We start from the raw sequence: 72,089 nt of genomic DNA, 5'->3' as shown, positions 1-72,089 counted from the left end.
ATAAGGACAGTGACCCTTTCTGACACCTCATTCCAAAGGAAAAAGCCCAACTGTGCTCTCTTTGTCTCTCCGCCAAGTATGACACAGTTGGGATTCAAATCATCAATCCCAAATATAAAAGAGCCAAAGAACTTTTTCAGACCGCTAAATAATTCAGTTGTGTATGACAAAGAGAGCAATTTCAGATGGAAATATCAAAAAATAGGTAACTGATCACTGAACGACATATTAGGTTAACAGGAAAACAGGAATTCAGCGTGGCTTTTGAGGACAGACTAAATGAATTTTCTAGGGAACTACTCTATCAGTACAAAACACATACTAACATGAAAGAGCCTCTGCATTAATATCTGGAAAGTTAACTAGGGCTCAGAAAATGACTAAATAAAAATCACATTTAAAATGCACAAGATTTCCCTTGTTCACCAGCAGAGGAAAATGTCAAAGAAAGCAGTCATAAAAGGATACAGTCATGATTCTGTGGGATTTGAGTCGTGGTACAACATCAGCATTTGGCACATGCTGAGTTCCCATTATTGGTGGTAACATTTGCATATCTTGAGGTTGATGTTCGCTGACTGCTTCAGTTTTTTAGAATTCTTGTGCCCCCTCCCCCAAAAAAAGGAATTTTTGAATTTTTGCTGGACATTTTCACACCAGACAATGCAGAAGATTCATTTCCCTTCACAGTATATGACAGCAAGAGAGAGAGAGAGACAGAGGAAAAAAAAAAACACTAAGAGTTAGCAACAAATCTCCAACCTCTATTTTCTGCTCTAATAACAGAGAGGCATTAAGAATCTGCTGAGTATTCCACTGTGGGGGTAAATAGGGAAAAACTTCAAGTTTCAGACAGTGGTTTATAGGCCTGAATGGGAATGTATTTAACATCGAGGAGAGATTTTCATATGAACCCTTCCAGAGTTTTCCTTCATTCTTACATCACTCACTCACATAAACCTATACACACACGCCCTTGATTCTAAGACTGATGTCTACTTGGAACCGTATGATTCAGTTCAGGGACTTCAGATCCACTTCTCTCTTTAAAGTGATCTCACATTCCAGTTTGCGTGCCAAAGCAGAAAACAATATCAACATTGAAACAAAGGTGTTGCCTAAGATGGGTGTTATCGAAGTGCAGCTGTGTTTGAGGTGAGAGGAGAAGATTAAACATTAGCTGCAATTCTCTCCCTACAAATGACATCAATAAAATATCGCTGCCAGGAGAAGGGAATTCAGCAAGCTGTTTTAGCACATCAGAGAGAGAGAAATAGTTTCAAAACGGACAAAAAAAGTCATGAGCACATATGGCTTGAGGTTATAATTGCAAGCAGAGTAAAATATAGTCCATTAAGGACTACATGTCCAGAGGATAACCAAATGGAATAATACAACAACTATGTGTAAAGAACTAGGTTCAAGAAACTCTCAGTATTTTGTTTTTTTCCACTGCCTCCCCTCCCCCCCCCCCCAGTACCTTCTCGGCTGACTCCATCCGAAATATTCCTATAAGCTTTTCCGGAGCTGAGCATATCATCCTCAGCGAAATGTTCCTTCTCAAGTAACATCAGCAAATGGGTAAATTGTCCACTCCCCAACCCCCTTTCCTAATGGAGGCAGAATGCTGTTCCCAGCTGTTTCACTAGATCAGTGGCTGGTTGGGCTGACAGACCTGAGGAGGCTCTGATACTGTTCCCTCCAGACCTTCAGCAACATTGGGCTCATTTACTGTCACTGAGACTTACAGTGACTTTGCTTTCACCCCTCTCCTTCCTCCCTGGGACCCTGGCTTCTCCCCAGTTCCATTTTCCACAGACAGGTGTTGAGAGGTGGTGGGAGTGCGCACATCTTTTTCACAACGAGGCCTCGGCTTTGCAGCTAACTGGGGAGAACCTTCCAGATACTGAGCAAAAAGGTCACTTCAGCATAGTGATGTAAATTATATTTGAAAAGCCCACATCTGACTTTTATTCAAGAGGAGGCTTATGAAAAGGACAAACCTGTAGGGATGGTGACTCAAAAGAAAAAAAAAAAAATACCCGCAAATGTTTGAAAGCACAATTGAATTCACAGCAGTTGGTGGTTCATGAAAACCCTCTTTTCTCAACAAATGAGGAGCACCAGGCTAATTGTTTTCACCTATGAGATTTCATGATCAGATCAGGATAAGACCAATTGATTTATGTTTACTCATTTTTAGAGACACTTCTTGCTTATGCAGATTTAATTGGAGACTCAGAGGTTTGTGAGCATTATGAGACTTAACCTACCATGTTGTGCACCACGCACTAAACTCCCAGGCAGAGGAGTGTAAAAGGAAATCCTGGGGGCGTGTTTCCTTAAAAGTCAAGTTAAGGTTAAGCTGAACCTTACAAACCTTAACATGCCAAACAACACAGCTCTCCCGTGAGAGCAATTACTGTACTTCAAGGCCGAATCCCGAATACTGTGCTGGATATCTCCACAAATCATTATTACAACTCTACTAGAATGTGTGTAATCTTTGGACACATAAAGAAAAATGGATCTCTGCAGACCAGAATCAACCAGCAGAAACTGATTTTGTGTTAACGCTGCATTTCTGCAATCAAGCACTGCAAGACACACAAAGTACATCAAGATGATTTGGATTGATTCTCATTCTTCACTCTCTATCTGCACTATTTTTCTCCAAGGCTAGCTATTCCGGAGGATATTATTCTTTTTTTAGGCTTTGGGGACTAAGAAAACCGCAGCTCATCACCTATGCATTTGCTTTGGAAAGTAAACATTACACCAGATCTGTGCATGGTCTCCAGAGATGGCTGCAAAACAAACTGGGGAAGAGCCAAGACTACTCCTGGTCTAACAATCCCCGGTCTTATTAGCAAATAGCAGTGAGTCATGGTCAAGTCGTGGCTACAGGCCTGTATCTAATGGAAAGTATCTAAGCATCTGCTCGCTAACGAGATGGTCTCTCTTTATGACGTCCTCCCCCACCACACATAAACCAATTTCCCCTGGCAGTCAGACTTTATGAAAATAAACAAGTGCAATATGGGGGGTATTTCTGAACAAACTTTCAAGAAAAAAATCTCTTCACAAAAACCGACAAGAGTTGTCAAAGTGATGCTTTGTGCCCTCTCTGAATAGTAAACAAGCTGGTCATAAAATTGTGAAAATTCTATTCAAGGAGTTTGAAATGGGAGAAATGGTGTGGTGAGTTCCAGTTGAAAATTAACTCACGGTCCTCTTCTGTCTGTATGCTAACAAAGACCTTCTTCTAACAAACACAGACAGCAGAGGAAAAGAGAAATTATCCACAGAAGACCAATCCTGTTTCCATCTCGGATATGCCTTTGGGCTTAGAGCAGTGGAAATGAGAACAACAAAGACAAGACATTTAAAAATTCAGATGGAGAAAGAGAAAAAAGTCTTTGAGTCAGCAGTTCTACAGTGTCGGGCAAAGACGAGGGAGGATGGGTGTTAACAACCCCATCCATTAGCCTATGTTGTGTTGTTTCAACTAAAAGAGATGTTTTTTGACAGACACATGTTCTCATGAGAAATATGTTGTGTATTTGAGCAACAGGATGGTGAAATGTGTTGTTCTTTATTGAAATATCAAATATTCTCTGTCCACAATGCAACACAGAACATGCAATATGGCTGACTATACACTTCCAGACTGAAGAACAAAGAAATGACTCAAAATTTGAGTCAATAACATGCAGCCAGTGCAACTACCAATATGGAACCAGTAAATCGTGAGGATAAATAAATGCTTTCGATCCACGTCTGTGTCACACCAAGCGAAAATTAGAGGCCGACCGATTATCGCTTCTGCTGATAGAAAAGTGACGTGTGTGCTCCTCTGACAAAGCCACCACTCTCTGAAAAGTAGACATTTGTAATCTGGCTCAACATCAGATTGGTTGAAATGTGGACAATGGACAAGCAAACAGCCAATCAACACTCTTCTCTGTGACTGTGGAAAGGCAAGAAAAGCTGAAGAGCTGAAGTTGCAGAACTCAATCAGTAGATGTCAAAAAGAGCACACTAAAGCTACAAAACTCACTCAGTCATGTTAGTTCCCTCAATCTCTCTCATATCCAGCAAACAAATATATGATTTTCTGCTCTTACTGCTGTTTCTGGCTCAAAGTTGCCATTGTGGGCATTCCATTAATTAAATGACCTCACTCCATTAAAAAAATCAAAATAACTCTGACAGCTACACAGTCCTGTTTGATTTGCTTCTGCTCTGCCTTACAAAACGGAATTCCACTCAACATTAGAGTAGAGAAATATTGTTACTTTTCTCTGCTCTGGCTCGCAACAAATTCTGCTGCCTCCGCCGTGGTCCATAGGAAATGAATGGCAATTAGTGCTGTTAACATTTTTTGTTTTATTAAAAGGAAGCTTTGTGTTTGAGTTTATGCTACTGTAAAAAATTACACTAAAATGATCATATTTACTGAAAATGAATATCAGTTCTCCAAATACTGGTCATCATCTCTTTGACCTCTACTAATTAGTATCCGCCATGAGAAAAACATTTAAGTAGTGAAAATAAAACAGGTAGCCTAAAGGCCAAAAGCAGTAATTTCTCTCTACCTAAACCACATAGATAAAATTGAAGCAATGGAGTAATACAGCACAGAATTCTCATTTTCCCCTTTATTAAAGTTTCAGTCATTTTGGAGGAGAAATGGGGCTGTTTAATTTCACTTCAACTGTCACTTTGGTTTTAGTTCATCAACAATTGTTCCAGCCTTGGGAGTCGATCAGATCAAAGTTTTTCTAAGTTTGCTTTCCTCAATAAAACACCATTTATACTGCCTAAACAATTCTGATCTCGCTGCACTCACAAAGACGGTGGTACTAAAGTCGAGATTTGAATCAAGGGTGACATAGGGTGAACAGCTACCAGTGCAGCACAATCCAGCAAATCCTCAGACGAACTCGCTCTGTGTCATGGTGCCACTTTCACAGAAGTTTTTTCCTGGAACAAAAAACCTGAGGGCTTTTACCCCATAAATCACCTTCCTCGACAGACTATACAGAAAATTTGAAAAGACTGTCATAAAAACCACTATTGCTAGAACATTCTGGGATATTATTTACAGACCATCTCACCCACCCTTAATGGGCACCACAGTGAGTACAGGGACCAAACAGGGAGATGATCAGCCTTTACCTTCCATAAACACAAGGTCTCCAGAGATGGTCATGAAAATAATAAGCAAGGTTAATGAACTAGAAAAGAAGACAACAGAGAAAGACATGGTGACGCAGTTCACTGATCTTCACAGGTCATGTCTTTTTCCTTTATAAAAATTGTGAACAGCAAACGTGTAAACTCTGAATCCCAAAAAGGGAGCAAAATCAAACCAACCTGTGTCATAACACCGTATTCTTTTAAGTCACATACTGTGTGAGAACTGTTTCTCTCAGATGTAGTAATAATAATAATAATAAAAACTATGATTTTAGGAGATGTGAAATACTTCAGTTTTTGTGCATTTGAAATGTAACTCAAGGAGGTCAGGGGTGCATTAAAGGTTGTGGGTTTGTCTGTCTAAGCAGGTGAATTACAGCATCACTGAGCCTCTCTAAGGCAGGAAGACCAGTGAATCTGAACCTATGCCATTCTCTCGTTTGCCCTCCATGTTTGATCATCCTTTTTCGTGACAACTCAACCATTTGTCAGCTCTCCTGGAATGAGAGACAGGAAAACAAAGTCAGTTATATTGCCACTGCTCTTGACATCTGAACTCAATTCCATTCCTTGGGCAAAGTAATCAAAATTTTCTCTGTGCCAGGAGACAAGGACTTCACATTCAATCTGGTAGAAGAAATATAATGCCAAAAAGAAAAGGAAAAAAAAAACAACAAACAAACCTCAGACAACATTTGAAAGTGTGGAGAAAAGAGCCAGCTCCCTAGACTAATGATGCCAACTGAAATCACTCACAATACACACCTAAGCCACAAAATAGTTCTGCAAAGGCATTGCTCTGTCTGCCGTCGCTCTCAGCATTCATCTTACTGTGTGCGGCTGTGATGGTGTCCTTTTGCCACTGACAAGCTGATACAGAGTGACCTTCCATGATTCACTCAAGACACTGCTCTTTCAATTGGTCTCCAGGCTTGGATAAACAAACTGAAACAAAACCACAGATCTAACGCAACATATGAGGAAAGTGATTTGCTCCAATTCAGTTTCATCAAAAGGGGCAATTATAATATTAACATGATGCAACGCATGACAAATGCTCAATTTATTGCTAAAATTTAATTAAGAGCCCACAGACCAGAGCCAAAAGAAAAAAAAAAAACCCAACAATCTGCCCTCTTCAGCCTAACACCATCAGCGTGATGGACATTTCATCATTAGGGATGTAAACATGTTCGTTATGCTGAAACTGAGCTGCCTGTTAAAGCATAAAGCCACTGCTTATCACAGAGGCTATGCTTCACAATTCATTTCCATTCCATTGCAGGCTCCATTTATCAGCATGGTCAATGCAGAATACCAATGCTGCTGTGTCATACATGAGGACCAATGCAAACAGACAGGCAGAAATTTACACTTAAGTGCGAAATATGGCATCAGAGCGAAAAATGAAAAGAAAATCAGAAGGTAGCAGTAGGGAAAATAGTACTGCAAAAGCATGCTTCTTCCCCATGCAAAATATTCATATTCATTACTGTAGAAAGCATGCTCAATGTCATACCAAACTCATGAGGAACTTAAAGTAAGTTCAAGCAAAGGCTGCACTGGCATATACCGAAATGGGAGATCCAACTGTGTAAATTAAGGTACGAAATCAGACTGAAGTTTTGCACACTAATAAAATGAGACAAATGGCATTTCACCCGCCAACATCCACAAAAGGTAGGGGCTGAATCCAGCCTTGATGAATCCAATGACATTTCCAGACCTGCCAGGTTGGTGGTTCTCCGATCAGCCTTCAACGAATTGTTTTTCATTCATCGGCCCGGATATCACTCGCCAGAGAGATGTGTTCACTGACTACAGACACAGAAGTAATACATATGTTCCTTGGTGGACACCACGTACAGTGCCTGCATGCTCTAACAGCTTAGTCCTGGTGAGTTTACAGGATCACATGCAGATTAACAAGTTCATCGTTCTGTGTCATTTCTGCAGCTGGGCCAGGAAAGAGAATCCCATAAGCCACTGGGGTTATATGCCTGACTTTTTGTAGCATTCTCTGATCCGAGGACTTGGTTGTTTTTGCTTCTTTTTAAATCTTAATACTGTGAGCTCTGAGAGAAAGATGAGTTTGGACATAGTTTGGACCTGTAACTCAATCAGACCAAAAATCTCAAGGTCCACAAAGGGACAAAATTTTCTTTGGCCAAGTACTCTAATATTTCAGGACAACCTCACAGAGCTCAGATATCCATCATCATCTAGTGACACTGGTTTGTTCAGAAATGAATTGGCAGACCAGTGCTGGACTTGTGAAAATTTGAACCGGATTTTCTCCCAATGCATAACTGGGCAATGAGCCGAGAGTTTGCAATACTCAAATGTAGACAACTGTCACGGGAATCATACCAGACTGCAACAACCAGATTATGAAAATTCAGATCTGAACCAGTTTTTTTTTTCTCTTAACATCGTTCCAAATGCAATCCATCTGTCAGGACATGCACAGTTGGTAGCTGGTAAAGATGTCAATGGATACTGAAGGTCTTGTCTGATCTCCCGTACTGACATGAAAGGAACATGCTGGAGTGTGGAGAAAAAAAAAATGTGGTAGAAGAATGACAAAAAAATATGCAGATATTTGATCCAATGCATGAGCTGGGACATGCCTTCTTTGCTGCAAATGTCAACACCAACGTGTTTTTACCAATAGATTTATTACGCAACAAACATTCAGTATTCTGTTTAATGTACGAGGCAAAATTTGAAACACTGTTCAACACTAATCCACTGACAAACAGGAGTGTGAATCTGGGCCAAGACAATTACATAAATTCTTTTAGGACGATGACCACATTGCAGACAATCACAAATTTGGAATTACAAACTACAGGCTGGTTGGTGTCTTTTCAAAAGATGTTCTCGAAGCAACATGCTCGATGAAACGTTAATAGCTCTCTATAAAACCAAAAGATACTCACGGTCTACGTTAGGTAAAGATCAGACAACTTCAATTTGAGCCCCTTCTCGTTCTCCTCTTTGATAAACTTGGATAGCTCTCTCCGACGTTGACTGTGCATGGAGGAAAGGACGTGTACTCTTGTATTAATAAAGCGAGGTGTCTCTGCATGCCATAAGACAAGGGCCTGGGCTGCCTGTGTACTCCTGTTCAAATGACAAGGAGCTGATACTTGGGTGAGCAGAACACAAACAGCGCCGTGTTGATGGAGAGGGAAAGTGACAGCTTGCTCAGTGTCGGTTCCAGTGGGGAGGAAGAGAGAGACTGGTGGTGGTGGTGGTGAAGGAAGGGTAGACGAGGGGGGGGGGGGACACTAGGATTTTGGCAATGCCCCTGCAAAGTAGACAAATTGTTATGCAGCCCTCTGATTTGGCACACTCATCTTGGAGATTAATTACTCTTTCTTCTGAGTTGAACAGAATGAGCCCCTGAGGGGAAGGCGAGCGATGGGCTGGCAGAAAGCGATGCAGACTGGTAGCGGGGCAATGCCGACCAAGAGCGTTACGGGACCAGGTTCTCTACTTGCCTGCCACCGAATTACAAAGGCAGCGGCAACTCATCAGAACCAACCAAACCACAGCAACTTAACTAGACACAATGTGCACGGAGGTTAAAAAGAAGATGAATTGCTTTAAACACATAGCAACAAGCAAAATGCAAAAGTGAGAGAGGGAGAGAGGGAGGAGGGGTGTAAAAATGTACAAAAACACGTGAAGCCAAAGTGTATGTGATTGTTTAAGACTGTGGCCCAAAGTGAAGCGACAGAGAAGCTCTCACACTTCATTTTCAGCTGAAGTTTTACCTGTCGCTGTCTTTCATCTTAAAGTGTTGAATCCACAGAGATGATGATGATGATGATGATAATAATAATAATAATAATATTTATTTAGAGCCCAATATCACTATTTATAGTCTCAAAGGGCTTTACACGTCTATAACAAAGTCAAATCAAAATTATATTAGGCATATGTTTGAGAAAATAGTCTTTAGTCTTGTTTTAAAAGTATTGAGAGTTTGCCTCTCTAACTTCTGTAGGTAAACCATTCCAGAGGAAGGGAGAGCGGTAGGAAAAGGCCTGGTTGCCAGCGGACTTCTTTTTAACTCTTGGAATGACTAATAATCCAGAATCTTGAGAGCGCAGGGTGCGAGGTGGGTTATAGGGTATAATTAAGTCAGACAGGTAGGAAGGCGCAAGCCCATGTAAAATTTTATATGTTAATAAGAGGACCTTAAAATCTGCCCTTGCATGAATAAACGTTCTTTTGTTCATGGACCACCTTGCCAGTGAACAGAATCTCAATATTAGGGGTGTACAATTCATAAAAAAAGAAAAGTTATATTGCAACTGGTTTGATACATGATGTGATTTTAACTGGGATATGAGAAGCATTTAAGTTAACATCCCATATTGCTGCTTAGTTACCCCTGCTCCCGTTCCATCCTTAGCTCAAACAGTGCGTGGATATTGCCCAATCAAAGCAACATACAGGATCTGTAAACAAGAGACTGCTTATCTAACACAATCTCCTACTCGTGAAAATATTTCTAAAAAGAATCCCAGGCCTTGATATGGGGGGAATAAGGTTTCAATTTTAGCTTCAGTGTTTCTTTCCACAGTCATATCACAATTTTGATTTTAATTCGAGTGACTGTGGAGCCTTACTGTAGATGTAGGAACCACAGGTAATATGGATGACTGCCACGATAGGTGGTTATTGCTTCACGCCATTTGTCTAAAGGTTTCCATAGAAACAGCAGCCTCGCCCATACTTACATATGCTAGCCGTGCCTCTCTATCCTAAACCATTTGGATTTTAAGCCTACAGCACGAAAATGCCTGACATGAGAAGCCTTAACTCACCCAAACTCGCACTGAATTGCGATTGCAAAAAGATCAGACACGCATAGCAGTTATGTTCAAGTTTAATGCGGCCTATATTGAATGATTGTGATGGCTTTTAATAATAAGTGGGTTTTATGGGAGCATCAGAGGATAATGTGAGAAACTCATCGGGAAATCTTGCATTAATACCCTGTAACATTAAAAGATTAGAGATTGAGAAACAGCTGGTCTTGTTTCTGCTTAGGGACCATTACATTGATAATACCATCATAAGAGAGCAATAGAGTTAATTGCTTGCATTACTATTATGTGAAAGATATGAGAACAGGATGTTCAAAGAATCCTGCCATCCTTTTCTGCCATTAAGAATGACGTGCCTCAATGCAAGATTATTATGATATGGAATTTTTTTTCTCTTTGGTATTTCATGACTGCACTGTGGATTTGCATGTATGTTCTCATCTGTCACAGGCAGATAATGTTCATCACAGCTCAATAGAAACCACATCTACATAGATATCTTCATCAAATTCCATTTTAACAATGAAATAAATGCTTGTAGGGAGATACACAATTAAGGATATAAATGGTTTTTTCTCCCCCCAACAGCAAAGCTAAAACAAATGTCTCTTTACAGTGGTGATGTTTTCTCTGTACAGTAACATTGCAGAATGTCCTCTGTAAAAAAGTAGTGCTTAGAGAATCCATGAAGACTTGATAATACCTTATATCCCAGCATAATCTGCCCCTTTGAACTACTGTCAGTGGGCATTATACAGGGAAACTTTACACTGAATGTGAATCGAGGTAAAATTCACATCTTTTCCCTTTGAATTTTACATCTTTGCTGTTGTAAAAATGGCAGCAACAGTCACTGTAAAACAAACAGCTTCTGTATCAAATTAACATCCAAACAAGCAAGACTATGAACATGACAGGACACCATCTCTAAATTTATTAGATTTTCCTTATTCATTTAATGTCTAAACTTGGGAATATTTCAATCAGAGGCTAAAAGCACAGAAAAATAATAATAATATAAAAAAACAGTGTCTCTTTTAAGCACGAGTTGCAATACTTTGCGTCTGTCTCACGACCGACTACCATCAATTAGCACCAGTCAGCCAGCGATGACAAAAACAATTGTGCCCATTGACTGTGATTTGAAAGAAGCACTCCATGCGGAATGTCATCTCAAATTACCCAAAAGCAATTAACTCAAGTCGGGATTTCATGTCCAGTAATCCACATGTGAAACCGGAACATTAATCAAACACTAGAGAACAGTGTGACGAGCTCCATCCATGAAGCAGTGTACCATCAACTCTGAATGAGAATTGGCAGAGTATGCACACACACATCTCAAATACTAAAGCTATGTTTGTAGTTACAGTCTCTTTACATGCTAATCTTGATGGAGTTTTTGGAAATGTAATTGAAATCCAAAAAATAGCAATATTTCAAAATCCATTCTATGCAAAGAAGTCCTTATCCTCACGTTGACAATCCAATAGCAAAGATCCAAGCTTCTTTAAAATTAGGTCAGGGAAAGTTTTCCATAAGAATTGAACTGAGAGAGGAGACATCGTCATTGAATTTAAGTATAAAAATAGTCTTTTAAAGTTAAACGAAATGGTTAGGGAGAAATTAACTTCATTTAATTAAATCTTATCCCTGAGGATCAATAAAGATTTTTCTGCCTACGCAAAAATATCTATAATGAGATTTGTGTACTGATCCCTGGAACAAACCAAGCTGCAAATTATTTCAGTCTATCCCTGAAAGAGTTTCGTGGTAATAATAGCATTTCAAAAACAACATCTGAAATAAATTCCCTTTCAAGCTTGCCTGTTACCATTTAAAAACATTTTTAAATAATCAAATGATATCACTCTGAAAAATGAATACTCTTATAATGTTCCTTTTTTAAAAACCCAAAGAGATTGGATATTATTACGCAAGATCCACAATTACCATTAATGCCAAGACAGAACAGCACTTCCAATCCATGTAATGTTCACAACAGTGACGACAGTGTTTGCTAATCATGTCCCTTTGGCATACAAGCATTTTCAAATTTGTTATAATTTAAAAGATAAAAAAAAAAAAAAACTAAAGAAAAAAATCAATTTTATCAATGCGGAGAGCGAGAGAGAGAGAGAGAGAGAGAGAGAGAGAGAGAGAGAGAGAGAGAGAGAGAGAGAGAGATGAGAGCTGGAGAAACCAGGAAAAGAACTAAAAGGAGTCTAGGAGAACTGGAGCTCTGCATTTTCCTCTGCCTTTTCCTCTGCATTTTCCAGTTTGGCTAATGGTCATGCTGGGATCTTTCCTGGATTCAGTCTCATCCCGAAGGAGAAACCCTGCAGTGCAGGCTGTATAGCCTGACATTTCCAGTGTCTAAATGGTCTGGAGATTTAGAGGGCTGATTGAATCTAATCTGTTATTAAAGATGGTTAAAAATTGAAGTAAAAGGGTAAAACAATTGCCCCTTTTCTTGAAAAGAAATGGAGGAAAAACAATGCTTGTTTGCGTTTCCTACCACTGAGCTATACAGGTGCAATTTTATTAAAACGGACGAATACAACAGTGTGACAGAAAATCTGTGAAAGCACCTTGTAGCTGACTTGGAATGACCTTCTATGCAGCATTCGGCAAATCAGTCATAAGATAAAACAGCTTTATCTATTCCAGACATATTCTAACTTGGTTTAATTCAATTTATTTCCACAGATTATTTTCTTAAATCTTTTACAGCAATCTGATGCAATCAAGTTTGGGGGGGTGGGGGGGGGGGTGGCATATCTGATGAAACAGAGCTAAGTACTGCATATTCTCATCCCACATGTCTTTCTGACACTAATCAGTTATACAACTAGAGGATGTGATCCTACCTTGGGGCACAAGGCAAAGTCATCTGCCCATTCACTCCAGAGTTGCACTCAGGTTCCAATTAGAGCCACTGATATAGCAAAAAGCACTCTGTTCTCATCTTTATTGAAAAATTAAATCTGATATTTATCTTTGTCTTTCTGGCTGTAGGCCTCCCTCTCCCTCTCCCTGTGTTGTTTTTCCAAAATGATAAATGTCAGAGTTTAAGCAGGGATGTTCATTTCTTTGCCCCCCCCTCCCTTAAATAATGCAGACTTGTTTAATGTTAAACTCATTCCTTTTCATCTCAGTGCCTTACCCTAATCCATGTGACAAACCACTGTTAATGTTTTCTGTTCTCCAAACATGCTTCATGGCTTTCAGTTGCACTTTAAAATAGTTTTGCATTCAGTGAGCAGCTAACCGTAAACTTCTCAAATTTCAATTGTACTGCAACAACATGCTTCATGCCTAGGTTTCAACTAGGAAGAATTAACAATAACATGCATCTGATTTGCCCTGAACAATCCAGTATACTGAATATTTGTGACTTCAATACTTATTAAACTGACTTTGCACCTTAATAAACTTGGTAAAAATGGCACCCAAAAGTAAAGTTCCACAAAGAAGCCCATTAGGACCCTTGTATAAATTATGGAAAATCACAAGTCCATTCTGTCAACACTCCTGCAAACTGGCTAATAAACACAAGCAGGCTCAACTACCTGATCAAGGTTTTTAGGAAGACAAGCAACCTTCTTTGTCAGCACCTTTATGCAGTTACTGTACATGAAGGGTGACAATACCATATCATGGGATCTGTGGAAATGATCACAATAACAGGGTCACAACACAGTCTGGGCTTGAGACATACCGAATTGTACCTGCCGAATTAGGTCTTAAAGTGGAAAATTCCTAAAGAGGAACTGTGCTGGTAGATCCATTTATACTGAGTGAAGTTCCCTACATTCCCAGGTCTGAAATTTGTTGTGAATACGGTAAAAGTCGATAAGTGCACTGCTCATATGACAGTACAGAAAGTAAATATTCAACTACAGTGGAAGTGGAGAAGAACCTCGTTTGAAAAACAATGGTGCTTTAAGGGTCGATAAATAACCAGTGAAGAATCTCTCTATATATTTAAAGGTCCTGGTTAGGTTTAATAATGACTTTATAACCCGTTATATTAATATGACAGCTAAAGAGAACCATGCAGTACTTTACCCCGTAAAACATGCGCATTGTTATCTATGCAGAATGGTTACTTTTCAGCAAATTCAACGTGAACGAAAATTTGTAGTTTAGAAACAAAACAAAGCAAAGCAAAGCATAATGCATCTATAAAGAAGATATTCTTACTCTTCCATTGCGAAAATTTAACACCGCAACAGTATTTAAAGACGATGCTATGTTGGACGGAAATGTCAAAATATTTGCAACCTGCAATATTTTCGATTGCAGGTTTGTCGTGATGGATGCACCTCCAAGCAAAGAACATTACTTTGATTTACTCTCCCGGATATTTAACAAGGAACAATGCCAAATGTGGTTGTTTTTTCTTTTAAGGCTTATGTAGATATAGCCCAAATCATCAAAAAATTATGAAACTAAGAAATTGTACCTACATCGAAGAGAGTTCCCATCCAAGGCTCATCAGTTAGTAAATAAATTCGTTACATTAACTATCCGGTCTCTTCACACAGTTGTCTAACCACAGAGCAACAGTGCACCGACAAAATAAAAGAGGAAGGAATCGAGCAGCACATCTGCAAAGAATCACATTTATCGAGCCATAATCAAACTGGTTCGCCAATCACTCCACACTGTTGAATAGCCTAGTCTGATAAGCTATTCCCTTTACAGCTAGCTGGTTAGCTGAAGTTGAGATGGTTTGTCACCTGGCGCTGATTTGATTTACCTTACAATGTATGGTCTACCTGCATTCGTGCCAATTTCTTTCCCACATAAAACCCCCACTTTATCATCAGCGGTATCCGTTAAAGTTCAAAGCATACATTCACACTGTAAGCTACTGGGCTAGCTCAATGCAAATTTGGTTGATGAATCGCAGAGCTACTTTGAATTGCTATTTTGCTAACCCCCGTGCAAATGTAGATGCTACCTATCAACTGCAATTCCTTAAAAACAGGCGACAAGTCTCAATATATTTCGAGAACAGCTCTCTCAAATTAATGGTCCACTTCTGATACATTTGGGATCATACAATATGTAGCTAGGTACTTACTAGCTAACTAGCCAACAAGGCTAAACTCATCCCCTGGTTTCATTCGATTCAACGAAAGCCATAGGGCAAGCTACGTAGCACGGCTAACGTTTCCCATACACTCGATATGGTGATCCTGTGTTCCGCTCGGCAGCTATTCAAAATCCAGAAATTTACTCACCAACTTAACGTGTCATGGCAAGGAGCATTCAGAGTCTTTAGTCCAACTCTGTTTGCAGCATGGGTTTTACACATTTACCACTTGCTTAAACAGAACTGAGGCGCCCCGGTTTTAGTGCAGATAGTTCCTAGTGGGAAACACCAGCCGACTCGCTTCTCAACACCTCACCATAACGGGACAAGAACTGCAGAGGAAGTGAGAGCCGCTAGAGGGCGTAGCGGACATCTGATTGTGTACCTCTTTTTCTGCGCGGCAATTTACTGAGGTTATTTGAAATGTTGACTGGGGAATCCGATCTAAGAGCAATCAGCCACAGACTTTAAAATGGGAGTTAAATAAAGATGCAGTGCGGGGGTAAACTACTGTCCGTTTTAAACTGTATGCAACTACACCATTACACTTTCAAGAAGAGAAAACGTGTCTTATCTAACGATCTCTTAACGTTTAAGAGGAGACTCAACGTACTGTATCATTTCACATTTTTGGGTGCTGTGTACGGAACTTTGCAGTAAACCTGTCTTCGGTTTCAGTTACTGGCTGTGGACTTTGTAGCTAGAACTTCTCAGTGCAGCGCTCTCTGGCACTAACGGTGCACAAATCTTCAATCTCCTCTACGCAATACAGAGACAATCACTTCATCATTCATATAACTCGGAGAATAAAAGAGACATTAGGCGGAAGCGCCCCGTCCTCCTTCCTACTTTTCTTTAAATAATTCATATTTATAGACTCTCTTTCAGTCTTAAGTGAACTCGTTCAAGCATTAACTCACGTGTTCCAGATAGAACTATCATACAATTGCGGTATTCTTTATACGCAAAAACATGGGTCTGTTGCTTTTAGTAAGATTGCACTAGAAATGTTTTTATTAGAGTGGACTAAAGAGAGCAGAGTGTATTGCATAGCATGTATTTGTATGAATCAATGACTAGGATGATGAACAAGGAGCTGGGTAAATATCCAACAACATGCCTACAGGATGAGAGCAAAAAAAAAAAAAAAGTGTAACAAGAATGTAAGAACATAGTACTGATTATTGATAGATGTGGCCTGTAGCTACACAATAGGCATGTATGCCTTTACGACAAAAGGGGGGCAGGTTTATTTTTACGAATACGAACTGTGGGAAAAATGAATAAGAGCACACAGCATAACATCGAACACTCTTTTCATTCCTCCATAATGCTAACTGCGAGACACTGATTAAGATATTATGGCATTTCTCAAACATGGTTTTAGCGGGATTCCGATAATAAATTACAGTTCGACTTATAATCAAGTTTTCTATTAACCTATCAAAGTTTTTTATTGTTCATTTCTTTCAATACGTCATATCCTATTTTCTCGCGTGGATTTCTGGGAAAACGTTGCACGTTTCCTTATCGAAAATGGCGACGTCTTTAGGAGCTAACACTTACAACAGACAAAATTGGGAGGATGCGGTATGTTTCATGTGATATACTCAACAATTTATTTTTTTCATGTGGTGTTAGCTTTATTCCATCTGGCAGGTCCATGATCCAAATAAACCAACTTACCGGTATTATTGTGATGTCAAGAAGGTATAATGGTGTTTGGATAGCTAAATTTGTTTGCAACTGTTAGCTAACGATAGATAGAAAACAAATAACCTTACATTAACATTACATTTCGCTAATTTATTATTAACAAATGGTCGAGTCGCCACAAGAAGCCAAATCAGCCGGTCACCCCAATGTAATTGGCAGCTCTCTTTTGGGGGAAAAAAAAATCAAAACAGACTGTAGCACAAATTGAAGCTGAGTTAGCATAGGCTATCTGTGTGGCTGGTGAGCTAGATTACTTGTTCCAAACTGGAACATATTAGTACAAAGTTGATATTATTTCTCTTTAAATCTGACCGAAGGGTTATGACTGCTCTCTCTATAGCTAAATTACCCATTTGTCTTGCTCCAGGTAGCTCTAAATGCTGAAACGCGCACACCGTTTCTTTTTTGAACACCCGTCTGAGTTCGATACAAGGACCGCTAGCTAAATGGATCAGTAAATCTGAAAGACTGTCTAATGCCAATTCAGTGTGACATATTTGGCTACCATGTGAAAAACGCTGTTGGCTCCACTATAACAAACGATTATGGCTATTTTTTTAAAGTTGACGTCCTGTTGATGCTGCACTCCCATTCTGCTGTTAAATGTCTTTATGTATGGTTAAATCAGGCTATATTAATTCGTGTGGCTTTGGTTTGAGAGTTGCCTGTCCAGGATTGAATCATGGTGATCCACTGATGTTTTTGCTGCGCAGGCACTAGTCTAATCAAGTCTCTTTTCTTGTAGGATTTTCCCATTCTCTGTCAAACTTGTTTGGGTGAGAATCCCTACATCCGTATGGTAAGTGACTTTAATGGACAAATGTGTAGATGACTATAATCTGCCTAATACATTGACTTTCAGGAGAAAGATACTTTTTCCTCCCAAGTCTGATTTGCCCTTTCTGATAAATGACATACACTTCAATGCTGATGCATCTTTTCCCCCTAATTCTTGTACTTTTGTTTTGCTCTCTGCCTTTGTAAGACCAAAGAGAAATATGGCAAAGAATGCAAGGTAAGAGCTTATCTAATGGCCGTAATCTCATTGTATTACTTCACTTCTAATTACTTCACAATCGTTACGACCTCTCACGTTTCTTTCTTTTTGTGTACAGATCTGTGCTCGTCCTTTCACCGTGTTCCGCTGGTGCCCAGGGGTCAGGATGCGCTTCAAGAAGACTGAGGTGTGTCAGACGTGTAGCAAGATGAAGAACGTGTGTCAAACCTGCCTGTTGGATCTGGAATACGGTAAAACCCTGATCACTGCACCATACGATTTTCTGCGTGTTTATGGCATTTGACATGACGGCATTATAAAACCTGTTTATTTGCGAGGTGTACTGAGGGACAAAAATGGGTAGAGTAGGCCACGTCTTCTGGGTCCATAGGATTTTCTCTTCCCTGCACTGTGGCCAAATGCAGCTAAATGGAATCTTTTTGTTGCGTTCAGTGGTTAGTGGTACTGATCCGTCTGATTTTGTGTACCAGCAGAGTGTAATAAATTCCTTTCCCCGCTGCAGGTTTACCTATTCAGGTCAGAGACACAGGACTTGCCATTAAAGATGACATGCCAAAATCAGACGTCAATAAAGAGTATTACACCCAGAACATGGAGAGAGAGGTAATGTTTTATTTTCATGAAACAAACTCATTGTAATGTACAATAATGACATAGGACTAACAATATGACATATTGTCTGCACATTCAGAACTAATGTTTTTCTGTTCATTTCAGTGCTGCATTTTTGTGAATGAAGACATATGAATCATTCAGTAATGTGGCTTCTAATGAAGTGCTGTGCTGTGCTGTGTGTGTGTGCGTGTGTGTGTGTGTGTGTGTGTGTGGCTTTAGATTGCTAACTCTGATGGCACACGGCCTGTGGGGCTCCTGGGGAAGGCCCCAAGCTCCAGTGATATGCTGCTGAAATTGGCACGTACCACACCTTACTACAAGAGAAACAGACCCCATATCTGCTCCTTCTGGGTCAAAGGAGAATGCAAGAGAGGAGAGGAGTGTCCTTACAGGTGAGAGGAAACACTCAACTATGCGGTTATGGTGCAGTTTTTCAGCTAAAGAATTATTTTACTTTCTACTTGTGAATGTTATCGTGTCTTCACAAAAACATGGAGTTTTGACACACATCTGTCAAAAGTTTGAGATGTCCCCTGAATCAATACAGACACCTCAAACTAAAATGTTATTTATTATACAGACATGAAAAGCCCACCGACCCAGACGACCCGCTGGCTGACCAGAACATCAAGGATCGTTATTATGGTATAAATGACCCAGTGGCCGACAAACTTCTGAAACGTGCCTCCACCATGCCCAGACTGGACCCACCTGAGGACAAGACCATTACCACGCTTTACGTAGGAGGACTGGGAGATACCATCACAGACTCAGAGCTCAGGTAGGCATGGAGACTCAAAACTCAGGGGTGCAAAATGAACGGCCATTACGCAATGGGCAGAGTAGTTGATAGATTGTACAGCTTCACTGGAATCAGTGGAAGCTGAAGATCACATTTTATTCCATTAAAATCTTAGAATGTCGCCCTGTTAAGTTGTTCTGCTACCAGCTTCATTCTGCACCACTGCAGAGGTTTCCCACTAATTTATACTAATTTACAAATCATTCACTGATGCAGAAGTCATGTGGAAATAAGTATAAGTCAGCCATTTGGGAAGACTCCTAAGTAAAGACAGTTTTGAAGAATAATTTCATGAGTTTTTCCTGAATGAACTAAGACTGACCATTGATGTGCTGGGATGATGGCAGGAACCACTTTTACCAGTTTGGGGAGATCCGCACCATCACCATAGTGCAGCGGCAGCAGTGTGCCTTCATCCAGTTTGCCACCCGTCAGGCGGCAGAGATGGCTGCTGAAAAGTCCTTCAACAAACTTATCATCAACGGCAGACGGCTCAATGTCAAATGGGGCAGGTTAGTGATGACACCGCATCTCCCTGGATGAGGACAAGATTCAGGAGTCCTTCCTTTTCTCATAATTGTTCTGTGAGGAATCTAGATCTTTTCTCCCCTATGTTTACATTTCTAAAGCTTTAATCCCACTTTAAGCAGAATATTTCTTCTTAAGTGTGTCTGAATGTTACTGGCTGGTCGATTAGTCGAATTTTTACTAAACTGATTTGTGGGTCGTCAGGATAGGGATTGAATGCATCTTGAGAGAAGGAGTTAAACTATAGCAGTCTGGGTGTTTTTCGTGAAGTCTGTCATGGAGGTTTAGCTGAGGACTGTGCCTGTATGAATAATTGTTTGTGCTGTTTAGGTCCCAGGCGGCCCGAGGAAAGGAACGAGAGAAGGAGGGAGTGACCGAGTCTGGAATGAGGCTGGAGCCAGTACCAGGCCTTCCTGGAGGTCAGTGAACTAATAGGAAAAGTAAACTGTGTATCGAAATTTCCTTGAGAAGAGTTACATGTCGATCGGTTTAGAAACACAGTGCAATTATTGGATTCCTGGCTTGGTAGAACTGTGTGTCTCTCTTTCATGTTTTTGTTGAAGTTCTTTCCCGTTCAGTTAATTGGGGAAAGGAACTTAAAAGTCAGTTTTTAATTTTGCTTCTCAGTTGACTGAATTTACATCTGTTTGTCTCTATCCTTGAATCTCGCTACACTTACAAACTTCAGTAATCATGTAAATGAGACTGCTATGTTTTTCCGTGGACTAATTGCTCATGTTCTCATAAACGATTCCTTGATCGTGTTTTGTAGCTCTTCCCCCACCTCCTGTGTCGGATGAGGAGGCACCAGCCAATTATTTCAACCTGGGACCAAACAGTGCTCCTGCAGTCATGAACATTGGGCTTCCACCTCCTCCCGGTGTAGCTATGCCTTCTCCTCCTGGTAAGCTTTTAGTTGCACTTGTTTTATTCTGCCTGATATATTCTTCCATGTGTGAGGTTCCCAGTTACATTTGCGAGTGATGTTTTCCTGTGTGGTTCATTGCAGGTTTTGGCCCCCCTATGTTTCACTCAATGGATCCCATGGCTCCCCCCATGCCACCCCCCATGGGCATGAGACCCCCCGGCCAGGTCCACTACCCTTCCCAGGATCCCCAGCGCATGGGTGCCCATGCAAGTCGCCACGGAGGGCCCTAGAACATTCTCCAGCTACCTCGGTCTTCAGCTGTCCTCGTAGGAGTAAAGGACCATCAAAGAATCTTTCCCCTGTCATATTTTTTTTCTGCTCTTGTTTGATTTTGTGTCTCCATTGTGTAGTCCAAAGGGATATTTTGATGTAAAGAATTGTAGTAGTTTAAACACAAACAAGAGACTGACCTACAAATCTTTAGGTCATAGAAATTTTACCAGTGTTTTAATACTTATAAGCCAGGTGAAAAACCTCAGTGATTTGACCTTTTGACCCCTTTACTCACTCTTTGCCATGGTTGTTTTCATTCCTGACTTATGTCGACCTTTCTTTCTTAGCCCTGTTAATACCCATGTATTTTTCATTATGTGTTAAGGCTATGGATATCACGGTCACCAAACATTCTAGTTAAGCATTTTGGCATAAACTTTCCAGGAGTTATTGCATATGTTTTTAGACAGGTGTATTCATACTCTTGTATACCTGAATTGTCTTGTCAACTTACCAGCAAACACTTGATAGGTGGAATGGCAGTGCACACGAGCTGAAAGTGCACTAGAAGTGATTTGGGAACAGTGCTAGAGGAAAGTGGTGATTTAAATATTGGTTGTAGTGACCAACAAGTACCATGTGGGGGCACCATTGTACAATATTCAAATGCAGTCGAATGAAACGCTGTTACTTTAGAAGACGCTGCATGATCAGGTAGACATCTAGTTACAGTGTTTCTTTCTGCATCTTACACTGTGTGTTCTCCTTTAGAGCATCATATGATGTTCAAATGAGTCTGAGACTCAGCTGAGTCACTGAAAAAGCATGTTCATCAGTGTAAATGGACAGTGTAAGAAAAACATTACTGTGTATTGCTCTATTTTTTTTTTTTTTGATTTATTTTATATGTCATCATTTTGTTCTTCACGTCAAACAATTTGGAAAGATTTCTGTGGAATTTTAATTAAATGTTTTTAGCGAACATCTCCAACGACGACTCTGTTAGCACCATTCCCTAAGACTTAAGACATGATTAAGTTGAACACATTAAAATACAGTGATAAGCAAATGCAATGATATCTGAAAAATGACTTAGTATGCAGTGTAGTTTGAAATGTCTAATAGTATCATTTTTCACATGGTCAGGATAAGGGAAGTTATGTAATCATATAAAGGCATTTTGTAATTTTAGTTACTTAGGTAACCAAAAACATCACAGTATATATGATTTTATCAAATATGAAGTATGATCACAGTATAAATGTTTAATCAGAGTATTAAGTTTGACCTGGACATGGTTTCAGTCATTCTTGCCGCAAAAATTAAGACATTTAATATTGTTAGTCATTAGTATAGCTACAAATTTAACATTATAAATGTTTTCATTGAGTTTGAATTATCATCACAGTATAAACATTCTCACAGAGTGTGAATTATGATCACAGTATAAATGTTTTAACAGAGTAGGAAGTTTGACCCTGACATGGTTTCTATCCTAATTTCTATGAACGCAATTATGCTTTGCACTGTTTCTGTCAAAATTACTGCAGTTACAGTGACGCTCCTCCCACCACTAAACCACACAAGTAACAGTGTTTTCTTTGCAGACTAAGTAGAAGTTTGCAGACTTTTCAGTAGCTCCAGTCAGCTTGCTAATCGGTTCTTTTTACCTTTTACTGGATGAGACTGTTTGTCTCATGGACTGGCTGATTCTGTGGTCGTGTAGACGGCGGTCCAGCCTTGAGGCGCTCGGTTAAAATTTGGCCTGGCACACATACGATCCCATGTCATTCCGGGCTCTGTGTAGGCCTGCAGCAGCTCAAAGCCAGGTAATGGTAAGGTTCTCAAGCTTCCTGCTGTCCCACCAAATGGCATGGGTGCCCTGTTGAAGGGTGACAGTTATTTGAGTTATAGAACAATAATCTTACCTTCTGGATCAAAACAATGAGGGTCAGGATACTGGTAAACAAAGAATGTTTCAAGTCTTGTGACACTACTGCCTGTTTGTTTCTTTTTTTTTTTTTTGTCTTTTTTTTGGGGGGGGGGGTCCTACAGCAAATAATTATAATACAGTAACAACTAACGATGTCATAAACTGTATAACATAATAACCTTTTCGCTTTAAACCATATCGTGCGATAAAATGACTAACAAAGATGCAATTAAAGATTAACGTAGTTCTTTCTTTTTTTTTCTGTTTTTATGCATCATCTGTTGGTCTTTACGTTATCTGGAAAGTAAAACGAAACAAAACAAAAAAACTTTAATAACATTGTTGATCCACATTAAGATCAATATGAACACTTTGAAAACCTTGTATCTGAGTCACCCTGTCACTGGTTGTAAATGTTCTAAAAACAAAGTGTCCTGTATTAGCTTACTGTGATTAGAATGAAACCTCACAGACATTTTATTCATAGGTCTGTAACCATGCAGCAACCATACTGATATAGTTTTGTTTTATCCATCAGTTTTTGAAGTGTGTTTACAAACTTTCCTCTGTAGTTATTTTCATTTTCACCATTTACCCAGCCAACAGTTTTTAAGCTATAGTCAGAAAACTTAAGAAAGAAGCTCTTGGTCGTACTGAACTTGGTTACTATTTCCCTTGTGAGTGAAGTGTAGACACCTGAAATTGATGATGTCACAATGGCCCACAATATTCAGCCAGTGGCTATAGTGCAACCGACCCTCTTTGTTGTTATGGCGGGAAGGATTAGTGTCGTGTTGATCATTCTTCATAGCATCTTCACTATTAGCAATGCTTCTTCTCTCTCACTTTTGTAGCCCTGTCTGTTAGCACTGTTTCTAGCTGTATCTGACTGTAGTTCACTCTTTTACCTCCATTAGCTGTGGCACTTATACTGCAGACAGCTTCTAAATGGCTACGTGCCTGGTTTGTATTTTGCTTCGCTTGAAAGTCTCTTTGGATAGAAACGTGTGCTAAATGAAACAGTGTAAATATAAATGCTGAATAGTCTAACAGTCACAATACTGTTCATATATATGGTCTCTCTTTTGTTTCGCCTGGACATAATGCACAGTTTTGGGTGCTTGGATAAGATAATACTTTTTCAAACTCAGTTTTTTTATCTTTTCAGCCATCTGTTACTAATCCCACTATGCGGGCTGGAAATATTCCTAACAAGCACAGAAATGTACGACAGCAGAGCCTAACGTCATCTTGCCTACCCAGGGATCCACAAAACTGCACTTCATTGCAACTGAACAATGTTTAGTCGTTATCTTAGTGGTGACAGACACCTGGTTTGTAATAGAGATCATTAATGGGGAACTGAGGGTTGCCTGATGTCTAATGTTAGTAGGGTAGGTATTTAATTTGTTGTCACTCCAAAAACATAATTTTAAAGATGGGCCGATGTGAGAAATTATGCTGTTGCTACTGGGCATGACATTTTAGTGGTGAAAATAAATTATTACGCACATTACCTCAGGCCTTTCTCCAAACACACACACAGTTCTCCTTAGGACACTGTAGACGCAGGTGCCCCACTGGAGTTACAAATCACCTTGTGATAAATTACCTTAAGTGTTGTGAATGTTGAATATGTTTCACTGGTGCAAAGGACCTGACACATTCGTACAGACATAACAAGGACCCTTGACTGTTCACTTGTGAAAAATACATTTAAATCACAAAAACTGGAGATCTGGTTTCCACCTGACTGTTATGACATAGTGTTATAAGACAACCTGCTCCTCTTTTTAATACAGAACTACGTAATCCCCGTAGTCCCCCTGTTTCCGGTCCATTTTTCATTCTGCTCCATACTGTTTGTTTGTTCTTTTCAGTACATTTTTCAACAAAAAGTTGTCTTCCTGTTCTCTTTTCTGTACTACCACTCATTCATCCATTCTTATCATGCTGGGATGTTGCCATAGTAACTATTCAACAATGCCTATGCTATTAAACCACCACTCTATACACAGTAATCTATATATTGACTCATGCACTCGCTGTAAAGATCATCTACACACACACACACATAGACATGCACACTATACACATATTCCTGAAAAATGAAAATACCACATATACATGCAACGCAGCACATTAATATGCATGCATGCACACTATGTACATACCAGAAAACTGTACAGACCACACAGAAACAGTGCACAAAACTGACAATACATACAGTCAAAAGCCTGTTTTCAAAAATCTGTCATTTTCTCCACTGTTATAAGTTATCTGAATGTCAGATTTACACTCAAGATATGCTTAACATAATACAGAGATTCTGTACACACCATACACATACCACACACACACTAATCTCAAGACACAATACAAACAACTTGCACACAGAAGCAGAGAAACATATTACATACATTTTACCATCACAGTGCACAACACACAAACTCTAGAAACATCTAATCGCTACTATTATTATGCAAGTGCACATACACACACACACGCACACGCACACACAATTTAGTTTTGGATGACAAGGCTGCCAAGTCTTGCATGCCTCTTCTTTCCTAAATGCCTGTCAGAAACATGTCCATTTCAGCTTTGGTACAATTCATTCCATGAGTTCTGGACCATTTTTTCCTCAGCTTTTGAAGATGGTCACAAGGCAGAGCTGGAGAGCTCTTTCACATACAATCAAATTATTGATCATTTGTATTCTAAACTACATGTGCAGGTGGATCTTGGCAGAACACATTTGTGTTGAAAAGTACAAGTTAGCCTGAATTTTACATCTGTAATATGAGTAAAAACCACACTCAAAAACTACACTCCTTAATAGTCTAATGAAATAACACCCTTGACATATTATCTAAAACCTGAGAACAACATGCTAATAAATCATTCCGGTTAAAAAAAAAACGGAACGCTAAATGAACTGATCATAGAGTCATGGTATAGTACTGACTATTCATTTCAACCACTAATGATCTGTCATTTGGATTAAATAATGGAATGGAAGAGTATGGTGTGTAGGTCAGAAGCTACACAGATTTCCTGATAGGCTCTATAGGGCTGATCTTACAGTGAATAAACCTTATCCCAGAGTCCTCACCACACAATGTGCAGTTTTAAGAGTTTTTCCACTATAACATTTACTCTTAGTATTAAAGATGCAGTCTCTTTAAGACCGAATTACTAGAGAAAGTTAGTAAAGGTCTTTTTGTGACTTTAATGGGCCTTAACTTGGCACCATGTTGTACACTCCACACCCACAGTTTCTCTTCTGTTCAGTTACACAGAAACATATAATCACATGTTTTTGCTTGGACCGCTAACACACACGACTGAGCTTACGACCCAGTAATCAAGCCATTTGTGTGTACAATTTCAGAATCCACCCGCAACCAGCAACATAAACAATGAGAACCACTACCTGAAGTCAGTACTTAAATATGTCACTAGATCATCATGCAACTATCAACATTTATTCAGCACCTTTATGTTATGGTATTAATTATACTAACCCCTATATTACTGTACCAGTTATACTTATATTAATGTGTTAATTTTAGTCATATGTGAGAACGACACTATCTGAGTAAAGTTTCATTATACCGACAGGTGCATACCTGTTGAAGCATTTGTAGTTGGCAGGAGTGAGTTTGTAGGGTGGCTCAGGAAGACTGGCACAGATGGTGGCCAGGACTTCTGCTTCATTGCTGTTTTGCTGTTGCCATGGTGAGTAGTAGGATTTGGGAATGACTGTGACATTGAACCTCTCATGAGGGACCTCCTTCAGGGGCCCTGAGTAACCTTGTAAGGGAAGCAAGAGGATGTTAACCTGGTCACTCCTTTCACTCTTGGATGCGACCTCTGTCATCTCACCACACCAGGACACATTCATTGACAGGTTTCAATGCACAATAATCAGACTTCGCCCATGTTGACATCCAGTGAGCCATACCACCTCCAGGGTCAGTCAAACTTCAATTTATCTAGATCTCAGAGTAGCGTGTGCATACAGTGTGGATAGACACACTGCTACATTATAAAGCTAAGCCAATTCAACACAAAAACATGATGCTCAGATGGGACTCCATTGGCACTGTTGATAGATCGAAAGAATGGTTTTGCATACAAAAGTTCTGTAACGCAGTGTATCAATAAAGATGGACTCCCAAAAGTGTTGGCCGTATGCTAAAGCCCACATGGTTGTGCCATGTCTCTCCTCGATAATTCAAGTCCAGTGCGGGCCCTGTCCTGACTACATAACATATAAAACAACAAAAACAGGAGAATTCTTCCTCTCACACCTTGTGTGATATACAAAAGTCAGTGGAATATGTTTAAATATAAATATAGCCTATACATCGTGGCAAACTAAGTACGCTAAATACACACCAGTGTGATTCATTCCTTGAATCAGAAGGAATTACAACTTTTTCCGAGCAACTCCTCGTACCTGGTGCAAGCACAAGAGGATTTCCTTCCTTGGCCACGGCATGTTTCTGTTGTGATATTAGGCTGTTCTCCCCTGGCTGTGTTCCATAGACCTCTGTTGTGAAGTTCTCCCTTTGAGATCCCTGTGGACCCTGTTGGTGATTCTGCTCTGAATGCTGAGAGGATAATTAGAAATTCATCACTCTTTCGTTTTTTTTGATCCAATGTAATCCCTACCAAGTTAAACTGTCTAACTTAGGAGTGAAAATGCTCTCCAGGCAATATCCAAATATTTCATGCATTTGTGTGTTAGCTCTTCCTTTTTGTAGCTGTAGTCCTGCTACTAAAGGGATCTGTGCTGGGCCATCACTAAGATAATGTTAAATTCATGGACTGGGCATAACTGCATATACAGTGTTTTGCTTTAAGTGTGCTAAAATTCACCCATATCTGTAGGTAAGGAATTAAGACCTTTAGACCTAAGACATCAGACAGGTAAAACAGTTATACCAGGACTATATCATATGAATGTCCTCCTAAATGTGTGAAAACATTGTCAGACTGGTGTTGTGTGCATACCGTTTCTGTTTTGCTAAGATTTTGGGCAACATTCTCTAGGGTGAACCTCTCCACCCTTTTGAGTCTCTCCTGGAACATTCTGGAACCTTTATTAGACTGCAGATTGAGCTCCTCTACCATCACCTCCTGTGGAGTGCTGATCTTCTTACCCAGGTTTAGATACACTGTTATGTATACACACATGCATACATACAATCCAGTATACATACATATGGTATTACACAATGCATATTTTATGTTTTTCACGACAAGAGTGTTTGTATATTACAATGTTTCACTTTTACAATGTTTGACTTTTATCATTATAACAATTTGTACATGTTTTACAAGAGTAACTTCTAACACCCTTTTAGCTAACGAGATATGCTGATCAAAGATCATCCTCATATTTACATTTGTATAGCTGAAAAAATGTTTTGCTTTGACTACCACATTCAGCTTTGCAGCCATAAATCAAAGACATGAATAGGTCTACTGGCACAGGCTTGACTTTGACAGTAGCAGTTGGCACTGCTATGTTTCTAATTGAAGAATTTAATCTTTAAATTTAACTCCGGTATTCGACTGGATTGAGTCCACATGGTTTACAGACGTGAGGCCACATTTGTGAAAGTTCACGCTCTTCCCCAGTCATGTGTCTGTGAGTCATCTTTCAGAAGAATACTATCAGCCCTCTGCAGTTGTATTACATTACACCTCATTCTCACCGACTCATTTTGCCCACAGCTGAACATAGCGACACTGGATAGACATATCAATAGCTACAGGACATTTTCAGCTTGGCATATCTGACAGGAATTTAATTTGTGATGTTCAGCTACTACTCTTTTCCTATTCTCTGACATTTTCATTGTGAGTATCGCTTCGCAGAACAAACATGCCACAGTCTATTCAGTTTCGGGGACTTGACTGATTGTGTTTCGATTGCACTAACTCTCATATAGCTGTACTGAGTGTGTCATACCTTCTTCAGCGTCCAAGCAGACTTCTGGATCTTGTTGCCATCTCTCTTTGGCCAAATCAGTGTATGGAACTGGCATAGTGACCTTATTTATCGCCCCTTCAAATAAACAATTTCACAAACAAGATCAAGACACCATCTGTCATTCGAGCAGTCCCTCTAATGACTGCCAGACTGATTCAAACAGGTGATTAAATATTGACACATTTTGATAGACTTTTAAAAAATACTTGCCACAGGGTTAGAATGCCAACCTTTCTATTAATGATTAAAATGGAGATTTCAAAGGCCTCTATAAAGTAATAGTTGAAAAGTATAGACTAGTTGTAATTTTACACAAGATTACATATTACATAGTAACATAATAAGTTACCTACTGGATTACAGCTCTACATATCAGAGGTTTATAAATTCCTAAGAAGAATGCCCACTCATTCTCAGACATCTAACCGACTCTTAACACAAAACTTAGAATCTCTTACTTTTTCAAAATCAGCCGAAACTCAGACTAATAATTATTTGTTGAAAATGTTCACAGACAAAAAAATCCATGCTTGGTAATGGCTATTTCATTTTTTTTGTGCCGATATAATGCTCCAAACTTACCAGCTAGAGAGAAGAATATGTAAATGTTTGAGAGTTTTTAGGATGGATGAGTCTCGTCTGAAGATACAGACTTTACTGAGAGTCTACGGTGGGAGCTTTTTGTGGGCACTGTTTATGGTTCCTGTGAGATCACTGGCCTTTTTTAGTGGAGACGTGGCTCTGTAGCTAATGGATACTGATTAACACCACCGCATTTTCACTCATGAAAATATGATCTGCTAACCCTGGCAAATACAAGCTGTAAACTGGAGAGGCAGCACAGTTGTCTGAGTCATGCCTAAATCTGGCACATGTTGTAAATGACTGAGGGGTTCTGAGGGGCATATAAAGATGAAGAAACCATGGAGAATGGAGAAACCAACAACTTTTTGGGCTGTGAACATCATTCAATCTTAGTCATGAGAAATGACTAAACTGCCGTGAAGAGACAAGACATCTAATGCAATTATCGAGGAAGGTGACAGTGGGCGATGGGTCAAGGCTTTGAAAAACAGCTGTGAGACGACTCGCAAACCAGTTAATTCCTTGAAGCTCTATGTGCTGAATTGCAAACCAAAGCCCGTGCAATACTCTTATGTCCTTACGATACACTTAGGATTTTCTGTGAACAAGTAATTGTGTGTGCATTGCTCTCAACATCTGGAATAGGGCACAAAAATATTCATATGGAAAATGTTCACTTTTAGGAGGGAAGTGTTTGTGTCTAAATGAAGACCATTGTGACACAGGCACATGCTTCATAATTCATTCATTCATTCAAAGTCATTAATTCAAGTTTGGCTCCACGTGGTGAGCCTGCTTGCTCAGTACTAACAGAAAAAGGTGAAGAACTACAGAATTTAAATATCACAATGACAATTCACAGAATGACACAAAAAATGCACACACTGGTTTTATCATACACACTACATCAATCAACATTGTATAGACACATTTATAAATTATAGTAGACAGAAATCATTGACAAAGAGATATGGTTAAGGTCAGGGAAAATCTTCTATTAGGAACCGTTCAAGAAATATCTATTAAGATGTACACAAATCGAAAATATACAATACACATTTTTCTGAAATAACACAGGTCTGTGGAGCCATTTTTATACCAACATCCACTCTACAAATTTGAGACATAATTTGGAAACAAATACTCTAAACACTGCATTTATACTGACTCCGTTGGTGAATAATGTAACATTTGGGAAGGTTTTTTTGCAACTTGGCTGACAAAGGTTTTTTACATGAGAAGTTTGTTTGAAATACAAACATCAGAGATGCTCTGGTTACATTTTATATGGCTTTGTTTTTAGCTAACATGATATGTTCATTAATATTCAGCTTTGATTAACTGTAATTGCAGCAGCTTTCCACTAAAACGCAGCCTCCTACACAACAGTGAAACAGTTTTCCTGTGTATTAGATGCTGCAATTGGATAGGAACAATATGAAATTTACTCCATGTATACCCAGTGAATGATGAATGCTATTGTCTCTTGAGATAAATATTGTCAACAATTTTAGCCTTGAGTCTACTGAGTATTAAATATTGAGCATATAATATACTATTCAAGTCCTTCATTGGAGGATCCCAAAAGCTATGAATTTTTCTTTTGAGCACACTGACTGTATTATAAACAGGCCCATGATACAACCCGCTGTTATGGACCATAATGGAAAACTGGTTCAGTTTGCAGGAAAGACAAGCAGCAAGAAAAGCTGTGAGGCTGTCAAAAGTCACATGATTCATACATGGAATGAGTACATTTGTAACAAATCATAGTCTGAATTCATAGAAAATGTGTGCCTGTGAAACACTTTTTTTTTTTTTTTTTTGCTTGTGTACATCATGATGCTAATTAAAAGTATTCACAGATTGTACTGTATTTATTTGACAGTCATGTTTAAGATTTGCAGAACACACAGAGTCTGTTTATGATATATAACCTTTGGCATGAATCTGTCTCTATACCAGGCTTCCTTTCATATACCGAGAAGCTCCGTCCTCAACATTGTTTATTGTTCGTTATCATGTGTTCCAGAACTTTCTAGACAGGGACTGTCCTGACTGAGCAACCTGAAAGACAAAGCTTGTAAACAAAGCCTGAGCGTAACACTGGGGTCACATCTGAGAACAGTGAACAAAACTCTGTCAGTTACAGAGGAATTGAGGGGCACATTCAGGTTTTTGGTCATGGGCTTACAGGTTTTTACTCATTGGCTATAGCAAAATTCTCTTTGGTTTTCTGTGTATAGCTGATAAATCAAAAGCCTTTAGGTGGCTTTTATGGTTCACCTTTTTTCACATTACAAAATATTAAAAAAACAGCTTTGAACTTATCTTATTTACTTTAAAGTCTTACACCTTTATTGAAATAACAGAATACTTTGGTACAAAATGTCAGTGGTGAGTGAGCAAGTTTATTTCTTCTTATTTACAATGTTGTTGCTGATCCAGTTCATGCCATCCTGAAGAAAAACAAACAAACATGTAAACAAGCTAGTTGATTAGGATAAAAACCCTGCATGTACAGTATGGTGAGTCACTGCAAGGTGAAACCTAATGGCACAACTTTTTTATAAGGTCTTTCAGACCCTTATTTAGATTCAGTGGGCTTCTTTTTTTAATCAAGTGGGAATATCCTGAATAAGACATTTGAGGCGTGTCATAAGCTATTCAGATACGTTTAACAAACTGGAACTGTAGAGCAGATAGGAGCAAAATGACATCAGTCTGAAACTTCTGAAACCTCTATGGCTTTTATAGCATTCACTCATCAATTTCTGTATCTCTTGCAGAGATACGATGGAATCTCACTGTTCCTTGTCTGCCTCTTTGTTTTCACGGTTATAAATGCCCTGTCTACTTATTTGGTAGGTGGATGATATTTGCATACGTGTATGTGGATACCCACCTGTACACCCTCCCCGGAGACGGCGGAACAGGCTTGGATCTGCCATTCACGGTCCCTGTATGTATGCAGATTAAGCCCCTCAGCGATCTCACTGGCTGGTGACGCAGTGGCCAAGTCTTGTTTGTTGGCAAATATAAGCACAGGGACACCTTTCAAATTCTCCTCGTCAATAAGCTCAGAGAGCTCCTGTAGGCAGAAAAATTACAGCTGGTTTACTGAGCAGGAATGAGTCACAGCCATTGACAGTGACATTGTGTGCATTTTGAATATGCAGTTTTGATTAGTCTTTTACAGACTTTCAGGGTTCAGTTGATGCTTATTAGAAAACAGTTTGAGTTTCAGAGTGTTCTGTCTCCTGTAGAGTCTTTTTTTTTTTCTTCATTTTTGGCATCAGCTGGAGTTTAGGTTGTGAACTAGGCAGAGGTGCTGCAGTTTATCTGCAACCAGCAATTGTTAGAATGGCTAAGAGGGCTCTTTGGTGAAGTATACATATACACACGCGTGCACACACATGCACACACATTGATCATTTAGTTCTCCTCATGTTCATTTATTAATGTGTATCAGTGTACATGCTGCCACATGGGCCAGGACATTTGCTCAGTGGTTGAGTCTGTACACAGTTCCCAGCAAATCTGTTGAGTAAAGCTGAACAGGAGGAAAGCTGCCACATGGATTCAGCATTCAGCCATGTGAGTTGCTATGCAGCACAGCAGAATGTAGCTTTAGTTCCTATTGTGAAAGACCTGATCTTTCTCTGTTCTTTGATAATCTGCTCATATGCAGATTGCAAGCAGAAGTACTGTGGGTACACATATATCAGTAATGCCATTCCTTTGCTAGGAAGCAATATCATTTGTATTCAGTCATTTTTAAAAGAAGAAATATCTTTGTGTGTTATTTGCAAGGAATTTTTCTCTTCTTAGTCAAGGAATTTCTCTCTCTTCTTAAGTTTTAAACTAAGTTATGTGATGACTGATTCCATGAAAACTGTACACTACTTTGACAGTGTAGAGTGTCTATAGCTTTATATTGAGTTTATATGCCACTATCTGATGCTCTTCAGTCAGCTTTAGTGCACTACAACTATGAAGTGCATTGTCTGTTTGTTATATTGTTTTTGTTGTAGATTCACCTTCAGATCACTAAATTAAATGGTTGAAACTCAGAAACTGTGCCTCAAGCATTGTAATAAAGGAGTTTAGTTGTCTGTCAGCTCTTAGCAGGATACAGCAGGGTAGAACAGATTATGTTATGAAATTATGATATGAGACCCGTATATAGACTTTACAATGCTGATGCAATAAATGCCATCATTCCTTTTGGTTCTTACCAGCCCTGTCTCCTCAAACCTCTTCTTATCAGCACTGTCAATGACGTAGATCTGAGAGAGAGAGAGAGAGAGAGACAGAGAGAGCATTTATAAATCAAAATCAAAATATTATCCTATATCTGGTGATAGCAAACCAGTATCGGTGTATTCTCTATGAACAGACAGCCATATATTTGATCTGTTCATCTACTGAATGTTACACAAATACTCATGTCAGACAAACAGGTGTAATATACTAACAAGTTTTCTGGCTAGTCAAACATAAGTGACATACCAACAAGTCTGTGTTCTCCAGGTATTTTTTCCAGAATGGACGGATTTTTCTCTGTCCTCCAATATCCCACACATTCAGTTTCATGCCATGACAGGTCACACTTTTAATGTTGAAGCCCTGGAGAAATTGGAAAACTGTGTTACTGGGAGATACAGGCACTTTTGTCAGTTTAACTAAAAAAAAAAAAAAACCCAACAAAACAGTTTCTCTAATTAACGGTGTCACCTCATCAGGAGGAGTTAGAGGCACAATGTGTCAAAACTAAAGTCTATTTTTAGTGGGTCCCTGAGTGGACTCCAAGTTCCCTGACTTTATGCTTGAGTAATCTTCAACTTCAGGATTAAAGGAACTGCCGTGTGGCTATTCTTAGGGGAGATCTGCTTCCTTCACAAGCTACTTCTCTGTGCTTGACTGCTCATACTGTAACATATATATATATATATATATACCATCAGCTGGGATAACCGGATATACTCCTTATTCCCATCTCTTACTCTACAAGAGATGATCTGAGGTAAACAGAAAATTAGTTTGAGGCTATTGCAAACATCTTATACAAATATCCAAGTAAACATTGTCAAGAGCACAAGAAGTGAACTTTTGCCTGCGCAGTCTTAAATGAGTTCAAAAACATATATTTGTGTAAAGTGAAGAAACAAACCAACTGTTTAAAAATTGTGATACAATGTACAAACAAGATGGTCTTAGCAAATACTCGCCCAACCATGAATATATGGTCAGTAATGTCCCACATAGCTATGTTTTTAAGGCTAATGTCAGACCTTATGTACTGACTTGTATGACACATGCCATGTGAGGTTATGACATGGATGTTTAGAAACATGGCCTGCAATGACCCCCAACCCTGGGCTAGCACAATAAACCCACATCTCTTTACGGGCAAACTAATCCAATAACTGACATGTTTTTTGGAACGCTCCAGGTTCCACAGAAACTCTTCCTGTCTCTCTAGCTCTTAATGTCAGTAGAATAATGTGAGCCATTGTGCTATTGTCCCAGAGTGCCAAGTTGACTTATCTTTTGAGGTTCTCGGTGGGAAATATTCAGAACACCCAAAGGGATACTTGTCAGAGGGCCCTTTAGATCACAGGTCTTTTCCACAGTCTCTATGATATGATGTCAAAATATAATTTCATGACTCACATGACATAATTCTGAGGACTAGAGAGAGGTGACTGGCTTTTAGACGCTCTTTGAATCTGTATGTTAAAAAAGAAGCTAAAATGTTTGATTGCACTCAACAAAAACTTAAACTTAAAACTTAAATTTGGTGATTATTTTTCTTTTTTAGAAGTAGTTAATTTATAGTTGAAGATAGTTATAGGTGAAAAACCACTTTTACAGCTTTGTGTTACATCTCATCTGCACCCTCCTGACCCAAAACTGAGATTACCTTGAGATTAGCCAGACAAACTCCACACACTCAGTCAGACATGTTACACAAGAATCATAAATTAAAGGTAATTCCAGAGTAAAGCAATTCACACATTTATATCTGATTAATACATTTTAAATTTACTGTCACTTATACAGTACGGATAGACCATGTTAGTCTGTGACCTGTCCAAAATGTCTTTTCATTAGCCTCTTTAAACTTGGCTACATGAATCAACAGTCCATGTTTTAAGGTCCATCTTTTTTCTTTAAAATCACTTTTGCCATAGAAATAGTAAGTATGACAAATGGACACTCTAACAATATCAGATGCATTACAGCAGGTGAAGTGTGTTTAAATAAGTTTGGTCTTACTCAAATACACACATTAAAAAAGTGAAACCTAAATGGCAAGTACACAGTGTCCGTTGCTTTCCAGTGAACTCTTCACCTCTCTTCACTACAGATAACCAAGCACGGCATAAACCATCGTGGCACTGGGTCATGTTGTTTTCGTAATCAACCCTCTGCATCTCATGTAGGTTAGGCTCTAATCTTAGGACACAGCAGTGAAACAGGACATCCTAGGACTCTCACAGAGAGAGCCCAGTTCTATTGGCTCCACGTCACTGTATTTTTAAAAATTTTTACACAAAGATCAATATACATTCATCTAAAGCTAAAACTTATAGTCAAGTGGGTTGCGAGTCATATCTTGATTTCCAAAGACATATCTGACCTGAGTTGGTGTGATGGTGTTGACATCCTCAGAAGCAAGTTGTTTAAGTAAAGTGGTTTTGCCTGCGTTGTCCAGACCAAGCAGAACTATCCGTAGCTCCTGTTCTGTTGTGCCCTTCAGTTTCTCAATAACGGAGAATAAACCCTTGATAGACACAATAAGATGTTTATGATTTAAAATGTCGTTTTGTGGTGAACTGTCCAGTAAAAAGGGCATGACTGGAAAACATTGCTTTTTTTGTAACTCAAAATAACGTTTCTCCTTACACCCTTTTTGTAGCAGTGCGCAAACAGGCCTGGAGTACAGACAAATGGTCACACATTCACAGGACAACAATTACCAAAGGATAGTTCCATATTTCTACGTGTCACACTATAAAAAATCTACTTGAGAGAAAAATGGTGCTAATCAAACATTTGAAGCCTTGTGTGAACTCCAATTGAATTTCAAATCAAAGCATCTTTTCTCATCCTTGAATAATAGATATATTACAGTGAGAGTATGAAAAAGCTTGACAACCTAACAGACCTGAAATTTCTCAGTAAATGAGTAACATATATGTCCTCTGTGTAGTTGGAAAGACCTAGTTTACAATTAGGTTAAAAGTAATTCTGGCTCTCTAGATCCCCTGATTACATACGCACCTTTTGAACTTCCCCCATATTATCTTGAGTTGATTTGATGGCAGACAGTGACAGAGAGAGAGAGAGAGAGAGAGAGAGAGAGAGAGAAAGACAGGGAGAAGCTACATCATACGGTGGTTATCCAGAGGTGAATGCTGGGTATTTCCAGTGATCTGCAATCAGAAAAGGTTCACACAACTTCCCCTTCTACTTCGAACAGTGATTTGCAAGGTGGAGTCCTCCTTCTCTCTGTCTCTCCTCAACAGGAAGAAGAAGCGAAGGAAAGAAGGAGAGCGAGGTGGCAGTGGTGGGGAGGGGTAGGGGGTGGAGGTGGATTAGTAGGCCGCAATTAGCAGTCTCACCACCCGCCTTCCCAACCCCCACTGCTCCTCTCTCCCACTCCACCAAGTACTGTATTAAAGACTTACCTGGATTATCCTGCCCTGCCACCTGCTCCAGAGGAGTCTGTGAAGCTCTCTGTCTCGCAGCTACAAGGAGGAGGTCCCTCTTTATTTCTAGTCTTTCCTCCTATTTTTCTGTCTCTGTTTCTTGCTACTTCCTCAGTCACTCCGATCATTTGTGTCAAAAATCCTCTTGGCGAGTCACAATCACATCAGCATGAATCTTTTGCTCATCACTAATTTCCTAGTTAGAAAGATCTGGAAGTATTCACCCTAAACAGCCCAACATGATATTTCCACAGAGCACTGATTTGCATTTGCACTTTCTGTTATGGAGGATTAGGGCTACGTGGCTCTTGTCCTCTCAGAAGTGGTAGCACCCAGATTATGGTAGAGGAATCCGATAGTCAGAAACACTCTGTAAAAACTTATTTTACATGCTCTACTTACTTTCTTATTTTTAATACAGAGAGAAAACATCATTCACGCCATTACATTTTGATTACGCCCTTTTAAAAGATTTTCTTTAAAAAGGAATTTCTGTATTTGTTCTCTAACCACAGACATATTTCTGAATGTAGCTGCTCACCATATATAAATAATAGCTTAATCATGAATTAATGATAAAGGTAGCTTTTTCTGTCTTTAGGATCATTTGTGCACATTAAAAAGACACAATAAATTTTTTCTTAATATCATAAATGTACTATGCTACATAAAAAGAGGTTTTCAAAGAAGTAGAAATTTTTCCAAAGTGGTCCAAGGGTTTAGTATTTTGAGTTCATTTCTTTCTTTCTTTCTTTTTCTTTTTAAGAAACTGTTCCAGAAAATTATCAAAACAACCACATCCTCTTTTGTGAGTCAGCATGGAGCCCTGTAAGCTTTTCTCCACACGTTAATAAGAGACGATGGGGAGCATCTTTGTTCTCTGTCCTCCCAGGCAGTAGAAATATAATAGATCCTGTCTCCTGTGTCTCTCTGTCACTCTTATCACTGTCCTCCAAAATGATTCTGCAACTGCTTCTATTGTTGAGAACTGGCAGTAAAGTGACTCCATTCCCTGCTCTGATAGACAGGAAACCAATCTTGGCCAATTATCGCTAGCTCCCTCTTCCTGATGGGTCCACAACAGAGGGGTCATCTCACTCATAAAACTACCTTTCTCGTCTCTTCATTTGCACAACCAAAGGAAAGTTGCTGTGTCATTGTTGGATCTTTTATGTGATCTTATTCTCCAGATAAGATGCTGGAGAAAGTTTCAGCTTAAGTGCATGACAGTCTACAATGTTTTTCAAAAAAAGTAAACAGCAAACATCTCCCAAAAGTCTCCAAGAGATGTAGTATTACTATGGAAGATCATAAATATGTTTTCATTTGACAAGGATAAATAGTATCATTGAAAAACACACTGTGAACTTTTTTTTTTGCCTTGTAAAGTTGACAGATAAATATTTAGTTTGTTTTAATTTCTGTATGCGACATGTGACGTGTCTGCTCCTTACAATGCTCTTAAATATCTAAGAGCATTTAGAGGCACTTGTAAATCTACAATGATTTTCAAGAGTTTCTTGGTAAGTAAGTAAGATGTTTTTTGGAGACACGTCACAAATGAAAAAAGACTTTAAGAGGAGTCCTTAAAATGAACTTTAAGAGTTTGGACCCAAACAGCTCTACTTCTCCTCACTTCCAGAGATTTATAACATGCTCTCATGATTTATGATGACTTAATAACTGGTATTTAGAATTACAATTACTAAACATACCCTTTTGTGCGTAGGAAGCCTAAATAATTAATGGTCTCTCAACATTTACATCATTCAATGTCTAGTTGTGTCTCCATAAAAAGTATTTTGATATCAGTGTCTTTTTAAAGAAGACTAATATGAGCATACAGGTGGATAAATACCCTATAGCAAACAAATACAGGTGCACAAATGTCCTTTAGCATCTAAATAGAATCTAAATACATGATTGTATTCTCAACTCCACAAATTTGTGAGCTCCACCATGTCTGAGTCATCTCCCCATAACTCCTCTCCAGAAGTCTGCTGCAATTCAGATGCTTGTGTTTCCATCTCAACTCAGATGTCCATGTGAAAGGTCAGGCCAGGATGTTAAGCTTCTGTTCCTCATGACTGTGTGGTTTGAAGGACACTGATGATGTCATCCAGGAGAACAGGTGCCAGCCATTCCAGAATGTGGTGAGCTCAAGCGATGCAGGTAGAAATCGCTCTGGTGAAGCTCCCAGTCTGTTCCTGCTTTAGGTGGTTCAGAGTCGCTCCGAGGTAAACACACTTACCAGTCATAAAAAGCATCATGCAGGGAATGCCTCTTTAACAATATTAATGTGGAGTGAGATCTTCGCACAGTTAACCATAGTTCACTTTAAATCAGTCCACTTGAGCAGCAACTCCCAAGTCCATTCATAGTGATGATGATGCTACCTTGAATTACCTGGTGCCCCCAATCCAATCCAATGCAATCCGATTCAATCCCCAAAACAACTAAATGGAATAAAACTGAGCCATATTTTAAGTATGAAATGAGACACAGTTTTGATATCTTGCCATAGGCTAGTGTTCTGTATTTTTACATTTAAAAAATGTCTTCACTGACTGAATACCAATGAGCTGTCTAAAGGTTCGAATCTGATGTTACCTTGGCATGCTAGCTGTGTTTTCCCACCCAGTGAGTTTTATACCCTGTCAGTGGTGTGTTTTATGGTGGGGCTGATGTTTGCTCAGTGATATGCTATGCGTGTGAGACCAAAGCTCCTTCCTGAACTTCAGGCTTCAGTTCAGTCCACAGCTTCAGTCACCTGGCTTATCTCAGACCACCATCTCTCATGGACACCTCCGTTTCTCGTCACCATGGCCCACCGTCAGCGCAGAAATCCACAGTCCAATCCAGAGAAAAGGTATTTGATTTATAGCCCTGCAAATGGCATGTCCTCACATTTCTCACAACTGTAGTTTCTATCGCTTCAAAGGCATTTTCATTTCACCCTTCTACCTGAACATTTGTGTGTTGTTTCTTCTGCAAGCAAATATTTCTGATTTTACAATCAGTAACATTCAGTTGATTTCTAATGAATGATTTCCTACCCTTAAAATAATTTAACGCTCCAGTGTGTTAGCCTTACAACATGTATACTGTATAATGATAATTATCGTAAAAGTCTGCACTGTGATTGTCTCCCAGAGGACCATGAGTTTCCAGGAGTTCACTAGAGGCATCTCCTCCCACTTCACCCTGCGCTCGTCTCTTCGTAGGAGACTGAGGAGACGCAGCACTCTAACAAGCAGTCATCCTCTCACACTCACTAAGGTAAAAGCAGTGGGCTACCATAACACTATGACACAGGGAAGGGCTTTGACTTTGATATTGTTTTTGGGGCTGTAGGTAAGCTAGTTAACTATAAAATATGCCATCATGTCTGGGGATCCAAGCTGTACTTGTCAAAGGTCATTATTAGCTGTCCAAGCAGTAAAGTTGTTTGTAACTGTGAGTGTTATTAGAAGTCCAAGTTAAGAAATCACTGGAGCCCAACTGTTTTTCTTCTGATCATTATTTTCAGCATTTCCCCCTGAAATTGTATGGGGAACAAAAACTCTTTGGTCTTAAGGCTGCAAATCTTGAAGGGTATGCTAGAAATGTTCTTGTCTGGCCAGCTTTTCTATTTGGCCCACAGATGGCACTGTGGGGGAAAGAAATTTGCATTTTTATGTGGCCTACATAAAAAAATGATGGCTTGCAGTTCATTGCAGTCTGTATAACAAATTCTGATTAGGTCATTTTTTCTGCAAAACTGCATTTTGTTGAACATTTAACTGATCTTCTGAGTCTTGCCCAAAACAAAAGAAACACAAATTATGAGTGTGTGTTTCTCAAAGGAAACAAGGGCCATTGGGTTTGTAGGACCATGGACTGTTTTTTCGCTTGTTTTTATTTATTGTTGATATGACAACCATAGTCCAGCAAAGGTTGTAGTTAAGATGGACAAACAGGCAGGAATGATATTTTCTGAACACATTGTCAGAGTGCAGTTTGATCATTTTTCAACTCTTAGACCTTTGAAGCATCAAATCCCTTGACCCATTAAAATCAGAAATGTCATACTTAGAAAAAATCCAGCATATTCAGCTTATTTCAAAACTTGCACTTAACTTGCATTTGGCAAAACTTTTCCATGCATCTCTCAAACTGTTTGTCCAATTCTGGAAGAAGCATTTTAATTAGCCTAAAATTCAGTGTTCTCAGTTTTCACCAAACACAATTGTTAGTCAGTTATCTAACTAAACACTACTCTTTGTATGGCTGAAATAGGTTCCCCTGCTGAACCACTGTAGAGTTAACTAGAGCACACAATCTCATGTAGTGAATGTAGCTTCATGTAGAAACATTGCATACTACCAAACTGTCCCAAAAATTTGAGTGTCACATTATATACACATTTTGGGATATACAAAAAAACAACCTGACTTAAAAATGCACTTTGATGCACAATTTATGTTTTTCATAAGCAGAGATGTTATGTAACAGGCTAACAGCTTAATATATGTGAATGATCATGATATGCTGTTTGACATCAACATTTATTTTTGACCATGTTTTTACTATCTCCCTTCTATCTTTCATGTGTTTTTACTGTCTCCCACAGCGCATGAGTTTGCAGAATTAATGCTGATGTGATATTTTGCCACTGAACACATATTGTTTTGTTGGTAATGTCAGAGGCCACTAAAATGAACTTTATGGTTTGAGCTTCTACAAAGTAACATTAATTTCATGATTGGTTCCAAACAAAATAATAAGTCTAGGCATGCCAACTGGATGTTTCTAACCAGGGAATGAATAATCTAGATACATCTGTATCATGTATTTTGCAAGAGTCCATCACCTTCCATCTCTGGCCCCATTCTGAGTATGACTGTGCCCAAATGCCAGTTCAACTCTGCAGTGCTTCTGTTCTTATGGCTAGAGTTCATTGCGTACCCAGTTATAGTGTGTCCAAAGTAGTGAACGACTAAATTATTAAATGAAGTGGCCATACACATTCTAAAATGTGTCTGATGTTTTGTGAAAAAGCTTCTCTAAACTTTAATTAACTAATCTGAGAAGAAATATTCCTGATTAGTTGCAGGTGTAATGGAGTGTAATCACCACATAGTGGTGGGCAGCTGCAGACCTGTAATGAAGTAAAACTTGTTTTTTCTCTTAGAATGTTAAGAACATTCTCAGTGTTCTAAGCACATTACGTCAGGCTGCCTGATTAATGCTGCGTAGATCTGAATGCTTCATGTCAATCATCTGAATTGACCGGCGAATGAAGAGAGCTTGGTGACAAATGTTTAGCAGTGGATGGATTGGCTGTGATGACTGTGGCCACCTTTGCGCACATCTACATCCTAAATCATCCTAACTTTGTTCAGTTTCTATAACAGGTTGTTGTGACTCTCAACAGATTTCAAAGGATTGATCATGTTAGGCTATTGTTTTCTGTAGACAGCCTAATATTTGTATATGCAAATTATATGATTAGTCATTCGACATATATTTATGGAAATCTGTGGGAGTGGTGGGGGTGGCATGTGAAGTTCATTCAGGTTTGCAGATTATCACGACATATGACTTTTATAAAGGGAAACATTCACACTGGTAGGTGTACTCAAGATTTATATGCAAGCTTTTTGTGTGTTCATACTTTTTTTCATTTTGTGTAAAAACCACCCCACAGACAAATTGTGGTTCTCTCCAGGTGTTACATGTCTAGTAGAGCTCAGAAAAAAGGTCTTCCGTAACAACAGACCACCTAAAAACATGTTTTACTGCAACAGAATATGGAGGGTCATTGAAGTAGCTAAGACAAGCCAAGACAAGCTGAAGTATAGCACTATGCAACCATAGTGCACAATTAGCAGACAATCTGTAGACATCAGTAGCCCCATAGTTTTGTGGCTTAGTCTCCCAGTAGTGTTAGACATTGGTACCTTGTCAGAGTAGGAACCCCTTATTTGTGGAGTAGCTCAGGGCACACTGCTGAGACCCATCCTTTTCTAAACATGGCAGCTGAGGACACCACCCACCCTGTATGGAGGTTATCAAATATGGATGATATGAACTTGCTGGAGGTTAGGCAACTGAAACAACCATCAGACTTGCAGAGACAATGTGATGATTTTAAATCTTGGGCAGCCTGTATTGACATGCTTCTAAGTATGATGACATTTACTCATTTGGCAGGTGCATTTGTCCATAAATGACTCACCAGTGAGGAAGGATACAATCCGAGCAAACAGTTGTTAAAGGAGACAACTATTATCCAACTGCTACAGGGCTAAGTTTCAGTAAGTGACCAGAAAGAAGTGTGAGATCATTTCAGGAATTAAAAGAGGAAGTGACAACAAGTACAACAGAGGAAGCTAACGCCCAAAAGTGGGAGCAGAAGCAGCGTTGATATTAAGGATGCTACAAACCATAATCCACAAAGCAGTTTATATAATCTACAATACACAATTTGAGAAAGAGTATTCCACAGGAGAGTGCCAAGTAATCCACATATCATAGAGTGCCAGGGTTACAACAAAGAATATCTACAAGAGAGTGCTAGGTCATACATATCATAAAGTGCCAAGTGGCAACATGTCATAAAATGCCATGTAATACCCATCATACATAGGACAAGAGTCAGCATTACACAACCAGTCAGCGGGTAGGGGGTTGACAAGTAAGTATTTGGAATTAGTCTGAAGAACCAATGTTTAGGTGTTTTCTAAAGACTGGGAGGGACTCTGCAGAATGGATGGAATAGGGCAATTCATTCCATTCATGAATGAAAAGACCCCAGCTTGTGTCTTCCTGCTGAAATGTCACCAGTTATCAGCACTTGCCCTGATGTAGATAGGTATGGTCTAGTTGGCTGCTCTGAAAGCAAGCAGCAAGGACTTGAACTTGAACTGCAGGGAGCCAATGGAGGGTGATGAAGTCAGGTGAAGCACATACACGTTTTTGTAGACCGAGACGCATACAGGTAGGCCCACCAGCAGAGTTGCAGCAGTTCAGTCATGAGATGACAAGAGCCAGGGAGTTGAGCTGCATATTCTGACAGAAATGCATGCTGAAACATATTACCTTTGGCAAAAACCCAGAACCTCTACATCTTTAGCTATCAATAACAATCCATTGCAGGTTGCCCCAAATTTTGGGCTCATCATTCAGAAGGACCTCAGCTGGAACAGGCAGGCTTAGCTCATGTAAAATTAAAAAAAGCCCCTAAATATTTACTTCACCTTTTCAGCAGATGATCTACTATCAATACACACAGGCGACAATCAAACCATAATGGAGCATGCTGACCGTGCCTGGAATGGTGTACTGATACAGGACCCCCTCATTCAACCAAGGCGGACACAGAAAGAAAGCTTTCCACATTAACTTTGGCCTTAAATACGATCGATACCCAGCTGCCCTGTGGGTTGGCCACTAGAAGTGATAAAATTTGTGTGTCATTTGTTAAAAACCTTCAAACCTTTCATGTTGTTGACGGCCCACCTCCTACAAGACAGAGAGAGATGGTCCCATGAATGAAAACCCACAATGGCCTCTTGAGACCTTGTAAGAATGACATACTACACAAATACCTTCCAAATAGCATAATGACACCTGAGGTTTGTCATGTATTGCTTGGTGTTGTTTTTAAACATTACATATTTATTAATAAACATATATAAATATTATATAACTGAATATTCTGCAAGGGCTTAATTCAGTTTATGGACAGAATTGAATGAACCAATTAGAAACTTTCACTGCTATTACCCTTTGTCCTGCTTAGAAGGCTCTCATTCAACACACTAAGAGTCCAAACCATGCCAGGTTGCTAAACACGAGGACAGATTCAGTCAGGAAATTGTAGAAGGCCTGCACAACAGACTTGTGCAAAATTCTGTCTGCATTGCTTTTGAGAATTTTGGAGGTCTTCAGATCCAGGTAGTAGTCCCTTCACAGTGACCAAATGTATCCATTGCCATATATCTGAGTGGGAATGGTCCATCATATGAGCATCATCAGAGGACTTGAAAAGGAACTGGTAGAATTTATACAGATAGTGTTGTACATATATCGAAGTGCTTGCCTATGAAATTGCAATTTTGATCAAAGACATGGTCAAAAGATTATATCAATATTTATCTGGATCTCCAAAACGTGTGATGTTTTAAAAAGTGTTATGAACGTAACTGTATTAAAAACAACGTTTTTGAGCACTGTTACTGAAATACAAACAGTGCTGTAATGAATGGCAACACAAAAAAAGTCAATAATTTTCAGTCCTTTTTACTGATAATTTTTCGTGCAGCATTTTCTCTCCATTTGGTGGCTCCAAATGCCATGTCAGGATAACAGTTGGTTGGCCAGTTGAAATGGCTGTCTCTAAATCAAAACTGCTTAGCAGATGCCACTAGCATTTTGAGAAGGTCAGGCTGTTGCAATGCACAGTGTGGACATACTTCAGCAATCACAAAAAATAAGAACTCAATGCTTTTGAACAAGATGAAAGCTTGGTTGTAATATCATGGCTGGAGAGGCAATATGTCTTGACCACTGGGATTTGAAAAAGATGAACTCAGGCAGTGAATACTCTCAGCTGACTGTCATGCTCAATGATAACATTAATGTCTTACCTTCCTGTATGATGAGCTAAACAGTACATAAAGTTAACTCTCTTTAATTCTGGTCGTCAGCCTTAGATGATTAACCTTTTACTTTGTACGTACACCACCATTTTACTGCAGTCCCCTTACAATATAATGGAAGCTGAACAGGGCCATCTGAAATAAATCTCCCATCAGTAACAACAAAAAGCCTGTTCACTTTCTTTGTCTTTCAGCTGTAATGTTTTCCGTGTGTACTGTCACCTCTACCAGTAATAAAATGCCTGCAAACCTTTCGTTAACCTGGTCCCTGGAGTTTGGCATGAAGGATGAAATATGGGGTAAATAGCATAGGTTTATAGGCATAGGCAGTTTGTTAAGCTGTAGAGGAGTCACTGTTCAGTGTTTGCAAAGTCACTGCTCGGTCTCTGCAGCAGCAGTGCATTTTGTCTAAATTTCATAGGCGGACCTCTGACTTAGTAACTGCTGAAAGCTCACGCTCATATATGTAAAGGCCAGTAATCTTAAAATTGTGTTGTATTGAAACCAAGTTACTCTCAAGGCAGTAACTTTTGTCCACAAGTGGCTCTATTATGTAAAAATAATTACAAATATCTTCAACTTCTAAACCATTTTCATTTTTGAATATGTTATGTCTTTGTGGCGGGTCCCTGTGGTAGAAGAGACATTTTTAAAAAGATGGCAGCTAACAGCCATTCACTTAATACTACCTATTTGACAAGCTAAGCAAAACTTGGTCAGAAAACTAATGTCCTTACACAGAACCACCATGAAACATTTATATTCAGTGTATGATTAGGACATACTATAGCACTATACCAGGATCTGAGGGAATGCATATCTGGCTGTGTTTCATGTCCTGCCATGTTCCTTTCACCAACAGAAGCCCAGCATTCATCCCAGCTATCCCAGCAGTCACTGGGCAAAAAGCAGGGAAACACCCTGGACAGGTCACCAGTCCATTGTAGGGCAGACACACACATTCAAACATAGGGGCAATTTAGTGTCTGCAATTCACCTGGCTCATATGTCTTTGGACTGTGGGAGGAAACCTACGCAGACATGGGAACAACAGGCAAACTCCACATTCTGGGAATCAAACCCAGGACCATCTTGCTTTAAAGTGACAGAACTTCCCACTGTGCCACCATGCACCCACCTAAAATAGCCTTTCTCTTAAAATATCTATCCCAATGCTAAACTATGTGTCCATTTAAAGTCAACACAGTAAAAAGGGGGGTGAGTCATATCTGTATGAGACACTGACAAATAACAGTGATGCTTTATAGAAATGTTTGGCCTTGGTCTGTGACCATATAGGCAAGTTTTGGACTCGTTCACTTGTGCCACCTACAGGCCTCCTTGGACAAAACCCTCATTTATACGTCGATTGTAGTACAATGACGATTCAGTCTTTGATGATATCACTTCCTGTTCTCATGAAAGCTTAAAAAGTATTTCTCTCCTGAAACAACTGTGTAATCTACACGATTATAGAACTGTTTTGTTCATTGGCTAAAGGTTTGCAAATTTTCAAGAAGAAAGTTTCCACATGGAATCAAATGGTTGCCTTGAGGAAAAGTGGTGAATGCAAAAACGTGGAGCAATGTATTTGAATGGCAAAGGCACAAAACAGGAAGTGAGCTGACTGTCCAAGTTAACTGATGATGTACTGACTTTAGGACATCATCACCCATGGCTCCCTCACCATGTACGTAGCATTTTGCCCATTTTCTAGTGCCACCTACTGACCACTTTGCACAGTGAATCGAATCTCCGAATCTTCTTATCTCAGTCAGTTCATCTCATACAGATGTGCACTGCCTGGCCAAATGAATGTACTGAATGTACTGAGTGACCAGGTCATCCCATCAATGGATTTTTACTTCCCTGATAGCATGGGCATATTCCAGAGCAACGAGCCAAGATTCACTGGGCTCAGATTGTGAAAGACTGGTTCAGGGAGCATGAAGAATCATTTTCACACATGAATTGGTCACCACAGAGTCCTGACCTTAACCCCATTGAAAGTCTTTGGGATGTGCTGGAGAAGACTTTACAGAGAGGTTCGACTCTCCTGTTGTCGACAAGATCTCGGCCAAAAATGAATGCAAATCTGGACAGAAATAAATCCTGTGACGTTGCATAAGGCTGACGAAATAATGCCACGGCAAATGCGTGCGGTAAAAGCTAAAGGCGGTAAAACAAAATAGTAGAGTGTGCAACTTCTTTTTGGCCAGGCAGTGAAGAATGTTTGCAAATATGAAACTTGAATGCATTGATTTCAGCCTTTCAATATGAGATCTCTGTCTCATGCAGAAATCTGCAGATCTGCAACCCATAGCACCTTCCACTGACCACTGTGCTACCACAGGCAGTTTTTTAAAATGGGATCCCTTAAGCGTTGCTCACGGCCTTAGTTCATTTTGTTTTTTGTGGGTGTAAAACATGTTAGTTAGCGTACGGCTTGATTTCAAGTTTCCTTGCATAGATTTTGGGTTGCATATTTACAAAAGCATAATATACTGCCAACATGACCGCTGATTATCACCTTAGCTGTGCATGAAGTTTATTAGAAAGATAAACACACACACACAGCGACAGGAGAGGATTTGTGTTAGTCAACAACATTTATTGGGTGGTAGCTCTGAAATCTCTCGTTTCCTCGTGAAGACCATAAATTGCGGGCTTACAACTTTCTCTTGACCAGGATGTATGTTTTGCTTGTGATTTGGATGATTTCTCTGCAGCATGTAGCTGTGGTGTCTGCTTTAATAGTCCCCAGCATGACTCAAGTTCAGAATGACTGAGTGTTTGACACTCATTTTGAAATGATTCAGGCATTGCATGGAGAGCAACAATTTCCTTATTGGTGATTGTTTCTTTTATAGTGATTACTTGATTCTTATGGAACTGCTTTCATTTCCTCCGGATGGCTAAAGTCTACTTAAATGACAACAGTGAACAGTTGCATATATTTTTTAAAAAGCTGCAGTCTCATATATTTGTTTTACTGAGTGACGGGTGGTATTGTATAGATTACTTGAATGCTGTTATTCCACGTATTATTCATAGAGTCAGTGTGTTTTGGAGTGCATGCACTGGGTCACGCCCTCTTCGTTGGTTGTTATTTAAGAGTTGTGGACCTTGTTAACTGCACTCAACACCTCTAGTCATTGTAATGCTAAAAATAGCTGTACACTACAAGTTCCGTGTGTTGTCTAGGCATGGAGTCACCCAGCTTGAAAGTAATCACCTTTTTGCTTTCTTAATTCTATGCCATAGATCTACATTGACCTTAAATTATTTTTAGAGTATCCTTACCGACATATCTCGTCTTCTTTGTTTAGTATGCTTTTCTGAAACCTACAGTTTTCAGCTATCTTAGGTTTTACTTACAATAGGACTTTGTTTTACTGCAATTCTGAAGTAAAAGAAAAGAGAAAAAAAAAGTAAGAGATGACTGTCTGATGGGTGCCCACACTTCCTCTTGCGGCCCGTTACTATGGCAAGACTTCCCGTTCAGGCAGGAAGTTACAACTCGCTCAAAGTAGATAGGTCCAGAACTGGTTCCTTTTGTACATACCAGAGACATTTCATGGTCTCATTTGGTGTCTGGAGTCTAAAGTGAAAGGCTATGTCTTTAAAACTGAATAGCGTAGGAATCACAAATGGACTCAAGGTGGTGTATGCTTTATCGTACTTGATTTTGTGTGTGTTTGTGACCCTGTGCTTGAGTGTGTATGTCTATGTGCAAGCGAGTGGGTGTGTTTTTATTTGAATTATTGTGCTGTATATCTGTTTGAGATAGTATTTCGGTGTGAAAGCAGTTTTGCTTGTTTATTTGTTTCTGATTGAGTATAATATTCTCTCATTTCTCATGAATCCAGCTCTGTCGTGTACTATATCAGCTACTGATGTCTTCTTTTTTCAGTAAACATAACTCTTATCAACTTTCTTCTCCAAAACTCACTCTATAATTTAGTGTCATTTGAAAAGAGCATTTGAGCTTTGTGTTGTATGATGTTGTCTTCGAGTGAGCCTGCTTTACTTTCCTGTTCTTAAAATCCTCTGTTTCTCAATGAACAAAGCAAATACTTTGGGGTTGAGGATGTTTTGACCTTGATTTTGAATCTTGGTGTGTAAATCAACAGTCATATCACTCCAGACCTGAATGGTGGGTACATTAAAACATAACAGCTGCTTGCGCATATGGGAAAATGGCAAAGGTTCCCAAAGAGGATGTTGAGTCACTACGATATTTCAGTGAAGCAACCATTATTTCCACCAAATGGTTTGTTTAAAATCTGACTGTACTTTCATTCTCAACCATTGCTGATATGTAACACTGACTATAGACTGTATAGTTGACTGTCAATTCAAGTCTGCTTTAGCTGTACTATATAGCAGTCTACATGTTTGTTCAAGAAAAGTCTCTTTTTTTAACAATTCTTAGACAATGATAGCAAGACTCAGAGAGTATTTACATTTTATACATTTACCAAAGAGTAAATACTTTTCTTGTTTGGGCTGCCAGTTTAGTACAAAACTGAAGTGATCCTCTCTCAACGTGCTTAGATCTTTAAGTAACGTATCAACACATACTTAAGTACGTAGATTATTTAAAACTGGCTTTAGTTCCTCTTGTATATCGATAGATAGACTGCATTAGTGGTTGCATGTTTATTTCTTATTGTTTGTTGACTATCAAAACTGTCTCCCATTCTTCCTATTACATTTTAGTGTTGTTTTTTCTTTGCACCATGAGAAGAGATGTAATTTATAAAGGGCAGATGAGACTGTTTCTATTTCTGACTCTATGGCTGTCAACAGCTTTTTTTTTTTGGCACTCTGCAAGGGACCACGGAAGATTGGATGACTGATTGTTGTTTTCTTGATTTCTGTCCATACCTCTTTTCTCTCCCTTTCTCACAATCTGGGTACTATAAGAAGAGATGTTTGTCTGCTTTCAGCTAAATGCCAGGCATTTGTCAGATTGTTTGCTATTTCTATATAAACCAATGTGTCTTTAAAATTTTCACTGTTAGATTGAATGGTCTCACTTTCATGCTTTTTTTGACTGTTTAACGTAGTTTGGTGTCCTAACGTGTGAAAGCTGCGCCACAAACTGACTTAAATTATTGTTCTTATTTTGCAGAGCCTGGCAGTTTCAGATGGCGGTAAGTGAGGAACTGACGTTTCTTCTTGGCTAGTGCATGTGTGGGACTAGAGCTTACAAGATAGAGTTGTTGTCCTCCACTCCAAGCCGTGGATGTAAAACAGCGAGTTGTAAATTCGGCGTGTTGTGTTGAGGAATTTCTTAAACATGAAGGATTCACCCGTTATCACGTATATATGTTTTTGTTTTTACCACAATTTTTTTTTCAAAACCAACTCAGTGCATGTATCAAAGAGAGAAGCAGGAAGTCACATGACACTAGAGCTGCTTGAACACATTCATGATTTTAAAAGCAAAGCACACTTACCAAACGTACGTCATAACACCACTTTACTTCAGTTTCAAAGCAAAGGCTAACGATCTGTGAACGTGGGCTTAAAAATGTAGCAAAGCAGCAACAGTGTTTTCCCAAACTTTCACTATAGAGCCTATATACATATATACAGGCCCATAATGTATGTGCTCGAGCACTACCACACTCAATCTACACTCTCATCATTAAGACTGAGTGAGTACCAGTTCAAAATAAATTCACTTTTTTCAGTAATTAGCATAAAAACATATAGGCACTGATTAAACATCAAGTGTCTGAGATTCACAATCAGAGAGGTGAATTTTGAACAAGTATTCGGTCACGCTGCAGACAATTCAGATTTGTTGTTCATTTTTTTTAGTCTGATTGTTCATGTAGATTTGGATTATTTTTAGCTGCTATGAAATAATGAAGGGGATATGATGCCTGGAAAACAAACAATGAAAAATGCTTGTGTAGTGGAGACAGGGTTTTACAAACAGTTAATAGGAAGCAGAATTTCTGTACAATTTCATTCTCAGATGTATGAAAAGTTCATTTGGGATCAGATGCACTTCCACCCATTCCAGTGATCATTGTCAAAACAAAACATGCGAATGTGAAGAGTGGCATGATTTTTAAGCTGCAGTTGTATATTGTGTGTTGAGACCAATTGTTGTGTGATGAGAGAGGACATGTATAAACTTTATGTTTTCAGGGGATGTGTTCAGTTTGTTTTCAGCTCATTTTATTCACCAAATGAACGGAAAGTTATTTAGTTAATTAAACATTATGAATAATTAATTGCCCTTTGATATGCCCGCTGAATTGCCCCAACTCCAATCCTCCCAAACAATACTTTTTGTTTTGTACTTGAGTTGTGTTTACGTTTTGTAAACTTCATCATAATTTCCCACCACATAGTTGTCCAGATGAACAGGAGGGATCATTAATTTGCTAGCTGTATAAGACGGTGCAGAAAAGCTCAGCATTACTTACATGGGATGCTTAAATGCATCTGTCTATGTTCAGAGCTGAATGTGATGGAGCCAGAGCAGAGGTCAGGAGGTCAGTGCTCCAACAGTAACACTAGTCTGCCCAGTGTTCCCAGTGACGGAGCGAGCGGCGTGGGTCAGGTGGCCAGCTGGGCAGTCAGCTTTGAGAGACTGCTGGAGGATCCATTGGGAGTTCAGTACTTCACTGTGAGTATCTCTGTCCTGAAGTTACACCATTATGAGAGAGAGTGGCAGCTCATTTACAAACAGTGTAAAGTGCTTAAAAACAAACATGTCATTTCTTATCATTCTGGCTGTTACACATTGGTCTATCATATGTGCTGTTGCATACTTTAGAACATACACTGGGAAATCCTTACCAAAGACTCATTTTTTTTGTGTGTCCTCCAAAACATATTTAGATGACTTTTTATTACAATTGTTTTGTAATATTTAAGATTTTCAAAGTTTCCCACCAACAGAGTAATTACTCTAGATGCTTAGAGTGTAGATCCTCATAGAAAAGAACAGGAAGTTAGTGATACATGTGAGCTGGTCTTATTTCCTACTTGTACTTATGAGTTAAACTTAAGACAGAGCGAGTAGGGACCACTGTATTTAACCTGTGTAGTAAGGGTGTGCGATACTGACAAAAAATTGTATCTCGATGTTTTCTGTTATTTTGTCGATAACGATAAGTAGACGATAAGTAGATTTTGCTTTCTTCAAAAATGCGTTTGTAAAGGTCTTATGTTGTACTAGTTCGCTCTTGTTAATAGGATATTAATTGTTGCTTACTAGTGATATTAATGGAAATAACATATTTAAGGAAAACAGGTCTTATTTATTTCAAACTGAAGCAGTTAAGTGAAAACAGTACAAAAACACTGAAATCACCAGTGCAAGTAGCCTATTACTGAGATCAAACAGTTCAAGTATGAGTAAACCATTTCAAAGTGGCCTGCAGGATTTACTTTGGAAAAATTTGCACAAAGACCATCAAAAAGTATTATAATGAGACACTTCCCTTTAATTTCCGGCCTAGTTTGCAGATTGCTGTCTTTTGAGCAACATCAGTCTTTTCAAAGCCAAACCGCCTCCATACGAGTGAGAATGATCCACATCTAGCAGTTAAATCAAACGAGGTAGATTGCCAGGCTGGTGGTGTCTGTATTTTGTCTCATAGTGCTGTTTGTTCCCTCATTTTTAACTTCAGTCATGCATTTTTAGGCAGCTACGCTGCATGCACTCTCAATGCGCACGCACAGTAATCTATCCTACTAGGCTACACGATGCAGTGAATGCATGGACTCTCAAGGCATGTTTTTGATTGGTTTTTGCAAAGTGAGTGACATACCTGATAATGTCAACTCGCACATTGTTAAAACAACAATTAAGATACTATCGAAGACGATACATATCGCACACCCCTATCATGTAGTAGTCTGTACTGATGTTTGTTGAGTGAAAATGATGTCCCATTTACATTTAATGCCCTTTTCCCAGCATTTGGACCGTACTTGCACTCTCTGTTAATTTAGATTGAGGTACAAGCGGTCTTTGACTTACAACAGGGTTCTGTTCGGTCAAACCCGTTGCAAGTCCATTTTGTTATAAGTTGGAAATCCCCTTACATTGTATGAGTAATGCATGAGGTAAGACACCCAAACAATAACAAATCTGGCAGCATGACCAGCCAATGGTATTGCACAGCAGATGGAGCAGTCATTGTTAGACCTTATGACAAAATGTTGCTACTTGATAATAACATAATAACGTTAATGGAACAGCCATCGTAAGTTTGAATGGTTGTGTATGTAAGTCACATACATTGTAAGTCAAGGACAATCTGTATAAGAAACATCAACCCATGAGATTCATATGGCTCTTCATCAAAAGGACAGTCCCCAAAAAGTGACTCTGCATAGAGCATGATATGTTCTGAGCATGCTTGTTCTTCTAGCATTTTCTCAGCAATACTTTTATGTGCACAGCACTCACAGAAGATTCTTGATGAATGATAAGATATTCATGTCACATCAAGGGACAGCTTTCGGCTTTCTCAGACTTCAAACCACCATTTCCCAACCAAACCAGAGACAGAGAAAGAGAGACAGAGAGAGAGAGAGAGAGAGAGACAGACAGACAGACAGACAGAAAGAGAGACAGAAAGAAAGAGAGACAGAGAGAGCAGAAAAGAGGCAGCCCATACATGAGTCATGGTAACTGTGAGAGAGATATGGAGGTGTGGAAAATTAGGGTTGGTGCACACTCATAAGTGAAGGGAATTAGATTTGGGGCATTTTTTGTAGGTCCTCCTGGAGTTAGCAGAACAGGATGCATATTTATGAAAGTTTCATTACCAACAGCAAAGAAAGCATGATCTGATTGAAATTACTGAAATTACAACAGTCATGAAGGGCATGGCAGTTGAGAAACCAGACAAATACTTGACAAGTTCAATGGTGACAAAGATAAATGAACATCACTTAGGCAAGGGGTTTTCAACATTTTTTGACATGCGCCACCCGCCCCCCCCAGTCCATGTTTGAACTTGCGTCCCACCCCCCTCCTCCTTTTTCGTTGTGCTTGCTGGTTTGCGCCTCAAAATCTGCTAATCTTGCACCCCATTTGACAGGTGCTCATGCCCACCGTGTGTGTGTGTGTGTGTGTGTGTGTGTGTGTGCGTGTGTGTGTGTATTGGGGGGGGGTGGTCTTGCACGAGCACCTGTCAAATGGGGTGCAAGATTAGGAAATTTTTAGGCAAAATTTTCAGTTTCATTCCGTTTCTGTATGAAACTGAAATGACCACAGTGAAAATAGCGGTTCTTGTATCACCTTGTCATTTGAATTAATTATAACTTGTTATTCTCATTGCCTAACATTCCACAGCAGAAGTAAAACCTAATAATTTTAGTAAAAAGTTTTTAACTCTTTTTCAGATATTTAGGTTAGAGATGACTTTTAGGTCGCAATAGAACGGTGAACGAATTTGGATTCATTTTATGATGTCACAGGCTTTTCTGAAGTCAGAGGTCAGTGCTGAGAACATCTTGTTCTGGCAGGCGTGTGAGAAGTTCCGGAAGATTCCAGCTGATCGTTCTGAGCAGGTACCCAGAAGCACTTACTGAGACTCCATGATTAATTCAAACTGCATGGTAATAGTAACAATGAAATAATGGTAGTACTCTGAAACTGCATAAAACATAGCGGCCGTAACCCTTTTACCGTCTCACATCATTATCTGATCGACAAGTGAAATCATTCACATTATTTATTCAGAGGTGAAATGGTGGTTTCAGAGAAGACTTCTGTATGAAACTGTGCTGTGGTGGATTTTTAGATAAGGGACAAATTAAAAAAAAAAAAAAAATATATATATATATATATATATAAAATAATGAAATTATACTTACGAATCTCGAGCATGTAAATATATTCCAGATTTTTTTTACCCATTGCAGTGGTGTGATGATGGTTTGGCTTTTGTTTCAGTTACTGCAGCAGGCTCTATCCATCTACAACACTTATCTATCCAACAACGCAACCAGCCCTATTAATATTGATGATAAAGTTCGTGTTGAAGAGAAGGACATCAAAAATCCTCATCCAGACATATTTCAAAAGGCTCAACAACAGGTATTGCACCCCTACCAGAGATCATGCAGAAACACACTGGTATTTTAGACAGACGTACACTCTGAATGCACTCTGTGTTCTTCAGGCAGGTGGGTAAGGTTAAACAGAGTTTGGATCTATGGATTGGACTGCAAATTTTAGTATGGTTCTTTTCAATTCAGGTCTAGTACTGAAGCACCGTCATGACACTAAAACTGTGAAGAGAAATATGTTTTTGTAACACTCAAGGCAACAATGAATTCAAAAAATGACAACTCATAATAGACCCACGCATCAGCTTAAATTTGTGAACACTTGCTATCATACTGCATATTTGGCTGAGACTGGGAGAGGAAAAAGAGAAGTGACAACGCAAATATTTTTCATTTCCTGCTCACAGGCAGCATCAAAAGGTTCATTACTATGTCAGCTACCATAAAGTCAGCAACAGTGCATTACAGAGTGCACACCAGGATGACAGCAATTTGACCATTGTAAGCCTTGCAGTCAAAATTGTAGGTCCATTTGAATTAAGTTTTTTTTTTTTTTTTGCTTTCCCTTCCTTTCTTTCTCTCTCTCTCTCTCTTTCTCTCTCTCTCTCTCTCTCTCTCCCTCTCTCTCTTTTGCCTCTCAGATCTTCAAGCTAATGAAGTTTGACAGTTATGCTCGTTTTGTACGCTCTCAGCTTTATCAGAGCTGCATGCTGGCCAACGTGGAGGGCAGGGCCCTACCTGAAATCGGCCATCGCTCTAAAATCCCTGTTTTGAAAAAGGCTGATGTGACATCAGTCAAAGAGCAGCAGAAACCAGAGCAGAAAGCAAAAGAGGTATAGCTTACTGTGTGTCATTTGAACCCCGGAGAGAAAAACATGACATATTTATGTTTAAAGAATTAAACTTGAATGTGTGTGTGTGCGTGTGTGTGTATCCAGAAGTCTGATGGTGCAGAGAAGCGGAAAACCACCCTTCCGGGCAGGATAGGCTGGGAAAAGCGAAAAGAAAAGAGAGGATCCTGGGGAGGTGCGGTAGCGATTTTTGAGAAAAAAAAAAAAAGACAGATGGAAAGTCAAAATGTTACATTTATTTCTGTGTTGCACTTACTTTCACTGCTCATATGATTTTGGTTCAGATCTTCTAAATATCTCATTTCTGATAAGCCTGATACTGTGATCTTTACTTTACTGATTACTATCATGCGGCATTTGCAGAGTCACAGAATGTAGGCAAGAGCAAAGCCCTTCGCAACACAACAGAGGTAAGCATAGCTAAAAAAAACCACAGACTTCATGAGTAATACCTCGGCTCATCATTAACCCTCTTGTTCCAATATGCAGAGTACAAGTTTTCTGCATATTTTCACAGTAACATTTTGCACTCTGTGTTTACCCAGCATAATCCACAATGCATATTCATAACTCTGATGACATTTACATTCTAAACTATCACCGATATTGTTAAAGCCGATTATAAATTACATAAAAGATGTGCCAGATAAAAACCAGGAAGATTTGAATCTTATCGCATTTCCCCTGGGTGTTGTAGACCACTATATCTCATACATTTTGGTCAGCACTATGTATATATATATATATATATGTGTGTGTGTGTGTGTGTGTGTGTGTGTATATATATATATATTTTTTTTTTTCCTTTTCCAATTGATGCTTCCAATTTTTGCTATGTTTTGCTCTGATGGAACATCTTTATCATAATGATACAGACACACAAAAAAATAATTTGACAGAGACAAGGAGAAAACTGACTCTGTATAAGGTTTACAGCACAGTCTTGGATTTAACTTTAGCATTAGTCAAGGCTATGTTAATGTAGTCTGACACGTGGCTGATGTTTTTAAAGGCGGAGAGGTTACCGATACGGACCCATGTACCAGACCAGGCGTTGAAGGCCGGGGTGGATAAGTACTGCTGTGTGTACCTGCCGGATGGTACTGCTTCCCTGACCCCTGCGCGTCCCGGCCTGACGATCCGCAGCATGCTCACAGGGCTGTGTGAGAAACGCGGGCTCCCCCTCACCGACATCATCATTTACCTACAGGGCAAAGACAAGGTGAGGCCGGATGTCTACTGTAACCAAACAGTCACCCAGAATTTGCTCGGACCTTTCTTTCACATCAAGGCGTGAATAGCTTGTTATAGAATATATGGCACCATGGTTTCCTTTACTTTTTTTGTCTGAACTAAGAGTTTTCCACTCCATGTCTTGATTCCCTCAGCATCCTCTCTCTCTGGATCAGGACAGCTCTGTTCTGAAAGATCAGCAGGTGTTTTTGGAACTCCGGGTTACATTTGCGTGAGTTGTCACAGCACACAATGATTATCACATTATTATGTATTATTATGATTATATCACACTACTACTACTACTATTACTGCCCTGCTATCACAAAAACAGCTGGTGAAATGTTTTTTGACCCTTACTAGACTCAGTCTTTTTAACTGCAAAATGACAATACAAATATTAGTATTGTAATGAACGCAATACAGTTATAAGACCCTCCTATTTACTGTTAGCAACAGCACATAACTAACTTTAATATGCTAAGGTGACGTTTTGGTGCTGGGTTTTATGTTTTTACCCAGGGTGGAGGTGGCATTCACAGGCAAAACAGTGGGGATGATGGTGAAGTCAAATAAAACCCTTCAGGAGGCGCTGGCCGTACTCCTAAACAAACATCGCTTGCGACCGCAGGACTGCACTGTTACCATGGTGAGTAGAATGGAGAAATGACTGAAAATAACAGTCTGCTCACTTCCTTTTGTTAAAGGAAAGAATATTTGGCCTTTCCTTAAAGAGTATGCCCTGTGTTCTGCAAAATCATTATTTCATTTTCTTTCTTTTTTTTCCTTTGCTGTAAATGGGACCGCGTCCAAGGCAAATCTAAACATGCCACCTTTTTTAAAGCAAACGTATGTCTGAAGGGGAAAAGAAAAAAACAAAAAACAAAACTGAAATGGCTCAGATCCTTATTCATAACAGCTGAAATGGCTAAATGCATATTAATTAGAGACAATGTCATCTCACACTGCAGAGATAAGACAGGCAGTATGTATGTGAATGCACTTTTTTATGCAGAGCTTCATCTGTTCTCCTCCCTAACTGCTTTTCCCTCTCTTTTCAGAGTGGGAGTGGAGAGGTCGTGAGCATGAACACAGTGGCCACCTCTCTGGCCAACAAGACACTAGTCCTTGATAGAGTCAAAGGTACCATACAGTAATATTGTGCAGATGTTTTGTATTGCTGCTTATGAACCCCAAATCAGCCTGAGTTGTATGTAGTTTGTAACTGTCGCTTGATAGGCCACAAAATGATTGACTGATTTTACGTCTTCTAATATGGATGATGTCGGTGCTCTTATACTGAGAGGCCAACATGATTCTAAATGCAAACACATTTTGTGTCCACCTGCTTCAGTATGTATGTAAATGCTTGAAAATATGCTGGATTGTCAATGTGTATTTTCCCTTTGATTAATTGCTTGAACTATGCAGTTTATCTCTACTATATGAAATGTCCAGGAGATGGTGCAGGCTGAGGCAAGGTTTAAGCAAAATAGATCAAACTGCATGATGTTCTTTGATCTCACACAAACACATACGTTTACACTGTTTTGTTTCTGTGTAGGGGCTAGGAGATAAGTACAGATTATGAATTTGGCACCTATATAGACATCAAAGGCAAAATGAAAAAATCCTCTGAATGCTTTTGGGCTCTCTTTAATAGATTCCAACTTCATAACACTTCATTTTCTTTGTAATGGATGAGAAAATCTAATCAGGCAACATAATTTTTTTTCTTGTCTACCTAATGGTTCAATACATAAGTAAATTAGTGCAGTATATTTATGCCCCATTGTCGTTTCAACTGTAATTATAAAATTTCAAAATCATATTTCTTGTTCCTGTTCCTTACCTTAAATTCACTCTCTTATGATTTTCTCAGGTCCTGACCAGGCCAGCAGCTCAAAGGTGCCTCTAGGCTCTGTATCCCAGGCAAGTTTCGCTCTGTCTCTTGGGGTCAGCCTGTCCTTATCGTCTCGTTAACTGTCATGTTTTTAATCCCTTCAGGCACGCAGAGCCGGTATAGTGGAGTTAGACCTGGGTTCTTCGGCTTTTTACCGAGCAAATGTCAGGCAGAGGAATCCTGCTGCACGCAGAACCTATGACGTGGAAGGTGAAGGTCACGGTAGTGGGCCAACTCACTTTAAGTTCACTCTGCTTCCAGTTCCACTGCTGAATGGATCTGACATATCTTGTATCTTTGCATGTCCTTTCTGAACTGTGTATGACTGTGCTTTAGGTCTTGTGGAGCTGTTGAACAGAGCTCAGGGCTGCAGTGCTGATGACCAGAGAGGCTTACTGAGAAAGGAACACTTGATGCTACCCCAGTTCCTGCAGCTGCCCCTTGAAGAAGCCTTAGAGGAAGAGAAGGAGAGAGAAAGACAGGAGGCAGAGGAGACAGAGAGGAGAACAGATCCCTGTGGACACAGAGATACTCACGGACAGTCAGGGTCTTGCCCTGAAATGAGCCTGATGATCCCTCACCTCTCTGCAGACCTAGAGGCAGAAGACTCAATGAGCCAATGTTCAAACCCAGCCAGGGAAACCGTGGTCTAAAAATCAGCCATCACCAAGTCAAAACCAGCTCTGTGTTGGGAAAATGTACATTTTTCTTCTGCCAGTATGCTATACAGTGACATGCCAGTGGTCAGCTTGGCATTTTCCAACAGTTTTACCGAGGCCAAAATACTGCTTAACATGGTCTCTACCAGTCTTTAATACTGTTCCAGGGCTTATGTGCATAGGCTAGTGTTTGTAGCAATTTAAACTAGTTTTCACTAGTCGTAGTCGAAGGATTCAGACTAAGTCCTTCATTCTGTTTGTTGTAATTAGGAGAGTGACAGCAGCAACACACTATAGAGGATCCTGTCCCCTCCTCTGGTGTAAGCTACTTAGTGGAACTTTGAGGCTAAGACAAGCTAATAAGGTTGCTTGCTAGCTTCGGTGAACATCAGATTTCTAACATGGCTTTGTAACATGTAACATGCTGGTAGAGCTAATGGCCCAGAGCTTTAAACACTTACTGGTGTGGCATGTCATGACCTTGCCTGCAACACTGGCAGTATTTATTCAAGTTGTCTGAGGTCCCTCTCTTAACCAAGACAGACCTCTTTAGAATCTCCTCCCCCATCACTGCTGACACTGAGCATGGAATTTGAATCTCTGGACATTGAGGACCTAAGAACACCAAAGAATCTAACTTAAACGAGAGCTATTACTGTAGTTCAGCACAGTGTTAATGTTTAACGACTTGTAATTTATTTCAGAAGAGCTAGCATGATATCAAATATTGTCTTGTCTTGTCTTTTCAGTCTGCTCACAATATTGGTTATGAATGGAGTATTTAATGGATTATTTTGTGCAATCACTATAGTTCTAATCACTATGAATTTGATTCTGTTCTGTTTAGTCATTAATCATCGTTCATGACGATGCTGTGCATTGATAGTGGTCATTAGCCATTTGCTTTCAGTGGCCAGTTTATTACGTATGGCATCCTATTCACATGTAGACAGTGATGCACACAACCCTAGCTTGCTATTTACATGACGCTGACTTGTTTGACCAAACATTAAAGTGGCCAACAGAATGACCTGAGTGATTTTGACAGTGATTTTGACAGAGCATGATATAGCCGTCACAGCCAGGGTCAATAGTTTCAGAGTCTTGAAATTGGCCGTCCTCCTGAGTGTTCCCTAGACAACAGCGTCTATGGTTTAACAAAACGACAAAACAATGAACAGCAGTCCTGTACGTATCTTGAGCTTGCTGACGAGAGAGGTTGAAAGGGGAAAATCTGTGCAAGACGATAGGTGGACCACAAAAAGGCAAGTAACAGCACAGTGCAAAACTGATGTGGAAAACAGCAGTTCAGAATACACAGCTGAACAACCATTGTCACAAATGAGTTTATAATAGAGGACCACATCAGGTTCCACTCCTGTCAGTGGACATTGTTGCTAATCTTATGCATTCTATAACTGCAGTTTGTCATTCGGATACGTACAGCATAATAATGCATTCCCTGATAAAGCACAGATTATTTCAGAATGTTTCAGAAACATGACAGTGAATTCACTTTGATTCTGTGGCCAGCGTAACTCCCGGATGCTATTAGATGGGTGTGCCTTATGAACTGGCAACTGAGTGTAATTAGCTTCAGCCTGAAAACTATGAAGACTAAACAAGAGAACTTTGAATAATTCAGTAGATGGTCAGAGGTACAATCTGAAATATAATTTCCCCATAAACAGGGATATTAAAAAGGTTGTTGCAGGAACTTAAATGTTTTTAGCCGCTATTTTTGGACATTTTTTTCAATGAATAAAAGTACTGTTCAGCTATCACAGCCTTAGATTTTCCACTGTATTTCACCTGTTCTATTCAATAAATCCAACAGAAATACAGAAACATTAATAACCTATTAATACTCAATCATTTCTAAAGTAAGTGCTTGTCCTTCACGCTTAATTTTTATTTGGGGTCAGCATTAAATATATGTGTGTGTGTGTGTGTGTGTGTATGTAGAGAGAGAGAGAGTTTTGAGTTTTCATTCAATAAGGCAGTGTATTAGATTTGCTGATTTATTCTAATCCTCTCAACTCTCACTAAGGTGGCAGCACACTGGGTTACAGGCATAATTGTGCTTTCATTTGGATCCAAAATGAGAGAGAGAGAGAGAGAGAGAGAAAGAGAGAGAGAGAAAGAGAGAGAGAGAATGAGATGATGCATGATTTGGTTGTCAGCCTGTGGGACTGGTGCTGATGGCTTGCCATACTTCCTTTTCTGTGTGCACAGTGAAAACATACAGACACACACAAACAGCTCCTTCTCTCTCTCTCTCTCTCTCTCTCTCTCTCTCTCCTTTCACCTTTTGAAACACACAAGTCAACTGCAGAGAACTGCACTACATATCTATGACTGTCTTGGGCAATGAGCACTTATTAGCAAAGAATACAATCAGTCATGAAGAGAGAAGAGAGAGAGAGATGATGCATGATTTGATTTGTAGCCCATGGGGCTGATGGCTTTCTGTGCCTTCTTCCTTTCTCATAAAAGCACACAGGCACACAGCAACACACTCATATTGTCCTCTTTCTTTCCTTCCTTTCTGTCTGTCTGTCTGTCTGTCTCTCTCTCTCTCTCTCTCTCTCTCTCTCTCTCTCTCTCCCCATAGTGCACCTTTTGTAATCAGGTGAGTCATTTGAAGAGTACTGCTCCACATATCAATGAGAGTATTATGAAGGGGACTTAAACAATAATATGCACAGAAAGAGTCTACACCTTCCAGTCATTTTGTAGGTAGACTTAGGGGGAGAGAGAGAGGGAGAGAGAGAGAGAAAGAAAGAAAGAAAAGAGAGAGAGAGGGGCAGGGAAAGAGAGAACAGTGATGCAGTGAAACGGAAAAGGAACAGGGAGCGATAAGGTGAGAATTCTTTTCCTCTATTCCACTAAGCTGCTCAGTCCAAAAGGCATATTTTCTTTTTGTTAGCATACCACCTCCTCTACAAAAGGTTTAGTCCTGCACTCTGTCACAGACAGAATAGTATCCACAGCCTTATGAGTGTAGTCTCTGTCTCTACCACACACAGACCAGACTGAAGAAGCAAAAGGATACTTAAGGTAAGATTCCTTTCTAAGGTCTTCTAAGAAATGTTGCTGTCATAGACTTGGATCATAATTCTTATGTGAATATTTATATTAAAAAACAATTTGTTGTTTCCATGCATAGAGATTTTCTCCTTGTGCTCCAATAGATTTGTTTTGTATGGTGTTATGAAAAATAACAGGTTTGTATTATTCACTGTTCATCATTGTGAGGGAGCTACAAGTGAAGCATGCACAGCGCTCTGAAGTGTGACATTGTGCATGGGCGTGCATGTGTGTGTGTGTGTGTGCGCGCGTGTGTGCATGTGTCCATCATGTTATGCTTATAGAATATGACAAGTACTCATTCAGGTCCAGCTTAGTGTGTCTGTGTTTTAACTGTCACCTGTCTCATATTTTTCATTCATGTTGCTAATGATCCTCATTATCAAACTGTACACTGTAGTAGATGTTATGTCAACTGTTTTCTCAGAGGAAAGGCAAACTCTTTCTTCTGTGAAGTGTTTTGTTAGTTGTGGTTTGCAGACACATAAACCCCAGTTGAGGTGAGTTTCAGTTGAGCTAAGTACAATATGAACAGGTAGAAGGAAGAGTTTATTTGTGGTATGGTTGCTGAAAAAGTAGAAACAGATGCTATAGGAGAAACTTTGGCGGTTTGAGAGTTTCTTAGGCATCCTCTCTTTGCTTAAATCACATGCTTCTAGGGCCTTAACAAGTCATTTTTTGATTCAGCAGTTTGATCTCAGAAAGACTTCAGATTATGATGGTTGGACTTCATGTATTGGTCAGCATTATATTTGTGAAAGATCTGTCTTGACTGATATCATATGATAGTCAAACCAGCATCTCATATGGCCTGCTTCACATTTAGGCCTTGATGAAACAGCTGATTAGCCCAAATGACTGAGGTGTGTGTGCGTGTGTGTGTGTGTGTGTGTGTGTGGTGGCGGGTCAAATTTTTATCAGACACGAAATCACCCATGACCCAGAAGCCCCAGTATTTTACAAGTAAGGGAACCAGACCAACTTTGCTCTTCCTGTCTTCCGGTCACTGTTGTTTGAGTTTAGGTTAAACCATAAGAGATACTTCAAATACTTTCAAAATACTAGCTTGGGGATTACGTGAATTATGTGAGTAAATTTTAGTCAAAATGGACCGATGCAGCAGTTTGATCCATTAAAGTTTCATCTCTTCCTTAAAGCGATCGACATAACATCTCCACCCTTACGTTAGTGCTCTCAGGCCAGCAGGAAGTGGAAAGCAATTAGCAGTTTGTGAAGAAAAATCAATCTTGAGTATCTTATGATGTTGTTTCTGGTCAGTCAGTCAGTGAGCCTATACCCTATACTGTTAAACTGATCAGTCAAGGATGTATGGTTAGAGTAGAACAGAATGAACCCAATGAACAAACAAAGTGCTTAAAATTCCACATGTATCCAAGGACTTAAGCTACAGTAGAATTTTGCTGTCATTTTTGTCCACATTTTTCAAAGTATTACATATGTAGGAAGTGTAAAATGTGAGTGTGAGGTAACGTGGGTTGAGTTGAGTCTACACGGTCACAGTGTAGCTGCTGAAGTGATATAATGTGAGAATCCATCTTATAAGTTTTTATTTGATCCTTTCTTAAAGTGTTTGTATTAAGAATTTATCTTCTCCATCAGAGTTAACCACACCCTGCTGACATCTCCAGATTAAATCTGAGAGAGGGGGAGTAGACAGATTTGAGTTTGGAAATCCACCAAGAGAAGACTGAGGTCTCTCCAAAAAAAACGAATGCGTAGAGAGAGAGAGAGAGAGAGAGAATCGTGGCATTTGAAAACTTACAGTTTCCTCTTTTAAAAAAAAGGCTGCTAAGTCACCATTGCAGGATGATTATGATCATATGTTTGTTCTCTTTTCACCTGCATTCACGATATGCACATCAGTGACAGAGGTTTTTTTTGGTACATTTTTTTATGATGGCTGGATTGATCCCCATTTTGATTTCCTCGTCGCCAGTTTCCTAGTTGGCACCTGCTTGTTGCTATGGTGATGCTGCCGTCTGTGATGGCTGTCTGGCTGCACAGGGTATCAGTTCTGGTTCTTGTCCTTGGTGCATTAAAAAAAAAAAATTGACCACATATCACCCTCATGCTGACAACAGTCGGCAGAACAATGCACGGTGCCGTGTCAAGAAATACAAGATGCTCTCTCTCTTTCTCTCTCTCTCTCTCTCTCTCTCTCTCTCCCCTCCCTCTCCCTCCCTGCTCCTTCACTGCTTCCTTTCTCTCTCTCTCTCTCTCCCTCTGCCCCTCCCTATACCCTCTCTGTTTCAGTTTGTGTCTCTCTCACACATGCATGCATGTGCGCGCGCGCACACACACACACACACACACACACACAGAGTTCATTAGCTTGTTGATTGCTGAATAAAGAGGTAAGGGGTAAGTGAGTCACCATCTGTGTTGGCAGCACAGTTCAGACATCTTGCTCTTTGTGTCAAATATCTCTTTCTCACCTCATGCCTCATGCCTCCACACACACAGCCCCAATGGTCTTAAAAGCACATGCTGTTGCTTGAAATTTCAAAAAAAATTATACTCATCAGTAGACAAAAAGGTAGCTGATGCCACATGAATTTATAAATCGGACATCCATCTGCATGCAGTAACCTCACACCATCTGCTTGTCTAAATACGTTTCCAATATGTAGTTAGTTAACTAAAGGGTTTGATTTGATGACGAAGGGTCAGATGACTTTGGCAGAGGAGAAAGAAAAAAACGTTGGCAGATTTTAAGTGATTTTTGCCTGAATACTCGTCTGTGATAGAAAGAAACACAAAAGGTATAATGTGCGTACAGGAGTATATAGCAGCCACGAAAAGTGCCTAGGATGTCATTCATTTGAATTCTTTTAACAATTTTCTTTATGTCACTTTGCTTGAATGCCAGTCCATTCAACATTCAATGAGTTCTGCTGTGAAACTTAAGAACCTTAGAATGAATTTTCATCACGTGTTTTCTAATTCATGCATGTACTGCTGTACTTATCAATGCTCTTCTAAAGGAGAATGTCTTGGAAGTAATTCCATGACTTGGAGAGTTGAAAGGCAAAACTTGTACATAATACATCGCATATGGCGGTTATCACTGTCTGACACAGCTGAATAGACTTTTACAGAACATGGTGCATGACTCAAAATTCTCAGGCTCTTTTTCTGACACATTCTGAAGAAGGATAATCGCAGCTCATTTTGATCTGTTGAGTCATGAAAGGCAATATTTAACCAGAGTCGACACTGAATTCTCCAAACCCAACCTGTCTTGCTTGGCTTACAGAGAGAGTTATATACATGCAGAAATGAATTTGAACTCAGTTGTTGTTTCTTTTCCTGTCTTCCTGAATCATAGCCTTAATTTTCTGGTTCATTTGCTTTGTAGGCTTTTTACTTTTTTCTTTTTTTTTGAGTGTTGAACTTTTCATAAGCTCAGTTTGTGAATCACTTACAGGAATTTAGTGGCATTGTGACTTCTTGCCGCGGGTGCCAACTGAACTATTCAAAAGAGACGTTCAAACGGTGTTGTGCCTCGGGGCAGGCCCCGGTTCTGCCATCCTTTTGCCTTTTACACACCTGGTGTCTGTTGCAAGATGACAGGGGTGCGCAAAACCATGGCGGAGAGCTTTTTGCCTCGACGCTGTTCCACAGGTTTCTGGTTTGGGAATTACAGTCAGAGAATGTCACACACCTGCTTTGTGATGATGATTTTCCAAACCCCGTGGATCAAATTCAAACGAGTTTGAGTAACATACGAAAGTTTATTTGTTGAAGCGTTATGGCAAGTTGACGTAAAGCCCCAGTGGCAAAGAGCTGATGCTTAACAAGTTCTGCCAAAATATGTTCCTCTGACCTAGTTTTCTTACCTTAACCTGGTTTAACATTTGATTTGAAATCTGATATCTGTTTTTTTTTGTTGTTGTTGTTTTTTTTTTTTACACCCACAGAAAACTCACAGACAGAAGCTAGTAGGGGAAAGTCACAGCTAGTAGACAAGAAAAAGTTTGAGAAAACACCAGAAATGGAACCAGGAGAGAGCAAAGTGAGTGAAGTGTCCACACATATTACATAGTTTTTTGTGATGAGTAATCCTTGAATAAGAAACAAGAGTTAGTGTTTCATTGCATCAATTTGTGAAAGATGTTGTATTGAGAGTAAACTCACCCTGAGGACACAAAGATTTGAATTTTAAGGTTTAAGATCATGATAGGCTTTGATCTAGGTGAGTGTTAGACTAATTTCAGTCTGTTCTCAGAATGACATGTATATTATGATGTGTCAAATGTGTGGATTAGTGACAGAGACTGCTTGATCTTTTTTCTGTTATCCTTCATCATTTATTTGGTCACTGACTTACTCATGTTTTCCCAACAGGCTGCGTCTATGTCTCCTCAGAAGCAGGGAGTGAAAAACAGGTCCAAATCCACTGAGGAGGTACAGCAAGCTAAGAAGGTAACCCTGTAACACTCATTTCTGCGTTGCAAACACAGTCTGTATTTACATCTCACACAAATTTATCACTGTTCTGCTGTTTTTCATAAGACTCCTTTCAGTTCCTTTAGCTCATCTGCTTTGAATATTTTAACTACAAATCTACAAAGCTTCTTAATAGATAATGAACAGCATGTCCAAGATTTGTCTCAGTCAGAGAGCATGTGGTGAGACATAGTATGAAAAAAAAGGTTTGGCTCCAGTCATGAAAAACCTAGAGCTTCTGTCTCAGACCCACAGCTATGGGCTAAACATGAGGTCTGGAAGATGAAAGTACCGTACTGTGACTTATCTGAGGAGCTGGGTCTAAGACGGTGGCTCCACCCAAATTTCAAGTCTGGAGCTCTCTAGTACTGTATTATCAGGGTGGGAGGTGCGTCAGTTACTCAAGGGAGATAAGTTCTTTGGCTACCCAACGCCACCTGGTGATGCAGTCGAACATTGCATCTGAAAATAGTTTTTGATGTGTCTTTTGCCACAGGCTTTTCACACACCTCAGAAGTCTCTCCCTGCTAAAACAGAGATGGAGAAACAGGAGGTAGATCACATCACATCATGCATCTTTCTGGAAGATCTGTTGTGGAAAGATTTGACACTAATTACACATTGACACATTTTATACATGTTACTGTTCCTGTTAATGAAAAGTTAGACTGGATTTCTGTTCTGCAGTAAGTTAACACTGCCTCTTTGGGTGTATTCGTGTGTGTGTGTGTGTATTATACAGGAGGCTTCAGAGCTTGTTGGAGCTTCGACTGAGGAGCTGAAATAATACTCTGGCTTTGAGAAGCCCAACAGGATCTACAGCCACACTTCTGAACATTCTGGAACCTGAGTGATCACTCTGTTGAATATTTTCCTGGCCTAAACCATTCTCGTTTAACAGTTTTATTCATTAGTCAATTTAAAGAATCAGAGAATCACATCAGACCTGAGTAAGAGTAACCAACCATGACTACGTCAATATGGTTGAGATTAACGTGCTTAAAAAAAGAGGACAAAAAAGAGAATTTTTATTTGACATATGTTGCTTTTTTGTGTCCAAGTGTAGCACAGAACCTTTATTTGTTGAAACCTTGAACACAAAATTGTCCTGAGAACCTAAAAAAATGGAAACAATAATTTGCACAAGCTAAACAGTCCCTTGTAAGAGCCAATTGTAATGAATGTGAAGATTTGTTTGTGATATTAGTTATGTTTACTAGACAGCAGTTCAGTAACAGTCTGTTGCCAGTCAAAGCCCAGTGCACTTGGAAAATGCCTATTCCTGAATTTTCTTACTTGAAAGCTTCTCTGACATTGAAAGAGCCTTGGTAATAATATCTCTTGTCTCCATTTGTCTCCTGGAAAATGATAGCAGAAAAATAAATAATAATAAAAAAAAATTCTGAACGTGTGTTGTTGAACTGACAACTTTTTTCTCTGGTTTTCACACTTTGTAAGTGATTCTTTTTGTATCTCTTATCGCAACGGTGGATTTTGAGAACATTTTTATCTTTACAGAGAGAAGACTTTTGACAGCCATGTCTCAGGTTACCTCTGCATAGTGACAAAACCAGATATAAATGTAGTGAACACTGAACACAGTGAACAGTGACATTTACTTACAGGGGTGGTATCCAAATAACAGTGCAGCCAGTATTGACAGTGATGAGTGACCTCAACAAAAATAACTTTGGAAACTGTGCAGACAAACAGAATGAATGAAAACAATGAAACTGGCTACAGCACGCATGGTGTGTAGCTGCACATCCGCACGCTTATGAAGCTATAGCCCAACCCCCAGGAACTCAGCCAGTGCTAATGACTCAAATTAAGAAAGGAACACATGACACATGATATTGTGTCAAATTTAAAGAAAGAGAGAGAGAGACTAAGATCAAAGAGACTTGAATGTGGGTACTAGAGAGCAAATAATAATAAACGTAATAAAGCACCATTCATTAATCTTCCCTACAAATGACAGCAAGGGTGGCTGCTCCCATTACTTCTCCCCTGAATGCACTTTAGTTTATTCAGAGAAAAGAAATTACTGGAAATAATTGCACTTTGATTGTAAGTGCGGTGGCTACAAAGCAAATTTAATTATAAATACTTTACTGCATCCTTCTTCAGCAATTTATCTAAAAAATAAAATTATATTATTGTCTCTGACACACATGAAAAAATGCAGAATTGTGCACATTTAAAAAAAAAAACATGCTTGGAATTGTTATGTTGGGATGATAAGTCATGGAGTTTTTTTTTTTTTTTTTTAAGCAACACAAATGAAAAAATGACCCGTGAACAACAAACAATGTATAAATAACACATAATACACAATGAAAAGTCGCATTTCAGGCAGATGCAAAGATAATTATATGTGACATTACAGGGTAATGTTAAAGTGTTTGCAAGACCATGTATCACGTCACGGCACTAGTTTGTGAAGCCCTTATATGAACACTGGTCAACATTCAATCGTTAAAATTCATTTCTTATCCAAAACCTTAAATAAGCATGAAGGACCCATGGGTGTTTTTTGTTTGGTTTGTCAAATAGGTTGAGTGATAACCTGGAAAGGCTTGGTCTGATGGATGGAAGTGACAGCAGGTTGGTGAGTTTATATGACTGAGCCTATGATAAAGCCTCTTCTCTTGTTTAACAAAGGTGATGTATACAGATGGACAGATGACTAATGTGTCATGCAACTTTAATATAATGTCATATCATAGCTGAAATGATTTTAAAAAATGACTTATCTGTCCTATCTATTCTTCCCTACCAGTCTTTGCAGAGCTGTAGGGTTTTCACGATTTTGCCGTGGGCATCTCTTGAATTGCGTACACGTTAACCTTGGGATCAAGTGTTGAGATTTAGTGCCTAAGGGCGATACTGGTGTGTATCATGGTACATTTACCACACACACAGCTTTTACCTCTAAGGTCCTGCTGAGATGAAGGATGAGTTCATACACTCAGACTGCCCAGAGTTTGGATATGTGTGAAACAAGCCTGTGGTGCTGCTGAAGAGAAGGAGCAACCGGAAGGAGAGAACCTCAGATTATTGATGCTTTAGTATTACTGGGGTGCAGTTTGTTGTCAGGTTGTTGTAGATGTAAATTTTGATAAAGAGTGTGTCAGTTGTTATTCATTGCATGTAGTCTACAGAAAAAAAGGAATAAAAGATGAATTTTAAAGAGAAGGAAACATTACTATAACACATTTATGCGAAAACAGAAATCCAAAAGCGTCACTCGTTCCTTTATCAATACAAACGGACCAGAGACAACACACATGAAAGTAACTGTGCAAAATGTATTCTTGACATCAGCCACTCACGTAGTCATCTCTCTCTCTCTCTTCTTCAGTCCTTCTCTCTCTCTCTCCTCCTTTCATCTGCAAGTGTTCATGCATGAGTGCCTAAATGAATGTGTGTCAACCAAAAAAGATGCATGGCATCAACAACTCCAAAGGCACCCATCAAGTCAGCTGACTTACTTAAAAACCTTTTATTCCAGAGGCAAGAGTCTGGATCCCTGCTTTTCCAAATGAAAATCAACAACAGGTCAATTCATTCAGCAACATTTTATATTACCCTCACTATGGTGTGTCCCAGAGTTAACTTATTTTTTTTTCAAATCCACATTTATTATTTGTCCACATAAATAAATCTTTTTTTAAATGTGCTTTGTAAGTATGTAGAAGCATTAATTTATCTGATTTCAGTTTTGAATGACCGACATAAAACAGAATAAGTATATTGTATACATATGCATCTCCAAAGATGCATGAACCCTTATATGATTAAGCAAACATATAATTGAGCATATGCTGCATGGAGCCTGGTGGGGAACATGTCTCAGTGTGCTCAGAATGACTCACAAAGGCCACTTATGTTCATTCTGCGTGATTTCATATTATATCATAGTTTGGACGTCAGAAAAGCCAAGTTAACCTCTTTGAGAGTCTGACC

At 39.4% G+C, this 72,089-nt stretch overlaps 4 protein-coding genes across 4 annotated transcripts; 2 read left to right on the top strand and 2 right to left on the bottom strand.

The window, feature by feature from the left end:
* Positions 1-16,686: 16,686 nt before the first annotated feature.
* On the top strand, positions 16,687-21,957 carry rbm22 (RNA binding motif protein 22). Its single transcript, XM_030781459.1, has 11 exons — positions 16,687-16,740; positions 17,612-17,665; positions 17,852-17,881; positions 17,982-18,114; positions 18,387-18,487; positions 18,719-18,891; positions 19,080-19,280; positions 19,649-19,813; positions 20,160-20,248; positions 20,602-20,733; positions 20,839-21,957. The coding sequence occupies exons 1-11, from the start codon at positions 16,687-16,689 to the stop codon at positions 20,985-20,987; spliced, it is 1,281 nt and encodes a 426-aa protein (XP_030637319.1). The 3' UTR covers positions 20,988-21,957.
* A 708-nt stretch (positions 21,958-22,665) lies between these two features.
* On the bottom strand, positions 22,666-28,965 carry LOC115819558 (myozenin-2). The gene is made up of 6 exons (XM_030783065.1): positions 28,890-28,965; positions 27,926-28,089; positions 27,369-27,522; positions 26,522-26,719; positions 25,078-25,084; positions 22,666-22,852 (listed from the first exon to the last, which is right to left on the bottom strand). The coding sequence occupies exons 1-6, from the start codon at positions 28,963-28,965 to the stop codon at positions 22,666-22,668; spliced, it is 786 nt and encodes a 261-aa protein (XP_030638925.1).
* A 2,941-nt stretch (positions 28,966-31,906) lies between these two features.
* On the bottom strand, positions 31,907-36,803 carry arl3l1 (ADP ribosylation factor like GTPase 3, like 1). Its single transcript, XM_030782267.1, has 6 exons — positions 36,786-36,803; positions 36,142-36,285; positions 34,008-34,124; positions 33,734-33,784; positions 32,401-32,586; positions 31,907-31,954 (listed from the first exon to the last, which is right to left on the bottom strand). Exons 1-6 carry the CDS (start codon positions 36,801-36,803, stop codon positions 31,907-31,909), a joined length of 564 nt encoding a protein of 187 aa, XP_030638127.1.
* A 3,232-nt stretch (positions 36,804-40,035) lies between these two features.
* On the top strand, positions 40,036-60,371 carry rgs14b (regulator of G protein signaling 14b; the record flags this gene model as incomplete). The annotated part of the gene is made up of 16 exons (XM_030783064.1): positions 40,036-40,082; positions 40,369-40,492; positions 50,996-51,017; positions 52,341-52,510; positions 55,321-55,413; positions 55,799-55,942; positions 56,556-56,747; positions 56,853-56,940; positions 57,129-57,175; positions 57,778-57,987; positions 58,154-58,230; positions 58,521-58,647; positions 59,060-59,141; positions 59,881-59,939; positions 60,006-60,111; positions 60,238-60,371. Coding segments are annotated over exons 1-16 (1,722 nt in total), but the record flags the coding sequence as incomplete, so codon positions are not given.
* Positions 60,372-72,089: the final 11,718 nt, after the last annotated feature.

This window comes from Chanos chanos, chromosome 8 (genome assembly GCF_902362185.1).
Source record: "Chanos chanos chromosome 8, fChaCha1.1, whole genome shotgun sequence".
Classification (NCBI taxonomy): domain Eukaryota; kingdom Metazoa; phylum Chordata; class Actinopteri; order Gonorynchiformes; family Chanidae; genus Chanos; species Chanos chanos.
The sequence above is the reverse complement of the archived record's forward strand: the minus strand, read 5'-3'. Positions and strand labels throughout refer to the sequence as shown.

Bases quoted from the DNA above. Each gene is read 5' to 3' on its own strand.
- arl3l1 (XM_030782267.1), bottom strand. The intron at 34,125-36,141 runs GTCAGATATGTC...CAATTTCTCCAG, and splicing joins ACACCATCACACCAACTCAG to GGCTTCAACATTAAAAGTGT. The intron at 33,785-34,007 runs GTATGTCACTTA...TCTCTCTCTCAG, and splicing joins TGGAGAACACAGACTTGTTG to ATCTACGTCATTGACAGTGC.
- LOC115819558 (XM_030783065.1), bottom strand. From the start codon at position 28,965: ATGCCAGTTCCATACACTGATTTGGCCAAAGAGAGATGGCAACAAGAT. The intron at 28,090-28,889 runs GTATGACACACT...TATACATAACAG, and splicing joins CTGCTTGGACGCTGAAGAAG to TGTATCTAAACCTGGGTAAG. The intron at 27,523-27,925 runs GTATGCACACAA...TTATCCTCTCAG, and splicing joins ATCTTAGCAAAACAGAAACG to CATTCAGAGCAGAATCACCA.
- rbm22 (XM_030781459.1), top strand. From the start codon at position 16,687: ATGGCGACGTCTTTAGGAGCTAACACTTACAACAGACAAAATTGGGAG. The intron at 18,488-18,718 runs GTAATGTTTTAT...GTGTGGCTTTAG, and splicing joins CCCAGAACATGGAGAGAGAG to ATTGCTAACTCTGATGGCAC. The intron at 20,249-20,601 runs GTCAGTGAACTA...CGTGTTTTGTAG, and splicing joins AGTACCAGGCCTTCCTGGAG to CTCTTCCCCCACCTCCTGTG.